Here is a 72,089-nt window from a genome sequence, read left to right as displayed (position 1 = left end):
CGTTGCTCTCAAGCATGACATCACACTCCCTAGGAAGAAGGTAATGCCACTGTGGCAACCGTACTCCTGGGGGCGACACAAGTGCACTGATGCCCAGCCACTGCTCGATGAATCTGCTGGTACATTGACCCAGACCACTACATTCCCCTTGCACGCTACACGACCTGAATCTTACCCTGATGAAACTCAGGTTTCCCTTCCCATATACAGTTCCATCTTACACGGTGACAAAGAGGAAGCTGCAGATAAAAGTGCAGGTTCGGCCCACCCGCCATCAGACACACCACCATACTATCAGGGGCCCTGTGCCAGTGCCGTCGCCAACGAGTGGGCCCCCCCTGCTTGCCCAGGATCACAGCACTTGCAAAGTTGAAATACTGTGCAGTGAGATGGAAGATGGGGACGACGAGGAGTCCAGACAAGTACAGGGATTCCCTAGCGAGGAGACTTATTTGATTGTTTTCAATGTTGGGACAGCAATTTTTGGGGAGCACTATACTCTGGAGAATGATAGATGGGGCCCACCATACACTGGAATATTCCAAAGGTGGACATCAGACACTGGAGCAGCATTTACAGGGCCCATTATACACTAGAGCATTAGAAATGGGGCCCATTATGTTTGGAGCATTATTTGGGCCCATAAGACAGTGGAGCTTCATCCATGGGGACCAACATATGCTGTAGCATTATGTGGAGCTCATCATATACTGTTTCAAACATTATATGGGACCAATGATTCTGTATGGAGAAATAGATGGGCCTCGTCATGAGATGTAAAAAGTGAGGTATTTTTCATTGTACTATACCGCTATTTCTCTGCCATATCGGAGCATGATGAGTTGTGGTATGTGTTAAAGGGGCGCTCTTTCGCCCAGGGCACATGAAAACCTGCAGCCAGCCCTCCCCCCCACAACTTTAGCCAAATAACCCCCATTTTTCAGTGCGTAACTTGTATTATGAAGTTAATTAAGGTTGACAAGCTTAAGTAAGAAGAATTGATGCTTTTGGCATTCAAATGGGCACTGTAGGTGTGTTTCCTGTCCTCCTCTCACTGCCGACTTTTATTCCCCATTGACTTACATTGGGTTTTGTGTTTCGGGACGACCCCGACTTTTCCCTATAATCGGACGTTCTTGCTCGACCCGACTTTTGGAAAAGTCGGGTTTCACGAAACGAAACGCGACCCTAAAAAACCAAAAGTCGCTCAACTCTACTGGTTACCATAGACTTGGCTGGAATGCCAGCAGTAACCAAGTGAACAGCACGAGCCTGAGCAAGATGCTGGGAACGACATCTTTGCTCATCAGCACCCACTGCAGCTGAAGCAGAATGGGAGACCACAGAAGCAGACAAGGCTTGGGATCTACCCCACGCAGTGGGAGAATCCCGGTGATTAACACCTATGCTCTAAATAAATAATTTTAAAAAAAGTCATGGGTTCTCCTGCATTTTTGATAAGCAGACAATTCTGGTGCTTTGCCTGGCTCTTCCCACTTGCCCTGTAGCAGTGGCAAGTGGGGTTGATGTCACCTTTGTATTGCATTGTACGATGACATCAAGCCCATCGCTCATAAGACACCTACCCATATATAGTTTTCATTTTTGTTTCATTACAGGAGACGATGGTTTTAGTGGAATGGGCGATGACGTGAGTGTTAGGGATGGTGGAACGCACTAAATAATAAATAATAGAAAGTGCGTTCGCCACCCGGGGTCCACTGTGCAAAAGGTGTTACACTGCTGCTAGGTAATGGTGGACACTCAATATGGCGGTATATCGCACGCGGGCTGAACGTCACCCGGTGTGCGCTGGGCATACTCTGTTGATTCACAGAGACACCGAAGCAATAAACATAAATACCGAGACTGTTGGACTCACAGGTCTCAGCGGAATGCACGCACGGTATATGGTCACAGGACTAGGGACCAAAACACAGGGTCAGTGTCCGTCTAGACCTACCGTGCATGCGGCATCGCTACCGCGAACGCTGACAAGTGCTGCTGACTGCAGCATGGCGGCTGACACAGCCGCTATACGACAATGCCCAGGAGGGGGCACACTGTCAGACGCTAGTTCTGTGAAGATATGCACTGTGGCCTGTAGCGTGCCACTGACTGGCACTGATTCTATGACAAAGTCCCTATCCACACATGTAATGTCAGAGAGAGGGGGATCTTAATGAGTCAATCGCAGGTTCATGCATCCGTCATCATTCACATAGATAGCAACTAGAGTCTGTACTAGCACATGGCCGAGCAGTCATGCAAACTTTTTATAGCCAGGACCTTCCAGAAACTTCCAGATCCCAGAGATGGACCAATCAGATCTGGAGAAGGACATGGGCATGTGACTCCCGATCTCCAATGGGAGATCGTCTCGTGAGCATGCTCAGTGGAGTGACAGAAGGACTTAGCCTCTGGAGTGTTTTGCTGCTGAACAGCCTGCATTGCTATTGCTGGCCCAAAGGTGGCAGCAACAGCCAGACCCACAGAGCAGGTCTGGGCAGAGGGTCGGGAATGACGGGGCTGCTGAGCAAGCTCCTCTGCAGTCGATGGGGAATGGGAGACCGCAGAATGTGAGGCTCTGGATTCCTGCTGTGCTGCTGCAGGAACCCGACGCCTAACATTACCCCCCCTCCTAGGGCCCCCTCCCCCTGAGCCTTCCAATCAATCAGATAAAGTTTTCTGACACTTACCACCCTGCGTTCCACAATGGCTTTGACCTCAGACTCGTCCGAAGACAAGTCTGATGCCCCGGCAGATGATCCGGAAAACCGGGACATGTGAACAGGTTTGAGAAGGGACACATGGAAGGCGTCAGAGATGGCTAAGTCACCAGGAGCAAAAGTTGGAGTGGGGCGCCGATGTGTGTCAGCGGGCGCCTTCATTCTCTCCTTAGAGGCTAGAATGGCATGCGGGGTGTGACCCAAACTGTCGCGAACCTCCATTGCCCGGGCTGCCACCGGCAGGGGATACCGTAACCCAGCCTACCTGCTCCGAGCACAAGAGGCGCATGCCTGAATGTATTTTTTAGTGTCCCGAGCCCTGTGCGGCCACCAATAAGACCTTGTCAGGAGTTCTGTGGTCCGCTTGTAGCCAAAGTGACCACCCACCCTGCCTGGATGCATGTGCCCACGCGAGAACCTTGAGCCACAGGTGAGGCGGGACAAAGGTCTTGCCCGGTGGCACTGACTCAAGGGCGACCGGAGCCACGGTCCTCAGATTCCCAGTGGGCGGACGCGGAAAGATCAACGGGCACCTTCACAGAGGCTACTTGGATGCTGCCCCCCATGCACCTTCCCACACAGCCCTTGCTCCATCCCAGTATTCTCCCTGAGGACCACTCTATATGAGGGGAATGGCAACGGAGCCAGGGAACCCCAAGGAGCACTTGGTCGATGACCTCTGGCATAATGAGCAGAGACAGCATCTCATGGTGAGATGGTGGAATTGAGAGCCTAAAGGGTGCTGTGTGGTGGGTAATCTGGGATGATAAGGTCGAACTGTTGACCACCCTGATGGGCACGGGGTGAGGAAGTGGCACTAACGGGATAGCGTGCTGTTGGGCGAAGGCCGAGGACATAATGTTCCCTTCTGCCCCGGTGTCCACCGTGACCTCTTCCTCCCAGGAGGAAGCACCACTATCTAACGTCCCTCGGAATGCCGGTTTGGGAGAGAAGGCCTCCATAGCAAACAGACCCCCACCCATTACCACTGGACGCGACCGTTTTTTAGACCGCTGCGGACACCTGTTAGCCAAGAGACCAGACTGTCGACAGTGGTAACTAGAGTTGAGCGAAACGGGTCGAAAAATTTCAAAAGTCGCGTTTCAAAAGTTTGTTTTGCGCTCTTTTTCAGCCAATCAGGATCCACGGACACTGTGGGCAATGTGATGACATAGGCAGGGGTCACCACCATCTTTCAGAAGGGCATGCAAGTGATTGGCTTGCTTTGGTGGGCGTCACAGGGGGTATAAAAGGGCGTGCACGCCGACCGCCATCTTACTTCTGCCGATCTCAGTATAGGGAGAGGTTGCTGCTGATTCTGTAGGGAGAGCGTTAGGCAGGGAAGAAGACAAAAAAACTGCTTCTGCTGCTAGCGATTTGGCCTGCACAACACACCAGTCACTGTGTGTGCAGTGCAAGGGGAGGCTATATAGTGGTGTATCAGTGGTGTTGGTTGTTGGGCTGCCTTCTAAGGCTTCCTGACATTCCTGCATTGCTGTTTACCCACTGCTCCGCAAACTGCTTTTTTAAAAGCAATCCCAATTTTTTTTTTTTGTCCTGCTGAGAAGAAAAAAAAACTGCTTCTGCTGCTAGCAATTTGGCCTGCACAACACACCAGTCACTGTGTGTGCAGTGCAAGGGGAGGCTATATTGTGGTGTATCAGTGGTGTTGGTTGTTGGGCTGCCTTTTAAGGCTTCCTGACAGGCTGGCATTGCTGTTTACCCACTGCTCCGCAAACTGCTTTTTTAAAAGCAATCCAATCTCCCTTATCCTCTAGTCACTTTGGTCACAGCTGTGCCATCGAGCCTGTGACATAGCGCTCAGATATCAGTGGGCCTCACACAATCCAAAAGTGTCCAGTGTCCAAAAGTGTGTGCAGAGATTCAAAATCTCCCTTATCCTCTAGTCACTTTGGTCACAGCAGCTGTGCCATCGAGCCTGTCACATAGCGCTCAGATATTCATTGGGCCTCACACAATCCAAAAGTGTCCAGTGTCCAAAAGTGTGTGCAGAGATTCAAAATCTCCCTTATCCTCTAGTCACTTTGGTCACAGCTGTGCCATCGAGAGTGTCACATAGCGCTCAGATATCAGTGGGCCTCACACAATCCAAAAGTGTCCAGTGTCCAAAAGTGTGTGCAGAGATTCAAAATCTCCCTTATCCTCTAGTCACTTTGGTCACAGCAGCTGTGCCATCGAGCCTGTCACATAGCGCTCAGATATTCATTGGGCCTCACACAATCCAAAAGTGTCCAGTGTCCAAAAGTGTGTGCAGAGATTCAAAATCTCCCTTATCCTCTAGTCACTTTGGTCACAGCAGCTGTGCCATCGAGCCTGTCACATAGCGCTCAGATATTCATTGGGCCTCACACAATCCAAAAGTGTCCAGTGTCCAAAAGTGTGTGCAGAGATTCAAAATCTCCCTTATCCTCTAGTCACTTTGGTCACAGCTGTGCCATCGAGCCTGTCACATAGCGCTCAGATATCAGTGGGCCTCACACAATCCAAAAGTGTCCAGTGTCCAAAAGTGTGTGCAGAGATTCAAAATCTCCCTTATCCTCTAGTCACTTTGGTCACAGCAGCTGTGCCATCGAGCCTGTCACATAGCGCTCAGATATTCATTGGGCCTCACACAATCCAAAAGTGTCCAGTGTCCAAAAGTGTGTGCAGAGATTCAAAATCTCCCTTATCCTCTAGTCACTTTGGTCACAGCTGTGCCATCGAGCCTGTCACATAGCGCTCAGATATCAGTGGGCCTCACACAATCCAAAAGTGTCCAGTGTCCAAAAGTGTGTGCAGAGATTCAAAATCTCCCTTATCCTCTAGTCACTTTGGTCACAGCTGTGCCATCGAGCCTGTCACATAGCGCTCAGATATCAGTGGGCCTCACACAATCCAAAAGTGTCCAGTGTCCAAAAGTGTGTGCAGAGATTCAAAATCTCCCTTATCCTCTAGTCACTTTGTTCACAGCAGCTGTGCCATCGAGCCTGTCACATAGCACTCAGATATTCATTGGGCCTCACACAATCCAAAAGTGTCCAGTGTCCAAAAGTGTGTGCAGAGATTCAAAATCTCCCTTATCCTCTAGTCACTTTGGTCACAGCTGTGCCATCGAGCCTATCACATAGCGCTCAGATATCAGTGGGCCTCACACAATCCAAAAGTGTCCAGTGTCCACAAGTGTCTGCAGAAATTCAAAATCTCCCCTGTCCTATAGACACCTTGTACCTTGTTTTACATTACTATATAGTTTGTTGGATTTTGTCTACATTTCTACCAAAAATGAGGAAGGCTGGTGGAAGAGGCCGTGGAATTGGGCGGGGGTTGGCAGCTGGTAATGATGGTGTTGGTGGTGGATCTGATGGTAGTGGCAAGAGCAAAATAGGACCGAATGCAGGAGGTGTTGAGCCTGCGTCATCGTCTGGCTACATAAGGCCTCGAACGCTTAGTTTTCTAGGAGTTGGCAAACCGCTTTTAAAGCCAGAGCATCAGGAAAAAGTTTTGTCTTACATTGCTGACTCAGCCTCCAGCTCTATCGCCTCCTCTTCTTCAGTTGTAAAAAGTAAAAGCACTGAGTCGTCATTGGAGGCTCATGTTCATGAACCACACCTTTCCTTGTGTCCTTCACCCAAACCAAGATTGAAGGATGACGCAGGCCATACTACTGATTACTCCATGGAGCTGTTTTCACATACCATGCCTGGATTATCAAGTCAAATGGTGAATTACCCAGGCCAAGATGAATCTGACATGGAGTGCACTGATGCACAGCCGCTGATGGATGATTCTGCTGGTACATTCACTCAGAGCACTACATTGTCCTCGCAGTGTACAGAGCCAGATTCTGACCCCGATGAGACTCAGGTGCCCCTTCCCGCACACTATACCACCATACACGGTGACACAGAGGAAGGTGCACATGACATAGAAGAGGAGGTGATGGATGACCCAGTTGTTGACCCAGATTGGCATCCATTGGGGGAAGAGGGTGCTGCTTCCAATAGCTCAGATGAGGAGCATCCACAGCAGACATCGACATCGCAACAGCTGTTATCTGGCAGGCCCGGAGCACTCCAAAGACAGGTTCCAAACATCAAAAGAGTTGCTGGACAGCTTGTCCAGAGGGTCAAAAGATCACAGCGTGCTAGGCCGCAAAATGTCTGCCAAAGTAGGAAGAGTGCAGTGTGGCACTTTTTTGAACAAAATCCTCATGATCAGGTCAAGGTTATCTGTAAGAAGTGCGCAAAGACCTTTAGCCGAGGGAAAAATCTGAAAAATTTGAATACCAGTTGCATGCTTAGACATTTAACCAGCATGCACTTGCAAGCGTGGACACAACACCAAACCTCAAGTGCCACATGTGCAACTGATCACAACGAAGGTAGTCAGCAATGCTACATTGTTTCCCCCACTGGAAGCCCACCGGTTAGCACAGCAGCAAATGTTGAGGTGTCGTTGCAAGGCCACAGCAGTCAGGGAATCCCACTGTTATATCAACGAAAGACTGATTCTAGGCCATCAGAAAGAACACCAACTCCATCACCATCATCAACCCTCTCTCAGTCCGCCCTGTCCACCGCTACTTCCACCATATGCAGCTCTCAAGTCCAGCTCACCCTCCCAGACACTATGAGTAGGTCAAGAAAGTACTCAGTCTCTCATCCGCGTACACTGGGTTTGAACGCCCACATTGCCAAACTAATCTCGTTTGAGATGATGCCCTTTCGGTTGGTGGAAAGCACAGCTTTCCGCGAACTCATGGCCTATGCAGTACCACGCTATGACCTACCCAGTCGCCACTTCTTCTCTCGCAAAGCCATCCCAGCCCTCCACCATCATGTGAAAGACCGCATTGTCCATGCACTCAAGCAGTCAGTGAGCGGAAAGGTGCACCTCACAACTGATGCATGGTCCAGTCGGCATGGCCAGGGCCGTTACGTGTCCATCACTGCGCACTGGGTTAATGTGGTGGATGCAGGGTCCACAGGGGACAGCGGTGGTGGGACAGTGCTGCCTAGCCCATGGTATAGGAAACAGTTGGCTGTAGGCGTTCGACCCTCCTCCTCCTCCTCCAGAAGCGAAAGCTCGTCCACAGAGCGCAGTCGTACGAGCACTCCATCTGTAGCTGCCACTGTTGCACACGATGTGTCCCCCTATCGAGCAGCTAGTGGAAAGCGTCAGCAGGCTGTGTTGCAGATGATGTGTTTGGGCAACAGACACACCGCCGAGGTGCTGGACGAGTACTTGAAGCGACAAACTGAGTCATGGCTGGGCAGTGTACATCTTGAGGCAGGCAAGGTAGTTAGTGATAACGGCCGTAATTTTGTGGCAGCCATAGCCCTTTCAAAACTCAGCCACATACCTTGCTTGGCTCACACCTTGAACCTGGTGGTGCAGTGCTTCCTCAAAAATTATCGGGAGTTAACAGCCCTGCTCCAGAAGGTGCGAAGACTGTGCGCGCACATCCGCCGGTCGCCTGTACACTCCGTTCGTATGCAGAAGCTGCAGCGATTGCTCCACCTTCCCAACCACCGCCTCATTATCGACATTGCAACAAGGTGGAACTCCACCCTGCACATGGTGGAACGGCTGTGCGAGCAGAGGCAGGCCATAATGCATTTGTGGGAGGATACACGGCCAGGCACTTTGAGAGCAGACATGGAGTTGACAGGTGTGCAGTGGTCGAAGCTGAAAGACCTCTGTAAAGTCCTTCAGTGTTTTGAGGAATGCACACGGCTGGTAAGCACAGACGACGCCATCCTAAGCATGAGCATCCCACTTATGCGTCTGCTCATGCAAACTTTGACGCACCTTAAGGAGCAGGCGTCTGCAGCCAATGTTGATGAGGAGGAAGAGGAGGAGGGAATCCTTGATGACATTCAGCCATTGTCTGCTCAGGGACCTCTCCTGGACGAGGTGGAGGAAGAAGAGGAGGAGGAGGAGGATAATGGGGATGATTACTTAGGGGAGGAGGATGCATCTCGTGGGGCAAGTGAAAATGTTGGCGTGGCAAGGTCTGGTACAGGGTTTGTGCGTGACTGGAGGGATGTGGATTTGCCAGAAAGTGCTCCTCCACCCAGCACTCGCAGTGCATCATTGACACCGGGAACATTGGCCCACATGTCAGATTATGCCTTGCAGATCCTAAAAAGGGACCCCCGCATTGCCAAAATGATGAACGATGACGACTACTGGTTGGCCAGCATCCTGGATCCACGCTATAAAGACAAATTAGAAAACATCATGCCACAGGAGAACCTTGACCAAATATTGGCTAATAAACAAGCAACTCTGGTAAATCGGTTGCTTGAGGCATTCCCAGCACACAGCAGCGGTGATGGTTCTCACACGAGCCGTACGGGCCGGGGGCAGCTTGGCAGAGGTGTTCGTGGTGCACACAGCAGAAGTGGCGTTGGAGACAGGGGTTTCATGACAATGTTGTGGACTGATTTTTCAAATACCGCTCACACAACTGGTAATACTGCATCGATGGAAAGTGACAGGAGACAGCAGTTGTCAACTATGGTTACAAACTACTTTTCCTCCCATATCGATGTTCTCCCACACAGGTCATTCCCCTTTGACTATTGGGCCGCTAAACTGGACACCTGGCCTGAATTGGCCCAATATGCCTTACAGGAGCTCGCTTGCCCAGCTGCAAGTGTGCTATCGGAAAGAGTCTTCAGTGCAGCTGGATCAATCCTGACAGAAAAAAGGACCCATCTGTCAACCCAAAATGTGGATGATCTAACCTTCATTAAAATGAACCATGCATGGGTTTCCAAGGATTTTGTCCCACCTTCCCCTGATGACACATAGGGTGACAGAAAAATGGCTTGCTTTGGTCCACCTCTTCCTGGGACTTCACCTATTTCGGCTTTTGCATCAGCTGAATGTCCAACATCAACATGCCACTTTCTAAAACTCCCTAACTGTGCTGCCTCCCCCCCCATGGCCGGGGTCACCACCTAGCGCACGACACCGTGCGAGTGCCGTTGCCCTGGACAGGTGGGTAGGCCGACTCTTGGGCGCGGGCACTGGCACAGGGTCCCTCATAGTGCAATCAAGTGTCTCTGACGGTGGTGGTGCACACCCGCCGTCAGACACACCGCTGTACTATGAGGGGCCCAGTGCCAGTACCGACGCCCACGAGTGGGCCCCCCTTGCTTGGGCAGGGCCCCAGCATTTGCAATCTTTACCTCTCCCTGCTCCTCCGCTGTGTAATCTGGGCCGTCAAATCCATACTGTGCCTGACACCGTCTGAGCCTGCCTCCTGATGTATAGACATATATTTTGAATGTGTACGCTATCCATACATGTTATCCGGGGAAACGGTACCCTTTCTAACATTTGTGCAATCACGTGCAATCCATACTGGGCCAAACACCGTCTGAGCATGCCTCCTGATGTATAGACATATATTTTGAATGTGTACGCTATCCATACATGTTATCCGGGGATACGGTACCCTTTCTAACCTTTTTGCAATCACGTGCAATCCATACTGGGCCTAACACCGTCTGAGCCTGCCTCCTGAGACATATATTTTGAATGTGTACGCTATCCATACATGTTATCCGGGGAAACGGTACCCTTTCTAACCTTTGTGCAATAACGTGCAATCCATACTGGGCCTAACACCGTCTGAGCCTGCCTCCTGATGTATAGACATATATTTTGAATGTGTACACTATCCATACATGTTATCTGGGGAAACGGTACCCTTTCTAACCTTTATGCAATCACGTGCAATCCATACTGGGCCTAACACCATCTGAGCCTGCCTCCTGAGACATATATTTTGAATGTGTACGCTATCCATACATGTTATCCGGGGAAACGGTACCCTTTCTAACCTTTGTGCAATCACGTGCAATCCATACTGGGTCTAACACCGTCTGAGCCTGCCTCCTGATGTATAGACATATATTTTGAATGTGTACGCTATCCATACATGTTATCCGGGGAAACGGTACCCTTTCTAACCTTTGTGCAATCAAGTGCAATCCATACTGGGCATAACACCGTCTGAGCCTGCCTCCTGATGTATAGACATATATTTTGAATGTGTACGCTATCCATACATGTTATCCGGGGAAACTGTACCCTTTCTAACCTTTGTGCAATCACGTGCAATCCATACTGGGCCTAACACCGTCTGAGCCTGCCTCCTGAGACATATATTTTGAATGTGTACGCTATCCATACATGTTATCCAGGGAAACGGTACCCTTTCTAACCTTTGTGCAATCACATGCAATCCATACTGGGCCTAACACCGTCTGAGCCTGCCTCTTGAGACATATATTTTGAATGTGTACGCTATCCATACATGTTATCCGGGGAAACGGTACCATTTCTAACCTTTGTGCAATCACGTGCAATCCATACTGGGCCTAACACCGTCTGAGCCTGCCTCCTGATGTACAGACATATATTTTGAATGTGTACGCTATCCATACATGTTATCCGGGGAAACGGTACCCTTTCTAACTTTTGTGCAATCACGTGCAATCCATACTGGGCCTAACACCGTCTGAGCCTGCCTCCTGATGTATAGACATATATTTTGAATGTGTACGCTATCCATACATGTTATCCGGGGAAACGGTACCCTTTCTAACCTTTGTGCAATCACGTGCAATCCATACTGGGCCTAACACCGTCTGAGCCTGCCTCCTGATGTATAGACATATATTTTGAATGTGTACGCTATCCATACATGTTATCCGGGGAAACGGTACCCTTTCTAACCTTTGTGCAATCACGTGCAATCCATACTGGGCTTAACACTGTCTGAGCCTGCCTCCTGAGACAAAAATTTTGAATGTGTACGCTATCCATACATGTTATCTGGGGAAACGGTACCCTTTCTAACCTTTGTGCAATCACGTGCAATCCATACTGGGCCTAACACCGTCTGAGCCTGCCTCCTGAGACATATATTTTGAATGTGTACGCTATCCTTACATGTTATCTGGGGATACGGTACCCTTTCTAACCTTTGTGCAATCACGTGCATTCCATACTGGGTCTAACACCGTCTGAGCCTGCCTCCAGAGACATATATTTTGAATGTGTACGCTATAAATACATGTTATCTGGGGATACGGTACCCTTTCTAACCTTTGTGCAATCACGTGCAATCCATACTGGGCCTAACACCGTCTGAGCCTGCCTCCTGATGTATAGACATATATTTTGAATGTGTTCGCTATCCATACATGTTATCCGGGGAAACGGTACCCTTTCTAACCTTTGTGCAATCACGTGCAATCCATACTGGGCTTAACACCGTCTGAGCCTGCCTCCTGAGACATATATTTTGAATGTGTACGCTATCCATACATGTTATCCGGGGAAACGGTACCCTTTCTAACCTTTGTGCAATCACGTGCAATCCATACTGGGCCTAACACCGTCTGAGCCTGCCTCCTGATGTAAAGACATATATTTTGAATGTGTACACTATACATACATGTTATCCGGGGAAACGGTACCCTTTCTAACCTTTGTGCAATCACGTGCAATCCATACTGGGCCTAACACCGTCTGAGCCTGCCTCCTGATGTATAGACATATATTTTGAATGTGTACGCTATCCATACATGTTATCCGGGGAAACGGTACCCTTTCTAACCTTTGTGCAATCACGTGCAATCCATACTGGGCCTAACACCGTCTGAGCCTGCCTCCTGATGTATAGACATATATTTTGAATGTGTACGCTATCCATACATGTTATCCGGGGAAACGGTACCCTTTCTAACCTTTGTGCAATCACGTGCAATCCATACTGGGCCTAACACCGTCTGAGCCTGCCTCCTGATGTATAGGCATATATTTTGAATGTGTACGCTATCCATACATGTTATCCGGGGAAACGGTACCCTTTCTAACCTTTGTGCAATCACGTGCAATCCATACTGGGCTTAACACCGTCTGAGCCTGCCTCCTGAGACAAAAATTTTGAATGTGTATGCTATCCATACATGTTATCTGGGGAAACGGTACCCTTTCTAACCTTTGTGCAATCACGTGCAATCCATACTGGGCCTAACACCGTCTGAGCCTGCCTCCTGAGACATATATTTTGAATGTGTACGCTATCCTTACATGTTATCTGGGGATACGGTACCCTTTCTAACCTTTGTGCAATCACGTGCATTCCATACTGGGCCTAACACCGTCTGAGCCTGCCTCCTGAGACATATATTTTAAATGTGTACGCTATAAATACATGTTATCTGGGGATACGGTACCCTTTCTAACCTTTGTGCAATCACGTGCAATCCATACTGGGACTAACACCGTCTGAGCCTGCCTCCTGATGTATAGACATATATTTTGAATGTGTTCGCTATCCATACATGTTATCCGGGGAAACGGTACCCTTTCTAACCTTTGTGCAATCACGTGCAATCCATACTGGGCTTAACACCGTCTGAGCCTGCCTCCTGAGACATATATTTTGAATGTGTACGCTATCCATACATGTTATCCGGGGAAACGGTACCCTTTCTAACCTTTGTGCAATCACGTGCAATCCATACTGGGCCTAACACCGTCTGAGCCTGCCTCCTGATGTAAAGACATATATTTTGAATGTGTACGCTATACATACATGTTATCCGGGGAAACAGTACCCTTTCTAACCTTTGTTCAATCACGTGCAATCCATACTGGGCCTAACACCGTCTGAGCCTGCCTCCTGATGTATAGACATATATTTTGAATGTGTACGCTATCCATACATGTTATCCGGGGAAACGGTACCCTTTCTAACCTTTGTGCAATCACGTGCAATCCATACTGGGCCTAACACCGTCTGAGCCTGCCTCCTGATGTATAGACATATATTTTGAATGTGTACGCTATCCATACATGTTATCCGGGGAAACGGTACCCTTTCTAACCTTTGTGCAATCACGTGCAATCCATACTGGGCCTAACACCGTCTGAGCCTGCGTCCTGAGACATATATTTTGAATGTGTACGCTATCCATACATGTTATCCGGGGAAACGGTACCCTTTCTAACCTTTGTGCAATCACGTGTAATCCATACTGGGCGTGAGAACGGCTGGCGAGCTGTTAAGCAAGCTACAGCACCTGTGGTTTGCACACGTAAGTTTTTCATTTTTTCAGGAATGACGGTTAGGCCTAATTCCGGAACTGCGGTTGACCTGCACTTACTGGGAAATCATTGTTCGCGGGTAATAATTGTAATCAGTGATCCCCATCACTAACGTTGTTCAGCGGGTTATCTGCACCTGTAAGCGACAAACGCTGGCCTTTTCAGTGTAGCGCACATGCAGCCACGGACATGTAAGGGCATGACACACCAGTTATTGGCCAATCTCATGTGCCAGAGCCTCACGTGTCCCTCTAGTAAGCCGGACTCGGACCGCGGGGCATGACGGAGTCTCGTTCGTTAACGGAATTAAGCTTGCAATGTGTGCATCTGTTCTGTAGCTGGCATGGTTGAGGTTTCCCAGGTGGAGTCGAATTTAACCGTAGGCTCCACTCCTGGTGGTGCCCTTCTGGACATTCCTTTAAGGTTCAGCTTTGCAACCATACTGCCCACGTAAAACAAACACTTTGCCTTCATGAAGGCTGTTTGGAGGGTCATGACTCATGGGAATAACGCCGCCCAATCAGTTAACCTGCTAGAGAGATCCTTCGTTGCTCCCAAGCATGACATCACACTCCCTAGGAAGAAGGTAATGCCACTGTGGCGACCGTACTCCTGGGGGCGACACAAGTGCACTGATGCCCAGCCACTGCTCGATGAATCTGCTGGTACATTGACCCAGACCACTACATTCCCCTCGCACGCTACATGACCTGAATCTGACCCTGATGAAACTCAGGTTACCCTTCCCATATACAGTTCCATCTTACACGGTGACAAAGAGGAAGCTGCAGATGAAAGTGCAGGTTCGGCCCACCCGCCATCAGACACACCACCGTACTATCAGGGGCCCTGTGCCAGTGCCGTCGCCAACGAGTGGGCCCCCCCTGCTTGCCCAGGATCACAGCACTTGCAAAGTTGAAATACTGTGCAGTGAGATGGAAGATGGGGACGACGAGGAGTCCAGACAAGTACAGGGATTCCCTAGCGAGGAGACTTATTTGATTGTTTTCAATGTTGGGACAGCAATTTTTGGGGAGCACTATACCCTGGAGAATGATAGATGGGGCCCACCATACACTGGAACATTCCAAAGGTGGACATCAGACACTGGAGCAGCATTTACAGGGCCCATTATACACTAGAGCATTAGAAATGGGGCCCATTATGTTTGGAGCATTATTTGGGCCCATAAGACAGTGGAGCTTCATCCATGGGGACCAACATATACTCTAGCATTTTGTGGAGCTCATCATATACTGTTTCAAACATTATATGGGACCAATGATTCTGTATGGAGAAATAGATGGGCCTCGTCATGAGATGTAAAAAGTGAGGCATTTTTCATTGTACTATACCGCTATTTCTCTGCCGTATCGGAGCATGATGAGTTGTGGTATGTGTTAAAGGGGCGCTCTTTCGCCCAGGGCACATGAAAACCTGCAGCCAGCCCTCCCCCCCACAACTTTAGCCAAATAACCCCCATTTTTCAGTGCGTAACTTGTATTATGAAGTTAATTAAGGTTGACAAGCTTAAGTAAGAAAAATTGATGCTTTTGGCATTCAAATGGGCACTGTAGGTGTGTTTCCTGTCCTCCTCTCACTGCCGACTTTTATTCCCCATTGACTTACATTGGGTTTTGTGTTTCGGGACGACCCCGACTTTTCCCTATAATCGGACGATCTTGCTCGACCCGACTTTTGGAAAAGTCGGGTTTCACGAAACGAAACGCGACCCTAAAAAACCAAAAGTCGCTCAACTCTAGTGGTAACAGCATGTGGAGATTTGTGCTGGACGCGGCTTGGGACTGGCGCGGGACGCCTCCATGAGCTCAGGAGTAGAGTTGAGCGAAACGAGTCGAAAAATTTCAAAAGTCGCCGACTTTTGGCAAAGTCTGGTTTCATGAAACGAAACCCGACCCTAGGATGAGGTCGGCCACGAGGTCGGCAACTTACGTGCAAAAGTCGCGTTTCAAAAGTTTGTTTTGCGCTCTTTTTCAGCCAATCAGGATCCACGGACACTGTGGGCAACGTGATGACATAGGCAGGGGTCACCACCATCTTTCAGAAGGGCATGCAAGTGATTGGCTTGCTTTGGTGGGCGTCACAGGGGTTATAAAAGGGCGTGCACGCCGACCGCCATCTTACTTCTGCCGATCTTAGCATAGGGAGAGGTTGCTGATTCTGTAGGGAGAGCGTTAGGCAGAGAAGAAGAAAAAAAAACTGCTTCTGCTGCTAGCGATTTTGCCTGTACAACACACCAGTCACTGTGTGTGCAGTGCAAGGGGAGGCTATATTGTGGTGGATCAGCGGTGTTGGTTGTTAGGCTGCCTTCTAAGGCTTCCTGACAGCTGCATTGCTGTTTACCCACTGCTCTGCAAACTGCTTTTTTAAAAGTAATCCCAATTTTTTTTTTTGTCCTGCTGAGTTACTGAGCGTGCATTTTTTCACGCCATACAGCGGTGTACGCTCCTCACACAGTACCGTGTAACGGCTGTTATCACAGCCACAGTGAAGCTATATGTGTGTCACTATGGAAGGATAAGTGGAGGACTTGTTCCGTTCTTACAGACCTACACTCTAGGGAGATTCCTGTTCTGCCCAATTCTACATACACCTTGTAGTTTGTGATACACTAGCCAATTTCTGCCTGTGACATAGCGCTCTGATATTCAGTGGACCTCACACAATCCAAAAGTGTCCAGTGTCCACTAGTGTGTGCAGAAATTCAAAATCTCCCTTATCCTGTAGTCACTTTTTTCACACCTGTGCCATCGAGCCTGTGACACAGCGCTCTGATATTCAGTGGGCCTCACACAATCCAAAAGTGTCCAGTGTCCACTAGTGTGTGCAGAAATTCAAAATGTCCCTTATCCTGTAGTCACTTTTTTCACACCTGTGCCATCGAGCCTTGACATAGCGCTCTGATATTCAGTGGGCCTCACACAATCCAAAAGTGTCCAGTGTCCACTAGTGTGTGCAGAAATTCAAAATCTCCCTTATCCTGTAGTCACTTTTTTCACACCTGTGCCATCGAGCCTGTGACATAGCGCTCTGATATTCAGTGGGCCTCACACAATCCAAAAGTGTCCAGTGTCCACTAGTGTGTGCAGAAATTCAAAATCTCCCTTATCCTGTAGTCACTTTTTTCACACCTGTGCCATCGAGCCTGTGACATAGCGCTCTGATATTCAGTGGGCCTCACACAATCCAAAAGTGTCCAGTGTCCACTAGTGTGTGCAGAAATTCAAAATCTCCGTTATCCTGTAGTCACTTTTTTCACACCTGTGACATAGCGCTCTGATATTCAGTGGGCCTCACACAATCCAAAAGTGTCCAGTGTCCACTAGTGTGTGCAGAAATTCAAAATCTCCGTTATCCTCTAGTGACATTTTTCACACCTGCGACATCGAGCCAGTGACATAGCGCTCTGATATTCAGTGGGCCTCACACAATCCAAAAGTGTCCAGTGTCCACTAGTGTGTGCAGAAATTCAAAATCTCCCTTATCCTGTAGTCACTTTTTTCACACCTGTGCCATTGAGCCTGTGACTTAGTGCTCTGATATTCAGTGGGCCTCACACAATTCGAAAGTGTCCAGTGTCCAATAGTGTGTGCAGAAATTCAAAATCTCCCTTATCCTCTAGTGACATTTTTCACACCTGCGACATCGAGCCAGTGACATAGCGCTGTGATATTGAGTGGGCCTCACACAATCCAAAAGTGTCCAGTATCCACTAGTGTGTGCAGAAATTCAAAATCTCCCTTATCCTGTAGTCACTTTTTTCACACCTGTGCCATCGAGCCTGTGACATAGCGCTCTGATATTCAGTGGGCCTCACACAATCCAAAAGTGTCCAGTGTCCACTAGTGTGTGCAGAAATTCAAAATCTCCCTTATCCTGTAGTCACTTTTTTCACACCTGTGCCATCGAGCCTGTGACTTAGCGCTCTGATATTCAGTGGGCCTCACACAATCCAAAAGTGTCCAGTGTCCACTAGTGTGTGCAGAAATTCAAAATCTCCCTTATCCTGTAGTCACTTTTTTCACACCTGTGCCATCGAGCCTGTGACTTAGCGCTCTGATATTCAGTGGGCCTCACACAATCCAAAAGTGTCCAGTGTCCACTAGTGTGTGCAGAAATTCAAAATCTCCGTTATCCTCTAGTGACATTTTTCACACCTGCGACATCGAGCCAGTGACATAGCGCTGTGATATTCAGTGGGCCTCACACAATCCAAAAGTGTCCAGTGTCCACTAGTGTGTGCAGAAATTCAAAATCTCCCTTATCCTGTAGTCACTTTGGTCACAGCTGTGCCATCGAGCCTGTCACATAGCGCTCAGATATCAGTGGGCCTCACACAATCCAAAAGTGTCCAGTGTCCACAAGTGTCTGCAGAAATTCAAAATCTCCCCTGTCCTATAGACACCTTGTACCTTGTTTTACATTACTATATAGTTTGTTGGATTTTGTCTACATTTCTACCAAAAATGAGGAAGGCTGGTGGAAGATGCCATGGAATTGGGCGGGGGTTGGCAGCTGGTAATGATGGTGTTGGTGGTGGATCTGATGGTAGTGGCAAAAGCAAAATAGGACCGAATGCAGGAGGTGTTGAGCCTGCGTCATCGTCTGGCTCCACAAGGCCTCGAAGGCTTAGTTTTCTAGGAGTTGGCAAACCGCTTTTAAAGCCAGAGCTTCAGGAAAAAGTTTTGTCTTACATTGCTGACTCAGCCTCCAGCTCTATCGCCTCCTCTTCTGAAGTTGTAAAACATAAAAGCACTGCGTCGTCATTGGAGGCTCATGTTCATGAACCACACCTTTCCTTGTGTCCTTCAACCCAACCAAGATTGAAGGATGACGCAGGCCATACTACTGATTACTCCATGGAGCTGTTTTCACATACCATGCCTGGATTATCAAGTGAAATGGTGAATTACCCAGGCCAAGATGAATCTGACATGGAGTGCACTGATGCACAGCCGCTGATAGATGATTCTGCTGGTACATTCACTCAGAGCACTACATTGTCCTCCAGTGTACAGAGCCAGATTCTGACCCTGATGAGACTCAGGTGCCCCTTCCCGCACACTATACCACCATACACGGTGACACAGAGGAAGGTGCACATGACATTGAAGAGGAGGTGATGGATGACCCAGTTGTTGACCCAGATTGGCATCCATTGGGGAAGAGGGTGCTGCTTCCAATAGCTCAGATGAGGAGCATCCACAGCAGACATCGACATCGCAACAGCTGTTATCTGGCAGGCCCGGAGCACTCCAAAGACAGGTTCCAAAAATCAAAAGAGTTGCTGGACAGCTTGTCCAGAGGGTCAAAAGATCACAGCATGCTAGGCCGCAAAATGTCTGCCAAAGTAGGAAGAGTGCAGTGTGGCACTTTTTTGAACAAAATCCTCATGATCAGGTCAAGGTTATCTGTAAGAAGTGCGCAAAGACCTTTAGCCGAGGGAAAAATCTGAAAAATTTGAATACCAGTGGCATGCTTAGACATTTAACCAGCATGCACTTTCAAGCGTGGACACAACACCAAACCTCAAGTGCCACATGTGCAACTGATCACAACGAAGGTAGTCAGCAACGCTACATTGTTTCCCCCACTGTAAGCCCACCGGTTAGCACAGCAGCAAATGTTGAGGTGTCATTGGAAGGCCACAGCAGTCAGGGAATCCCACTGTTATATCAATGAAATACTGAATCTAGGCCATCAGAAAGAACACCAACTCCATCACCATCATCAACCCTCTCTCAGTCCGCCCTGTCCACCGCTACTTCCACCATATGCAGCTCTCAAGTCCAGCTCACTCTCCCAGACACTATGAGTAGGTCAAGAAAGTACTCAGTCTCTCATCCATGTACACTGGGTTTGAACGCCCACATTGCCAAACTAATCTCGTTAGAGATGATGCCCTATCAGTTGGTGGAAAGCACAGCTTTCCGCGAACTCATGGCCTATGCAGTACCACGCTATGACCTACCCAGTCGCCACTTCTTCTCTCGCAAAGCCATGCCAGCCCTCCACCATCATGTAAAAGACCGCTTTGTCCATGCACTCAAGCAGTCAGTGAGTGGAAAGGTGCACCTCACAACTGATGCATGGTCCAGTCGGCATGGCCAGGGCCGTTACGTGTCCATCACTGCGCACTGGGTTAATGTGGTGGATGCAGGGTCCACAGGGGACAGCGGTGGTGGGACAGTGCTGCCTAGCCCACGGTATTGGAAACAGTTGGCTGTAGGCGTTCGACCCCCCTCCTCCTCCTCCTCCTCCTCCTCCTCCAGAAGCGAAAGCTCGTCCACAGAGCGCAGTCGTACGAGCACTCCATCTGCAGCTGCCACTGTTGCACACGAGGTGTCCCCCTATCGAGCAGCTAGTGGAAAGCGTCAGCAGACTGTGTTGCAGATGATGTGTTTGGGCGACAGACACACCGCCGAGGTGCTGGCCGAGTACTTGAAGCGACAAACTGAGTCATGGCTGGGCAGTGTACATCTTGAGGCAGGCAAGGTAGTTAGTGATAACGGCCATAATTTTGTGGCAGCCATAGCCCTTTCAAAACTCAGCCACATACCTTGCTTGGCTCACACCTTGAACCTGGTGGTGCAGTGCTTCCTCAAAAATTATCCGGAGTTAACAGCCCTGCTCCAGAAGGTGCGAAGACTGTGCGCGCACATCCGCCGGTCGCCTGTACACTCCGTTCGTATGCAGAAGCTGCAGCGATTGCTCCACCTTCCCAACTACTGCCTCATTATTGACATTGCAACAAGGTGGAACTCCACCCTGCACATGGTGGAGCGGCTGTGCGAGCAGAGGCAGGCCATAATGCATTTGTGGGAGGATACACGGCCAGGCACTTTGAGAGCAGACATGGAGTTGACAGGTGTGCAGTGGTCGAAGCTGAAAGACCTCTGTAAAGTCCTTCAGTGTTTTGAGGAATGCACACGGCTGGTAAGCGCAGATGACGCCATCCTAAGCATGAGCATCCCACTTATGCATCTGCTCATGCAAACTTTGACGCACCTTAAGGAGCAGGCGTCTGCAGCCAATGTTGATGAGGAGGAAGAGGAGGAGGGAATCCTTGATGACATTCAGCCATTGTCTGCTCAGGGACCTCTCCTGGACGAGGTGGAGGAAGAAGAGGAGGAGGAGGATGATGATGGGGATGATTACTTAGGGGAGGAGGATGCATCTCGTGGGGCAAGTGAAAATGTTGGCGTGGCAAGGTCTGGTACAGGGTTTGTGCGTGACTGGAGGGATGTGGATTTGCCAGAAAGTGCTCCTCCAACCAGCACTCGCAGTGCATCATTGACACCGGGAACATTGGCCCACATGTCAGATTATGCCTTGCAGATCCTAAAAAGGGACCCCCGCATTGCCAAAATGATGAACGATGACGACTACTGGTTGGCCAGCATCATGGATCCACGCTATAAAGGCAAATTACAAAACATCATGCCACAGGAGAACCTTGACCTAATATTGGCTAATAAACAAGCAACTCTGGTAAATCGGTTGCTTGAGGCATTCCCAGCACACAGCAGCGGTGATGGTTCTCACACGAGCCGTACGGGCCGGGGGCAGCTTGGCAGAGGTGTTCATGGAGCACACAGCAGAAGTGGCGTTGGAGACAGGGATTTCATGACAATGTTGTGGACTGATTTTTCAAGTACCGCTCACACAACTGGTAATACTGCATCGATGGAAAGTGACAGGAGACAGCAGTTGTCAACTATGGTTACAAACTACTTTTCCTCCCATATCGATGTTCTCCCACACAGGTCATTCCCCTTTGACTATTGGGCCGCTAAACTGGACACCTGGCATGAATTGGCACAATATGCGCTACAGGAGCTCGCTTGCCCAGCTGCAAGTGTGCTATCGGAAAGAGTCTTCAGTGCAGCTGGATCAATCCTGACAGAAAAAAGGACCCGTCTGTCAACCCAAAATGTGGATGATCTAACCTTCATTAAAATGAACCATGCATGGGTTTCCAAGGATTTTGTCCCACCTTCCCCTGATGACACATACGGTGACAGAAAAATGGCTTGCTTTGGTCCACCTCTTCCTGGGACTTGACCTATTTCGCCTTTTGCATCAGCTGAATGTCCAACATCAACATATGCCACTTTCTAAAACTCCCTAACTGTGCTGCCTCCCCCCCCCATGGCCGGGGTCACCACCTAGCGCACGACACCGTGCGAGTGCCGTTGCCCTGGACAGGTGGGTAGGCCGACTCTTGGGCGCGGGCACTGGCACAGGGTCCCTCATTGTGCAATCAAGTGTCTCTGACGGTGGTGGTGCACACCCGCCGTCAGACACACCGCCGTACTATGAGGGGCCCAGTGCCAGTACCGACGCCCACGAGTGGGCCTCCCTTGCTTGGGCAGGGCCCCAGCATTTGCAATCTTTACCTCTCCCTGCTCCTCCGCTGTGTAGTCTGGGCCGTCAAATCCATACTGTGCCTGACACCATCTGAGCCTGCCTCCTGATGTATAGACATATATTTTGAATGTGTACGCTATCCATACATGTTATCCGGGGATACGGTACCCTTTCTCACCTTTGTGCAATCATGTGCAAGCCATACTGGGCCTAACACCGTCTGAGCCTGCCTCCTGATGTATAGACATATATTTTGAATGTGTACTCTATCCATACATGTTATCCGGGGATACGGTACCCTTTCTCACCTTTGTGCAATCACTTGTAATCCATACTGGGCGTGAGAACGGCTGGCGAGCTGTTAAGCAAGCTACAGCACCTGTGGTTTGCACACGTAAGTTTTTCATTTTTTCAGGAATGACGGTTAGGCCTAATTTCCGGAACTGCGGTTGACCTGCACTTACTAGGAAATCATCGTTCGCGGGTAATAATTGTAATCAGTGATCCCCATCACTAACGTTGTTCGGCGGGTTATCTGCACCTGTAAGCGACAAACACTGGCCTTTTCAGTGTAGCGCACATGCAGCCACGGACATGTAAGGGCATGACACACCAGTTATTGGCCAATCTCATGTGCCAGAGCCTCACGTGTCCCTCTAGTAAGCCGGACTCGAACCGCGGGGCATGACGGAGTCTCGTTCGTTAACGGAATTAAGCTTGCAATGTGTGCATTTGTTCTGTAGCTGGCATGGTTGAGGTTTCCAAGGTGGAGTCGAATTTAACCGTAGGCTCCACTCCTGGTGGTGCCCTTCTGGACATTCCTTTAAGGTTCAGCATTGCAACCATACTGCCCACGTAAAACAAACACTTTGCCTTCATGAACGCTGTTTGGAGGGTCATGACTCGTGGGAATAACGCCGCCCAATCAGTTAACCTGCTAGAGAGATCCTTCGTTGCTCCCAAGCATGACATCACACTCCCTAGGAGGAAGGTAATGCCACTGTGGCGACCATACTCCTGGGGGCGACACAAGTGCACTGATGCCCAGCCACTGCTCGATGAATCTGCTGGTACATTGACCCAGACCACTACATTCCCCTCGCACGCTACATGGCCTGAATCTGACCCTGATGAAACTCAGGTTACCCTTCCCATATACAGTTCCATCTTACACGGTGACAAAGAGGAAGCTGCAGCTGAAAGTGCAGGTTCGGTCCACCCACCATCAGACACACCACCGTACTATCAGGGGCCCTGTGCCAGTGCCGTCGCCAACGAGTGGGCCCCCCCTGCTTACTCAGGATCACAGCACTTGCAAGGATGAAATACTGTGCAGTTAGATGGAAGATGGGGACATCAGACACTGGAGCAGCATTTACAGGGCCCATTATACACTAGAGCATTAGAAATGGGGCCCATTATGTTTGGAGCATTATTTGGGCCCATAAGACAGTGGAGCTTCATCCATGGGGACCAACATATACTCTAGCATTATGTGGAGCTCATCATATACTGTTTCAAACATTATATGGGACCAATGATTCTGTATGGAGAAATAGATGGGCCTCGTCATGAGATGTAAAAAGTGAAGTATTTTTCATTGTACTATACCGCTATTTCTCTGCCGTATCGGAGCATGATGAGTTGTGGTATGTGTTAAAGGGGCGCTCTTTCGCCCAGGGCACATGAAAACCTGGAGCCAGCCCTACCCCCCCACAACTTTAGCCAAATAACCCCCATTTTTCAGTGCGTAACTTGTATTATGAAGTTAATTAAGGTTGACAAGCTTAAGTAAGAAGAATTGATGCTTTTGGCATTCAAATGAGCACTGTAGGTGTGTTTCCTGTCCTCCTCTCACTGCCGACTTTTATTCCCCATTGACTTACATTGGGTTTCGTGTTTTGGGACGACCCCGACTTTTCCCTATAATCGGCCGATCTTGCTCGACCCGACTTTTGGAAAAGTCGGGTTTCACGAAGCGAAACTCGACCCTAAAAAAACAAAAGTCGCTCAACTCTACTCAGGAGGTAAACTTTCCAGCTCGGGAGGTTCAAGAGGCTCAGGGAGGTTGGGAGCCAAGCTAACCTTCCGTCTGGATTCAGCACGCTCCAGCCCGCGCTCTGAAAAACGGAGATCAATGCGGATGGAAATGGCAATCAGCTCTTCCAGACTTACGGGAACCTCCTTGGTGGATAGAGCATTCTTAACATGCTCCGCCAAACCTCTCCTGAACACAGGGATGAGGGTTTTATTAGTGTCCGGAAACGGACGGCATACTGGCAGACCAACAGGGATTAGCAAGTAACTGGAGAGAAGTATCGTGAGTGACCCGGGGCCCCAAAAAGACCTGCTTTAGAGACTTGAGAAACTGAGCTGCGGTCAGAACAACGGGGTCACCACCCTCCCACAGTGGCCCATTCTAATGGCCTGCCCGAGAGGAGGGAGACTATAAACCCCACCTTAGCCCTCTCTGTAGGGAACTGCACGGCCAGTAACTCGAGCTGGATAGAGTACTGGCTCACGAAACCCCTACAGGTGGCGCTGTCACAAGAAAATTTATCGGGCAACGGGAGGCAGGATATTGTCAGTGCAGGCGTGGATGTGGGCCCACGCAAGACAGCCTCTGCGACTGCCTAGGCAACAGCTGCAGTAGCATTAGAAGCTGAGGTGGAACTCTCAAGGGCCACCAAACTGCCCTCCAGCTGCTTAATGTACTGCCGAAGCTGCTGCTGCTGGTCCGCCATTACTAGCCAGACCCTGGCGATAGTATAATGTTAGGAATGGCAGAACGCACTAAATAATAAATAATAGAAAGTGCGTTCACCACCCAGGGTCCACCGTGCAGAAGATGTTACACTGCTGCTAGTTTATGGCGGACACTCAATATGGCGGTATATCGCACGTGGGTTGAACATCACCCGGTGTGCGCTGGGCTTACTCTGTTGATTCACAGAGGCGCCAAAGCAATAAACATAAATACCGAGCCTATTGAACTCACAGGTCTCAGCGGAATGCACGCATGGTATATGGTCACAGGACTAGGGCACAAGACACAGGGTCAGTGTCCGTCTAGACCTACCGTGCATGCGGTGTCGCTACCGCAAACGCCGACAAGTGCTGCTGACTGCATGCAAACCTTTTATAGCCAGGACCTTCCGGAAGCTTCCATATCCCTGAGATGGACCAATCAGATCTGGAGAAGGACCTGGGCATGTGACTCCCGATCTCCAATGGGAGATCGTCTCATGAGCATGCCCAGTGGAGCGACAGAAGGACCTAGCCTCTGGAGTGGTTTGCTGCTGAACAGCCTGCATTGCTATTGCTAACCCAAAGGTAACAGCAACAGTCAGACCCACAGAGCAGGTCTGGGCAGAGCGTTGGGAACAATGGGGCTGCTGAGCAAGCTCCTCTGCGGTCGATAGGGAATGCGAGACTGCAGAATGTGAGGTTCTGGCTTCCTGCTGAGCCGCTGCAGGAACCTGACGCCTAACAGTGAGTATGGTTTAATTTAAAATCACTAAAGGAGTCTGTGTCATTCTTTCAATTAAAGGACTTTATTCTGGCTGTGTGCTTATTTACAATATAACTACTTACAGACACCTCTCCATTACTAAGCCATGGGCTTGATGTCACCGGACAATACATAGGTGACACCAACCCCATATTTTAGGAAGTCAAACTCGAACAGTAACACAGAGTTCCTGGTGAAGTCCATGTTCGGTGTCCATGACAGAACATCTCTACTCATCACCCTGCACATTTTTTAATTTTTTTTATCTTTTTCTTTTTTATATAGGTTTTCTTATTTCATATAATCTGATTACACATTCACATGATTAGTATTCATTTATATATTTGTTTATTTTTAACATCTTTTATTGTTTTCTGTACATTATTATTAGCTCTTTGGCTAAAAAATAGATATGTTCTGATCTTCCTTGCACCCTCACTTTATCTATTGTTCTAGTCCGTAGATGATATCTGATCATTCCTGTTGCGCTGTCACTTTAAAATGTTGGAAATTTTTGATGAGACGTATTGCACTGTCACTTTAACTAGGATTGCATGTTTTTTTCACATTGTCACTTTAATTATCATATACTTATTTTATGTATTCTTGGATACTATGTGTATCATTGCATAACTAAATTATATTATTAGCTGGTGTCTATGACTTTTTAAACTGTTCTGTGATATACATTTATATTGGAAATATCTTGATCCTTATTACTTTGACTCCCTCTCATCAGTGGTGCACATTAATGCCTTCCTCCCCTTGCATCTTTTTATGGCAATGCTGTGCTGGCCTGACCTGGCACCCACTTCCTTGACTATATGGGCATGGCTCTGGGTCATATGATTACAGCATACCTTTGACACGTCTGATGCTGTGCGAGTGCAGGCAGTCACATGCACCATCAACACAAGCGATTTAGCCACACATGCTAGACAAGAAAGATACTCCATACATTATTGGCTACTGAAACATATTTAGGGTTGCTGGGTGTTAGGTGTCGGGCTCCTGTCGCTGCACAGCAGGAATCCTGAGCCTTGCCTTCAGCAGTCTCCCATTCCTCTCAGGCCCCAGAGGATGCTGCTCAGCAGACTCGGCAATCCCGTTGCTGTGCTCAGACTAGCACTGTGGGTTTAGTTGCTGCTGCCACCTCTGGTCCAGCTATAGCAACGCAAGCTGGTCAGCAGCGAGCTATTCCAGGGACTAAGTCCTCTTTTCGGTCCACTGAGCATGCCCGTGGGACGATCTCTCATTGGAGATCGGAGGTTACATGCTCAGGTCCTTCTCCAGCTTGGATTGGACCATCAGGAAGGTCCCGGAAGGACGCTGCTATAAAAGGTTTGCATGGCCGCTCGGCCATGCACTAGTATAGACTCTAATTTTATTTTGTTTGAGTGATGATGGATGCATGAAACTGGTGACTGACTCATTAAGACTCCCTTCCCTTGGATATGCATGTTATAGGGCTATAGAGTTAGAGTCCGCACCTACTTGTGGCTTGGTCTGCGCCACGGTGCTTCCACATCTCAGCACCTCACTGAATTCCAAATGGTGCCATCCAGCTCTGGGCACCTTCAGTATTGCATTTAGTGGCTGCATCCGCCAGTGCGAGGCCGTGCGCAAGTCTAGCGCTTTCCTTCCTTGTCCGGGTGGTTAGTGGCGTCCGCCAGAGCGGTGCAGTTCACACATAGTGCGCTTTATTTATTAAGTTAGGTTCTTCCTGGCACCACAGTTGTGGTGCCAAGCACTAGTGTAACTAGAGGGACTCTAACCCAGTGTCTCAGGGGTAGAGTTCTGTGTCTATACACTAGTGCTCACATTGCCGAGCTCTGTGAGCATAAACACGCAGCGGAATTTGTGTTTGGCGGTCGGGCGGCTCTGTGAGGTAACAGAGTCCGCCTCTATACACACTAGGCGGAGTTAATCCCGTGTGTTCCTCTATTGTCCCGCCAAATAACATCCGCTATTACCGAGCAGCAGTTACCATCTCTGCACGGTGGACCCCGGGCTGCGGATGCATCTTATATCTTCTTTATTATTTGGTGGGTTCAGCCAGCCCGTAACAACTGGGTAGACCTTTAGACCACTCCCCCAGAATAAGACTTTGGGGCCGAAAAGTATGTAGGGGAACTTGGTACTATGCTCCAGCTTTGGAAATGTAATCAGGTTACCTATCATTTTACACCTTTTGATTCTGTTTGTTTTTAGTATTAAAGTAATCAATATGCACACATATCCACTCCATGGAGCGCATATTCATTACGTTAATGAGCGGTACCACGTGAACGCTGAACACAGGAAGAAGCTGCCTCACCGGGACAACAGACAGATGCAGGAAGTACTTGCAGCCACCGCGCCATGAGTGGGTGAGTATGATGGGGGAGCCGAACTGAGCCATGCATATAACAGGGAGAGGATGGAGGAGCTATTCATATGACAGGGGGAGAGCGGAGGAGCCATGCATACAACAGTGGGAGGATGGAGGAGCCATGCATACAACAGTGGGAGGACGGAAGAGCCATGCATACAACAGGGGGAGGACGGAGGAGCCATGCATACAACAGGGAGAGGACAGAGGAGCCATGCATACAACAGGGGGAGGATGGAGGAGCCATGCATGCAACAGGGGGAGCCACACATACCAGGACAGGGATGAGGGGACAATGTATACCCGTCTTATACTCGAGTCAATAAGCTTACCCAGTTTTACATGGCAAAATTAGATGCCTCGGCTTATACTCGGGTGGGCATATACTCAAGTATATATGGTATATTAATTATGATATTGATTATTGACATTTACAATAGGTCTACTTTAGTTTGCCATGACTATAGTCCTATTTTTTTAGTAGGACATTAGACAGCTTATATATTTATACAAATGTTATCAATGTTCCAAAAATTTAAAGGGAACCTGTCACGCAGTGATCAGCCCTCTGTGCCGTGACCTGCAGGACGGCACTAAAACCAGGACAAACAAGGGGAACACCGGGGAAACCGTTACAACGGAGGGTCCCTGCAATAGGGAACGGGAACGTGGAGACCTCCTGCACTCCGCTGTGGCAGTGTCCCTGCAAACTCCTAATGTTCCCTATACAGGCTCTTCACCTGTCGCCGAGCAGGATGCCTCAATCCCTAACTCGCCCTGCAGCTATCCCTTACTAGTGAACTGGATGGTGCAGACACTATTCCCACCACTGTACTAATACACACAAGGAAAATACAACAAAACAGGGAAAACACACAACTTAGCTTTGCTCTGCTGCAATTGCTCCAAGCAAAAGAATACATCACCCAGATCCAACTTCCACCTGAATAGCTGCTAATTCCAAGCTCTGGCTGAGCTGCAAGGAAGTCATCACAATAGCTCCTTTCTTCACCAAGGTTGGTTGGGAATGAACAATATCACCAACAGTGATTGAGAACACCTGATACTCCTTTATAGGTAGGAGCCAGGGTAATCACACCTGCTTGGTAATTTACCTGTAATAACTCCAGCGGCCACCGGGGGCAAAACCAGAACTAAAGCAACTACAGTGTAATAACCCCAGTGGCCACCGGGGGGCAAAACTAACCTTAAGCCAAAGGCTTAAAGGAAAAAAAAAGGTTATCTGTGCTAAATCTGTCACAATCCAATATGGATCGTCGCAGTACCCTCCCTCAATGAGAGGACTCTAGAGCCTCAAGACCGCTCCTCACCAGAAAACCACCTACAGTGGGGACGCCCAGGTCCAGCGTTCACCCCAGCAACTACCTGATTCTCAGGTTTATGACAAACATGCGCAGCTGTTAGTGGTAATGTATGCTATTGTGAGTTCATTTTCCCCTTCACCGTTGATGTCTGATGAACTCCCTCTGCTGGTGAAGAGAGGTAGTGAAATTGATTGGGTTGAGAAGAACCTGTCATCTGAACAGGTGGAGCCTGATTGGACACCTGGAATCACTGAGTGGATATAAGGCAGCCGACGCCCTACAGAGGTGCTGGTGATCCTTTCTGCTCTGAGCTCTTGCAACCAGTTAGTCCTGTCTACTGAAAGCTAAGTTTTTGCTCTTTTATTTTTCCATGAGATTTTGTCTGTTTGCTTCGTGTTTTGTGTTCAGCCTGCCTTTGTTGGGATGGGCTGAGCTCCATTTTTGTCTCTGATCAGTTTATCTCTTTGCTCTGTTTTCAGAATTTACCTGAGTGCTGATATAGTGATTTTGAAGTCTAGCGACTTCAGGGCCTTTTTCCCTATCAGACGGTTGGGACATTTTTGGTAGGGTTTTTTTGCAGATTGCAGCCAGCATCTTTTCTGTCCTTTCCTATTTAGTTAGTTGGGCCCCATCGATTGCTCAACCTGTCTTTCTGTCTGTGTTTGTGTTTTCATCTGCTTTTCACCGACAATACATGTTGGGGGCTGTCTATTGCTTTGGGGTCTGCTCTGGGGCAGTTTAGACTTCCCCTTTCTTTCTTTAGGCTTATTTAGTTCCCCGGCTGTGAACGAGGGGTCTAGGGCACCTTAGGAACCCCCCACGGCTACTGTTAGTTGTCGTGAATAGGATCAGGGGTCTGCAATCCGATAGCTACCAACCTCTCCGGTTTTCTGGACTTAGCTTGTATTTTTGTTTTTTCCTTCTTCGGTGACTCATCATAACAGAATCACCAGCCATACCGCAGATTCTAGGGTACTCAATAGCAGGAAAGAATTGTAAAAAAAAAAAAAGGGAAAGAAAAAAAAGTGTGAGAATTTTTTTTTTTTTTTGTGTGTATATTTTTTCCTCTATGTCTTTGAGGCTGTAGGGGGAATTTTTTTTCTTCTCAATGGAGATGAAGCAATTGTCTGATCGTGTGGAGCTGCTCGCTGCTGAAGTGAGGGGAATTTCCACCTATCTTGCTCATTCACATGTGGCTGAGCCAAAAATCCCTACTCCTGATATGTTTTTTGGGGATCGGTCTAAATTTTTGAACTTTAAGAATAATTGAAAATTTTTTTTTGCCTTGAAGCCTAACTCATCAGGGAGCTCCGCACAGCAGGTTAAAATTGTCATCTCCTTGCTGCGCGGCGATCCTCAGGATTGGGCGTTTTCCTTGAAACCTGATGATCCTATTCTAACTAATGTGAACGCATTTTTTCAAGCCTTGGGGCTGTTGTACGATGAACCTAATGCTATTGATCAGGCTGAAAAGGCCCTGTTGGCATTGAGCCAGGGTCAGGTTTCTGCAGAGTTGTACTGTCAAAAATTCCGAAAGTGGGCGGTCCTTACTACCTGGAATGATGGTGCCTTAGCAGCTCTCTTTCGGAAGGGTTTGTCAGAAACCATAAAAGATACTATGGTGGGATTTCCTGTTCTCTCTGGTCTTGACGATTCCATGTCATTAGCCATTCAGGTTGATCGGCGTTTGCGTGAACGCAAAACTGCACGAGAGGTGTTGCCACCTGTTGAACAAATGTCTGAACCTATGCAATGTGATAGAGTTTTGTCTAGGGCGCAACTTCAGGAGTTCAGAAGGCGTAATAAGCTGTGTTTTTTCTGTGGCGATGCCTCGCATATTATTTCTGTCTGCCCTAAACGAGAGAAACGTTTTGCACACACATTTGCTGTGGGTGGTGTTCAACCTAAGTTTCTTCTGGCAATTACTCTGATCTGCTCCCTGTCCACATTTTCCGCTAAGGCTTTTGTGGATTCGGGAGCAGCTCTGAACCTGATGGACTTGGATTTTGCGAAACGTTGTGGATTTCCTATGACACCTCTGCGGACGCCTATCCCTTTGAGGGGTATTGATGCTACTCCTTTGGTGAAGAATAAACCTCAGTTTTGGACCCAGGTGGTAATGCTGGTTGCCCCAGACCATCAAGAAAATTGCAGATTTTTGGTGTTGCATAATCTGCATGATACCATTGTTCTGGGGTTTCCCTGGTTGCAAATCCATAATCCAGTTTTGGATTGGAAATCTGTGTCTGTGGTGAGTTGGGGTTGTCGGTGTGCCCTTAGTGACGCTCCTGTTTTCTCCACCTCTCCCCAGTCGCATGATGTTCCTGACTATTTGGCTGATTTTTATGATGTATTTAGTGAGAATGAGTCTACGTCTTTGCCTCCTCATAGGAGTTATGACTGTGCAATTGAGCTGAGCCCTGGGTGTAAATTTCCCAAGGGTCGACTTTTCAATTTATCTGCACCCGAGCACGAGGCTATGCGATCCTATATTAAGGAGTCGTTGAAGAAGGGTCATATTAGACCATCCTCTTCACCCTTAGGTGCTGGGGTTTTTTTTGTGGCCAAGAAGGATGGTTCATTAAGGCCTTGTATTGACTATCGTTCCCTCAACAAAATTACTGTTAAATATCACTATCTGTTACCCCTGATTTCTGATCTATTCTCTAGAGTTAAAGGTGTTTGCTGGTTTACCAAGCTTGACCTCAGGGGGGCGTATAATCTTATTCGCATTAAGCATGGGGATGAATGGAAGACGACGTTTAATACTCCAGAGGGACATTTTGAGTACCTGGTGATGCCTTTTGGGCTCACTAATGCCCCTTCTGTCTTCCAGTGCTTCATGAATGATATTTTCCGAGACTTTGTGGATAAATTTTTGATCATCTATCTGGATGATATTTTGATCTTTTCCAAGGAGTGGGACTCTCATGTGGGACATGTTCGGACTGTGTTCCGGATTTTGAGGGAGAATTCCCTGTATGTCAAGGGATCGAAATGGCTTTTTGGGGTACAGAGGATTTCATTTTTGGGATTTATTTTGTCTCCGTCAACTATTGAAATGGACCCAGCCAAGGTACAGGCCATTTATGATTGGGTTCAGCCCACTTCTTTGAAGGCCCTCCAGAAGTTTTTGGGTTTTGCTAATTTTTATCGTAAATTTATAGCTAATTTTTCTGGTATTGCCAAACCATTGACTGATTTGACTAAGAAAGGTGCTGATGTGCTGAATTGGTCTCCGGAGGCTGTTTTTTCCTTTCAGGGGCTGAAGCGAAGGTTCACTTCTGCTCCGGTTTTGCGGCAACCTGATGTCTCACTCCCGTTTCAGGTAGAGGTGGACGCTTCTGAGATTGGTGCAGGAGCTGTTTTGTCCAAAAAAGATCCTGTAACATCTAAAATGAATCCCTGTGCTTTCTTTTCCCAAAAGTTCGTCCCATCTGAACGTAACTATGATGTGGGGAATCGGGAACTGTTAGCCATGAAATGGGCATTTGAGGAGTGGAGACATTGGTTGGAGGGAGCTAAACATCAAGTCGTGGTCCTTACTGACCACAAAAATTTGACTTACCTGGAGTCGGCCAAACGCTTGAATCCTAGACAGGCTAGGTGGGCCTTGTTTTTCACATGTTTTGATTTTGCGGTCTCTTTTCTTCCAGGCACTAAGAATGTCAAGGCAGACGCCCTCTCTAGGAGTTTCTTTGCTGATTCTCCTGTTGTCACCAAGCCTGCTGCCATCTTAGGTGAGGGGGCAGTTCTTTCTGCCATCTCGCCGGATTTGAGACGTGCTCTGGAAGAGTTTCAGGAGGACAAACCTGAGCGTTGTCCCATTGGAAAATTGTATGTTCCTGACCAGTGGAGGAAGAGAGTGATGTCTGAAGTTCATTGCTCTGCATTGGCTGGTCATCCAGGTGTTTTTGGTACTAGAGATTTGGTGAGTCGGTCTTTTTGGTGGCCCGCCTTGTCTCGTGATGTAAGGAGTTTTGTGCAGTCCTGTGGGACTTGCTCCCGGTCTAAACCTTGTTCTCGCTCTAGTGGGCTGCTGATGCCTTTGCCGGTGCCCAGGAGGCCATGGACCCATATTTCAATGGATTTCATCTCTGATATGCCTGTCTCTCAGAGAACGACTGTTATTTGGGTGATTTGTGATAGGTTCTCTAAGATGGTTCATCTTGTACCACTCCCTAAGTTGCCATCTTCCTCTGAGTTGGTGCCCCTGTTTTTGCAACAGGTGGTTCGCTTGCACGGGATTCCTGAGAACATTGTATCTGACAGAGGAGTTCAGTTTGTGTCTAGATTTTGGAGGACTTTCTGTTTCAAGCTGGGAATTCAGTTGTCCTTCTCCTCTGCTTTTCACCCTCAGACCAATGGGCAGACGGAGAGAACAAACTAGACTTTGGAGTCGTATTTGAGATGTTTTATTTCTGCTGATCAGGATGATTGGGTTTCATTTTTGCCCTTGGCCGAATTTGCTTTAAAAAATAGAGCTAGTTCTGCCACTTTGATGTCACCTTTTTTTGTAAATTTGGGTTTCATCCTCGATTCTCTTCAGGGCAGGTGGAGTCTTCTGCCTGCCCAGGTGTTGACACTGTGGTGGAGAGAATGCACCAGATCTGGGACCAAGTGGTGGATAGGTTGTCTCTCTCCCAGGAAAAGGCCCAGCGGTTTTCCAACCCTTATAGGACCATTGGTCCCCAGTTTAAGGTTGGTGATATGGTTTGGTTGTCATCAAAGAATATCGCTATGAAGGTGGCTTCTCCAAAGTTTAAACCTAGATTTATTGGACCTTACAAGATTTTGGAGATTCTTAATCCTGTCTCTTTTCGATTGGCTCTTCCTGTTACATTTAAGATCCATAACGTGTTTCATAAGTCTCTGTTAAAGAGGTTTGTTGAGCCAGTAGTTCCTGTGGTGGCACCTCCTGACCCTGTATTGGTGGAACGTAATGTGGAATATGAGGTTGAGAAGATACTGGATTCTCGCCTGGCTAGACGGGGACTCCAGTATTTGGTTAAATGGAAGGGTTATGGCCAGGAGGATAATTCTTGGGTCCCTGCATCCGATATTCATGCCGAAAGATTGGTTTGTGCTTTTCATCGGGCCCCTCCTGATCGTCCTGGTGGCGTGGATGAGGGTTCGGTGACCCCTCCTCAAGGGGGAGGTACTGTTGTGAGTTCATTTTCCCCTTCACCGTTGATGTCTGATGAACTCCCTCTGCTGGTGAAGAGAGGTAGTGAAATTGATTGGGTTGAGAAGAACCTGTCATCTGAACAGGTGGAGCCTGATTGGACACCCGGAATCACTGAGTGGATATAAGGCAGCCGACGCCCTACAGGGGTGCTGGTGATCCTTTCTGCTCTGAGCTCTTGCAACCAGTTAGTCCTGTCTACTGAAAGCTAAGTTTTTGCTCTTTTATTTTTCCATGAGATTTTGTCTGTTTGCTTCGTGTTTTGTGTTCAGCCTGCCTTTGTTGGGACGGGCTGAGCTCCATTTTTGTCTCTGATCAGTTTATCTCTTTGCTCTGTTTTCAGAATTTACCTGAGTGCTGATATAGTGATTTTGAAGTCTAGCGACTTCAGGGCCTTTTTCCCTATCAGATGGTTGGGACATTTTTGGTAGGGTTTTTTGCGGATTGCAGCCAGCATCTTTTCTGTCCTTTCCTATTTAGTTAGTTGGCCCCCATCGTTTGCTCAACCTGTCTTTCTGTCTGTGTTTGTGTTTTCATCTGCTTTTCACCGACAATACATGTTGGGGGCTGTCTATTGCTTTGGGGTCTGCTCTGGGCCAGTTTAGACATCCCCTTTCTTTCTTTAGGCTTATTTAGTTCTCTGGCTGTGAACGAGGGGTCTAGGGCACCGTAGAAACCCCCCACGGCTACTGGTAGTTGTGGTGAATAGGATCAGGGGTCTGCAATCCGATAGCTACCAACCTCTCCGGTTTTCTGGACTTAGCTTGTATTTTTATTTTTTCCTCCTTCGGTGACTCATTCATAACAGTATGCTCCGGAGACACCACAAATCTCCAAAGCGCCGACCTGGGGAACGAGCTGTGTATGGGCATATTAGGGGGTACCTCCAGCTGGTAAGTCTCCGGGCCGAGGATCGCCGATACCCTATACGTCCCGATCACCTGAGAACTGCAGACCCCCGCAACACATTTCCATTGGATGTTTTTGTTGGCTACCCATACATACTCATTCACACACAGGTCCGGACCTGAACGTTTATTACCACACATTCGTTTGCCACAAGACGGTGAACTCTTTATGGAACTGACAACAGAGGAGTCCCCCTGTGCCACCACACTCACACCCCCACAATTCACAGAGGGAAACACCACCTTCCAACCCCTCCTACTGCGAGGCCTGCACCGCTCAGGGTTGGCTAATGGTGAGGGTTGAGACTTTCCCCTACTTCCCGGCATCACCTTTACTGCCCCCACTGGAGAGGAAATGGATGGTTGTAGAGAGACGGCAGAGCCAATAGCCCCCAGGTGGCAGCCCTCACATGACTGCCCCCAGCTGACTACTTCCCTAGTCCGCCAATCTAAGACCAGGTTGTGTTTTTTCAACCAAGGGAGGCCTAAAACGATAGGTACTGGCATTCCCTCCAAGACGTAGCATGACAGGGACTCCTCATGACGTCCTATATGCAACTGAATGTCTTCTACGACTTGGGTCAACCTCCCCTGGCTCAGTGGGACAGAGTTAATGGCCTGGACGCTTAGAGGTTTGCTCAGCGTCTTACACCTCTGGCCATGAGTCTGGACAAAACGAGCATCCACCAGACTGACTTCTGCTCCACTGTCCACAAGCACCGGTATGCCCTCAGGTCCCCCGCCAACCACCTCTTCTGCTGACATAGTACCTTGAGAGGGCAAAATGGAGGAAATATACACGACCAGGGGGACGCGGCTTCTTAGCTGCAACAGATAATTTGACGCATGTTGGGCAAGCCTTTAGGACATGATCAGTCTGCCCACAGTGAAAACATGCCCCCACCACTCCACGAACCGTAGGCAACACTGTATGAAAACTAGTTGCTCCTACTTGCATGGGTTCGTCTGGAGGTTTGGCATGCACTGGGCAGGCTCTTATGAAATGGCCAGGCTTCCCATAGGAAAAACATACCCCCACACCACAGTGACCCGCAGGCAACCCCTTTTTAGCACCAACAACTCCGAGCTGCCTGGGTTCCTCAGTCCGCACTGGTGTGTCCTCCTCTCCAGAGAGGACTATAGGGGGCACATTAGGTGTATGTTTCTCCCTGAGGCGTCTATCCACCCGAATGGCAAGGGACATGGCAGCCCCCAGCGACCTGGGGGCGGCGTACTGCACCAGAGTATCCTGCAACTTTGGAGACAGACCCTGCACAAAATGACTCCTAAGTGCAGGGGCATTCCACTGCGTGTCAATGACCCACCTCCTGAACTCTGAGCAGTACTCAGCAAGCCAGGCTCCCTGTTTAATCCTACGGAGTCGGGTTTCCACCAGGGAAGCACCATCAGGATCCCCATACACTAGCGCCAATGCCGCAAATAACTCGTCCATAGATCGTAAGGATGGTGAATCGACTGGCAGGGAGAAGACCCAGGATTGGGGATCCCCTTAAGAAAGGGACATACTGATTCCCACCCATTGCTCCTCCCTCCCTGATGAACGAGGGCGAAGCCTGAATTATAACTTGCAGGCTTGCTGAAAAATCAAGAATTTATTTCTCCCTCCAGAAAACCTGTCAGGGATATTTTGGGTTCTGGCTGAGCCTGCACCTGAACCAAGGCCCCAAACCCCACCAACTGCTGCAGCTGATGCACCACCACCCCACGCATCACCCTAATATCAGCGAGGGGCTGAAGCAGCTGGGCAGAGACCTGTATGTGGGTCATGGCTCACCAGAAAAATTTGGTAAGGGTTGGTGATAATGTCCTCTGTGCCACGACCCGCAGGATGGCACTAAAACCAGGACAAACAAGGAGAACACCGGGGATACAGTTACAATGGTGGGTCCCTGCAATAGGGAATGGGGACGTGGAGACCTCTTGCACTCCCCTGTGGCAGTGTGCCTGCACACTCCTAACATTCCCTATACAGGCTCTTCACCTGTCGCCGAGAAGGATACCTCAATCCCTAACTCACCCTGCACCTATCCCTTACTATTTAAGTATTTCTTATTTTCTAAAATATAAACTTCTTTGCACCATGTTCCTTCAGCCAAAAGTGATACTTTCAATCTAAAGGTTGCCAGCCTATGCCCTTTCCAGTATGTAGGAAAGGCCTTCTAGACATACTGTACATATTCTGTTTGTAACCATTAGTTCATGAATTAATGCCTGCACATGAGCAGGCTATCTTCACCTCTGGATAATGGACATGATAATAAAGGTATCTTTGCACTAGATGTAAAGTGTTGTACTACACCATCTGCCCCATTCAGCTGGACCTGATATGCCAAGATGGTCTCTCGTTCATAATTGCCCAGTAGGAAGCAGACATGTCTCTCATATGTATAATAAAAAAAGCTTCTTGATGATGTCATATTGCATGTTTATTGCCCTAAAATGATACAAAAATACATTTACTGTCTTATTATAAATTTTTATAGGCATTGGATAGTAGGAATGCAAGAAATATAGTGTGAGCTATGCTTCAAGTTGTTAATATATTTCAAGACTACCTAGGCTTCGTTATTTAAGTTAAACAATTATTCCGTTTTTTACTTCTCCATGAAGATCCATCAGTCGTGAATTATGTAACCTAGAAGTTATAATCTAACAACCTCTAAGCTTCTGAGCATTAAACTTGTCAGAAAGAATTGATGACACTTTGGTAGTGAATAAGATTCGGCACTGAATATTCAAAGATGAAACGTTTAAAATGGAAAATGTGCCAATTCAGATACTGACCACTTGTAATAAAATATTGCTAGCTTTGTTACATTATAGCATAGAGTATAAAGATTTTGCTATACTTGGCAAAATATAACAGCAACAATAATTATTGTAAAAGCTATCTAAAAATATACAGTATTAATATAAACATAAACAAAAATTTACTCAAAATTCCCTGTGTGTACTCTGCAACCCTTCCTGTGAGGGTTCTGGACCCCATTGTCTGGGTATGAAATTTGTTATCAGCTTCTGTGGGGGAAATGTGAAAACATGTTTTATGGGTGAAATTTTTAACTGGACTGCCAGTAGCACTCCTTGTGACGGACCGCCAGCTCGATCCAAGAACATTCTACCAGCTTTTCATTTGCAGCATTTGTAACGTATGCTACTGGAGCTGACATTTCAGAGCTGTGGAGATACTGTGCCCCATTCTCTGTGGGCAAAATTTTTAACTGGTCTGGCAGTAACATGCCTCAGTCATAGGGCACTGTTAAAAATTTTATGTTATTCAATTACTTCTTATTTTATCATGATTGCTATGGTGACAGAACCCCTTTAAGTCATTTCTCTCTCTACATTTGTTTGCAGGGCAATTGTCCTGCTCTTACCTCCATTTTTCTTCCTTTTGAAGCCCCTTAGCCCATACTCCAGCCATTTTAAGGCACTGAAGTTTTGGTTCCCATTGATTTATATAGGGTTTGGTGTTCGAACCGAGCAATTCCTAATACTTGCATGCTTGTTTTGAGCAACCACTATAATGGGAGTCAATGGGAAAGCCAACCTTTTTTACAGCGGAATCTACAACGAAGTCTGGGGGCAGTGAAAATGTTCAAATGGATGAAAAAAGTGCTGAATAGACAGAAAACAGCATTGGAAAGACTCCTGGAAGCATCTGATTCCCAGATCGCTGCTGAGAACAATAGTGTCACATTTTTACTCCACTTTAACCCCTTCCCGACCAATGACGCCACATAGGCGTCATGAAAAGCTGTGCCAGTCCGGCCAGTGACGCCTATGTGGCGTCATGAATTAATTTTCCTCCTGTGGGTCGGGTGACCAGCGTCACTGAAAGGTCACGTGACCCGCGTGTACAGGGGGCTTTGAACTTCACCACGGGTGGAGGTGGCTTTGCCCCCCCCCATGGCTACGATCACTCTGATTGGCTGTTGAAAGTGAAACAGCCAATCAGTAATATTGCACCAATGATATTTGGTGAAATATTACAATCCAGCCATGGCCGATGCTGGAATAGCATGGGGCATGACTGGAGACCGTGATCCGACCCCCCCACACTGAATGACGGTGACGATGTGCCGCCGCCACTGACTGATGGCAGCGATCAGCCGCCGTCAGTATTTGCTCCCCCTCCGCTTCCCCCTGCCTTCCGATCCCTCCCTATAGCCCCCCGGTACCTCCTGAGTCCCAGTACCTCCCGGTGTCCCGCCGTCTTCTTTCCATGGGCGCTGCCATCTTAGAAAATGGTGGGCGCATGTGCAGTGTGCCCGTGAATCTGCCTGCTGGCGGATTCATTCATTCATTTTACAGGTACATTTTGATCACTGTGATAAACTCCTTAGGGGGTCTAGTTTTCAAAATGGTGTCACTTGTGGGGGGTTTCCACTGTTTAGCCACATCAGGGGCTCTGCAAATACAATATGGTGTCCAATCTTAATTCAAGCCAATTCTGCATTGAAAAAGTCAAACGGCGCTCTTTCCTTTCCGAGCTCTACCGTGCACCCAAACAGTGGTTTACTATCACATATGGGGTATCAGCCTACTCAGGACAAATTGCACAACAACTTTTGGGGTCCAATTCCTCTTGCTAGCCTTGGTAAAATAAAAAATTGGGGGCAAAAAGATCACTTTTGTGAAAAAAAATATGATTTTTTACTTTTACAGCTCTACGTTATAAACTTCTGTGAAGAACTAGGGGGTCAAAGTACTCATCACACATCTAAATAAGCTCCTTGTGGGGTCTAGTTTCCAAAATGGGGTCACTTGTGGGGCGTTTCTACTGTTTAGGCACATCAGGGGCTCTGCAAGCGTAACATGACGCCCGCAGACCATTCCATCAAGTCGGCATTTCAAAACGTCACTACTTCCCTTCCGAGCCCCGACGTGTGCCCAGTGGTTCTCCCCACATATGGGGTACCAACGTGATCAGGACAAACTGGACAACAACTTTTGGGGTCTAATTTCTCCTGTTAGATTTGTAAAAATAAAAAATTGCGGGCTAAAAAAAAATCATTTTTTGAGGAAAAAAATGATTTTTTATTTTCACGGCTTTGTGTTATAAACTTCTGTGAAGCACTTTGGGGTTCAAAGTGCTCACCACACATCTAGATAAGTTCCTTAGGGGGTCTAGTTTCCAAAATGGTGTCACTTGTGGGGGTTTCCACTGTTTAGGCACATCAGGGGTTCTGCAAACGTAACAATGTATCCGATTTCAATTCCAGCCAATTCTGCGTTGAAAAAGTCAAACGGCGCTCTTTCCCTTCCAAGCTCTACCGTGCACCCAAACAGAGGTTTACCCCCACATATGGGGTATCAGCATACTCAGGACAAATTGCACAACAACTTTTGGGGTCCAACTCCTCTTGCTACCCTTGGTAAAATAAAGAAATGGGGGCAAAAAGATCATTTTTGCGGAAAAAAATATGATTTTTTATTTTTACGGCTCTACGTTATAAACTTCTGTGAAGCACTTGGGGATTCAAAGTGCTCACCACACATCTAGATAAGTTCAAAAAAGAAGAAACAGGAGTGCTATACATAAAATTGTTTTTTAAAAAAGTTTCTTTTAATTATTGCAAATAAAATTATATAAATTTTACAAAAGTACAATAAAAACAATTAATTTTCCACATGTGACCCTAGATGTTATGATATATATCCATGAAAATTCCACAGGCAAATATTATCTTAATGGCACATAGAAATAATAGCGATAATATTATATAAATCTTCAATATTATAACCACCAATAGTGACCATAAATAAAAAGTAGTTACAATGACATTGTATATATTTAGGGACCAGCCCTCAGTATACCGTCAAACTGACAGCCAAAAAGATCAAATTAAGTTAATGCTTTTAGTGCTTACCAATATAATATGGTGCCTGGTTGCACTGGAGCCACGTGTCACCCCTGACGCGCGTTTCGCTTTTGCTTTATCAAAAAATAAAAAATTGCGAGCTAAAAAATGATTTTTTGAGGAAAAAAAATTATTTTTTATTTTCACGGCTCTGCGTTATAAACTTCTATGAAGCCCTTGGGGGTTCAAAGTGCTCACCACAAATCTAGATAAGTTCCTTGGGGGGGTCTAGTTTCCAAAATGGGGTCACTTATGGGGGAGCTCCAATTTTTAGGCACATCAGGGGCTTTCCATACGCGCCATGGTGTCCGCTAACGATTGGAGCTAATTTTTTATTCAAAAAGTCAAATGGCGCTCCTTCCCTTCCGAGCCCTACAGTGCCCCCAAACAGTGGTTTATGACCACATATTAGGTATTGGTGTACTCAGGAGAAATTGCCCAACAAAGTTTAGGATCCATTTTATCCTGTTACCTATGTGAAAAAGAAAAAATTGAGGCTAAAAGAAAAATTTTGTGAAAAAAAAGTACATTTTAATTTTTATGAATCAATTTGTGAAGCACCTGGGGTTTCAATGTGCTCACTATGCATCTAGATAAGTTCTTTATGGAGTCTAGTTTCCAAAATGGGGTCATTTGTAGGGGAGCTGTAAAGTTTAGGCACACAGGGGCTCTCCAAACATGACATGGTGTCCGATAACGATTGGAGCCTATTTTCCATTCAAAAAGTCAAGCGGCGCTCCTTCCCTTCTGAGCCCGTTTGACTTATAGGGATTCAGCATATAGGGATTCAGCATACTCAGGACAAATTGGACAACAACTTTTGGGGTCCATTTTCTCCTTTTACCATTGTGAACATAAAAAAATTGTTGCTAAAAAACATTTTTGTGACTAAAAATTTAAAAGTTAATTTTTTCCTTCCATGTTGCTTCTGCTGCTGTGAAACACCTGAAGGGTTAATAAACTTCTTGAATGTGGTTTTGATCAGCCAGAGGGGTTCAGTTTTTAGAATGGTGTCACTTTTGAGTATTTTTGACCATATAGACCCCTCAAACTGACTTCAAATGTGAGGTGGTCCCTAAAATAAATGGTTTTGTAAATTTTGTTGTAAAAATGAGAAATTGCTGGTCAACTTTTAACCCTTATAACTTCCTAACAAAAAAAAAATTTATTTCGAAAATTATGCTGATGTAAAGTAGACATGTGGGAAATGTTATGTATTAACTATTTTGTGTCACATAACTCTGGTTTAACAGAATAAAAATTCAAAATTTGAAAATTGCAAAATTTTTGCCAAATTTCTGATTTTTTTCACAAATAAACGCAAAAATTATCATCGTAAATTTACCACTATCATGAAGCCCAATATGTCACAAAATAACATTCTCAGAATCGCTAGGATCCGTTGAAGCGTTCTATAGTTATTACCTCATAAAGGGACACTGGTCAGAATTGCAAAAAATGGCCTGGTCATTAATGTCAAAATAGGCTTGGTCATGAAGAGGTTAAGAAGTGACAATAAAACATTCAAAATCAACGAGAAATTGCATTTTACTTGAAAATAATTTTTTGTAAAATATTGCTTCTTATATAATGACTTGTATTTAAAGCAAAATTTAAAAAGTATTGAAAAATAATATAATGTAAGTAAACTAAAATTGATTTTTTACTAAAATATTGGAAATCTCAGTGTAATTTATGAAGGAAACTAGAACTGCCAAAATTCAGGGACTCAGATACACACTGTATTAGGCATAAAGGTACTCTAAAGGGCCCGTCACACTAAGCGATATCGCTAGCAATATCGCTATAGCGTCACTGGTTTTGTGACGTTGCAGCGATATTGCTAGCGATATCGCTATGTGTGATACTTACCTCCGACTGGCTCCCCCGCTGGTTATCGCTGATTGCGCAAGAACGGCCTGGGCCGTTTCTCGTCATCAGCTTCCTGCTGGGCATCCTGCTGTGGCGACGAGCGACTCATGGATGCGGGCGGGAGGACGTCTTCATCGCCTCGTCTGACAGGTAAGTAGCGACTGCCGACCGCTGCTATGTCGCTGGTGAGATCTGCCTGTGTGTGGCAGCTCGCTAGCGACCACTTAGCGATGCACCAGCGATCCTGACCGCGTCATATCATTGTCGGGATCGCTGGTGCATCGCTAAGTGTGACAGTACCTTTAGGCTGGTGTCACACTAGCGTATGGCAGCCAGTGTGAGAGCATCGGATTTAATATGCTAATGACCCTCGGTTCCTGCTCTGCTGCGAGCGGGAGCCAAGTGTCATGCTATTGTTCTCTGAGCTTATCACACAGAGAGAGTCGCAGCACAGCTGTGGAAGAAGTAGGGAAATTAATTTCTCCATCGCCTCCGTTGCTGGTATTGGCTTACATCGCACTGCACTCAGATATCTGAGTGCTGTGAGTTGTGTCACACGCACCCATTGACTTATATAGGTGCGAGTGAGCCGAGTCTCGGTGACAATCGCAGTATGCTGCGATTTTACACGCACATCGAATAAGCCAGAGAAAACTTACGCTGCTCAAGATTGCCCAATAGAGTAACACTGGGCTGAGTGCGATGCGATGTTTTATCGCATAGCACTTGGCCGTATTATACAGTAGTGTGACTCCAGCCTTTGACTTATAAGGGCTATGCACTTTTGAGGGTTAGATACTAAGTGTCATGATCCAGGACGGGGTTTCGCTTTGGCCCGTCCTGGTCTGATTGGGGGTTAAGTATTCCGCCTCTCCCTGGCAGAGGGCGGCTATTTAATGCTCACTGGACCTAGGTCCGGTGTCAGTTATACTCCTGCCCTCAGCTGAGTTAGTTGACCTTGTGCGTACGTGTGCCTTGTGCCTGATATCTTGCTTGCTTGTTTGGTTTTGATTTGGTTCTGTCCCTGTTACGAGTTCTGCCTGTCCCTCTTGTACTGCGCTACCTCTCGTGTATGACTCTCTGCTTGTGACCAGACTTCTCTCTGCTCGTCCCCTTGGTACCGCATCGCCCTCTTGTGTATGACCTTTGGCTTTGTCTGACCTCCCGTCTGTTTACCCCTTCTGTACCTCGCTGTCCGTACTGTGAATGACCTCCGTTTTGACTGACTCTGAGTTTGCTGTCTTCTGTGAAAGCAGGCACTAAGCCCCGCCCCTTTGCAGTCACATGACCATAGGTCCCATGCCGGCTTGCTAAATTTCATCACTAAGGTCCTGTGCACCTGTACTTTCTGGCTATTCTGGTCCCCAGGGGTCCCTACTGTGCGGGTGAGTCCCTGCTCAGCGGAGGTTGTACGCCGGCGCTGTCAGGATCCTGATATTATAACTGACCGATACCATTTTTTTTTTCTCTGCTTCCATTCACCTGTGTGTGTGATGGATCCTATGCACGCTCTTTCTGAGCAGGTTAAACACCTAACCCAGATGTCTCAGAAACTCCTTGGAGAACAACGACTCCTGGCTCAGTCTCAGCAGCTGATCGCTGACACTGTGCAGGGGGATTTTTCATCGGGGGCTCGGGATATTACATTAGTTTCCCCTGAGTCTCCAGTGAAGTTACCAGATACCTTTTCTGGAAATAAAAAAGAGTTCAGAGTTTTCAAGGAGGGCTGTAAGCTTTTTTTTCCTTAAGACCACACTCTTCTGGGGATGAAAGTCAGAGAGTGGGGGTCATTATGTCTCTGTTAAGGGGAGCCCCCCAAGCTTGGGCTTTCTCCCTTCCGACCATGGCCCTTGAGCGTATGATGGTAGATGCATTTTTTAAGGCCCTGGGGCATATTTATGATGAGCCTGATCGCATGCATATGGCTGAGGACATGGTGATGAGTGTGTGCCAGGGGAAGCACTCAGCCGAGTGGTTTGTATAGAATTCAGACGCTGGGCAGCGGAGGTCTGTTGGAATGATGCCGCCCTTCGGGGTTTGTTCCGTAGAGGCCTGTCTGAATATCTGAAAGATGCCTTGGCTCTCCATCCTCCGCCTGATTCCCCGGAGGAGGCTATGACACAGTCCGTCCGAATGGATTGCCAGCTATGGGCAAGGGGAGTGATGCAAAGTGAAAGACCGTTATTCTCCCAAGGAAGGGGACCCAGTCCTATTTTGGAGATCGCGGAGATGGGAACCATCGACCTCAAGGAAAATGAAAGGAAACCACGGCGCGTGGGAAAAGACTGTTTTCACTGTGGCGATTCTGGACATTGGAGAAAGGTGTGCCCCTCCCGTCCACTAACCAAGTGACTGAGCCCGGGTGATTGTCGTGGAGGTCACCCAGGCTCTCAGGTACCTTTTTCTGCCTTCTCTAAAATGTTGTTGCAAGTGGAACTTTGTTGTGGGAGTGTCTCCACATCCACTTCTGCCTTCATGGATTGCGGATCAACATTTAACTTTATTGACTCTGATTTGGTATCCAGGTGTAAGTTAGGGACAGTTAGGTTGGAGACTCCTATTCACCTTGTGGCCATTGACAAAACACCACTGGTAAAAAATGACATTATGTTTCGTACTGAAGAGTTTCTCCTTAAAGTGAGTTCCTGGCACCAGGAACGTATTTCATGTTTTGTGATGGACATCCTGCCAGCGGGACTGGTGTTGGGGTTCCCCTGGTTACAATTGCATAATCCTGTAATTAATTGGGAATGTCGGGACATTGTTAAATGGGGTCCTTATTGTTCTGAGAAATGTCTTGATACTGTGTCTGTGTCGTCCGTGGGTCTGGAAGGTATTCCGGAGTGCCTGATAGACTATACGGATGTTTTCTCCAAAAAAGAGGCTGAGGTTTTACCACCACACCGCCCATTTGATTGTGCCATTGACCTGGTTCCAGGTGCTAAATTGCCCAAGGCCCACTTGTATAACCTTTCGGGTCCAGAACGGGCTGCGATGAAGGAGTATATTTCCGAGAGCCTCTGTAAGGGACACATTCGTCCTTCTGTTTCTCCTGTGGCGGCGGGGTTCTTTTTTGTAAAGAAAAAAGACGGTGGGTTACGCCCATGCCTCGATTTTCGTGAGTTAAATAAGATAACTGTGAGGAATACGTATCCCCTTCCACTTATTCCTGATTTATACAACCAATTGTCCGGAGCTAAGTGGTTTTCAAAATTAGATCTACGGGAAGCGTATAACCTTATCCATGTCCGAGACAGAGATGAATGGAAAACCGCTTTTCTCACTACTGAAGGGTTGTATGCTCAAGCGGTCTTCCAAAACTTCATAAATCACGAGTTCTCTTATTTTATTGGACGTTTTTTGGTGGTATATTTGGATGAAATATTGATCTATTCTCCTGATAAACAGACTCACATTGGTCATGTTCGGGCAGTTCTCCAAAGGCTCCGGGAGAACTGTCTCTTTGCTAAACTGTAAAAATGTTTGTTTTTTGTTCAGGAACTGTCGTTTCTGGGGTTCATCGTGTCTGCTGAAAGGTATCGCATGGATCTTAATAAGGTGCAGGCCATTGTCGAGTGGGTTCAACCTTGTGATTTGAAGGCTCTGCAGCGTTTCCTGGGATTTGCCAATTACTATCTCAAATTCATAAAGGGGTTCTCACAGGTGGTTAAACCCCTCACAGACATGACTCAAAAGGGGGCCGATATCAAGAATTGGTCAACCGCAGCGGTAGCGGCATTTCAGTTTTTGAAAACATGTTTCATGTCGGCCCTGGTTCTTGTTCAACCGGACCCGTCTGAACCATTTATTGTTGAGGTAGATACCTCAGAGGTGGGGGCGGTATTGTCCCAAGGACCCGCCACTTTGACCAATTTAAGACCTTGCACTTTTTCTCAAAGAAATTCTCTCCTGCGGAGAGAAACTATGATGTTGGAAATCGAGAACTTCTGGCCGTAAAGTTGGCCTTTGAAGAATGGAGGCATTTTTTGGAGGGGACTGTCCATCCTATAACCGTATTTACGGACCACAAAAACCTAGCTTATATTGAGTCAGCTATGAGGTTGACTCCTAGACAGGCTAGATGGTCACTTTTTTTTCCCGATTCAACTTCTCGATCACTTTTCGGCCAGGATCTAAAAATGTCAGAGCAGATGCCTTGTCACGCAGTCTAGATCCGGTGTCCCCCCGGAACCTCCATCCTCCATTCTTCAGCCTGGGGTGGTGGTGGCAGGTATTTCGAATATGTTGGAACGAGAGATTCGGGAAGCCCAGTCTCTTGCACCGCCGGCTAAGCCGTTGGACAAACTTTTTGTGCCAGCTCAGCTTCGCATTAAGGTCCTCCGGGAGTTCCATGACTCAGTTCTGGGTGGACATGCAGGGATCTTGGCTACCCGGAAGGCCATTGCTAGAGTATTCTGGAGGTCTGCTTTAGCCTCTGATGTTGGGGAATATGTGTCTGCTTGTGATGTTTGTGCCCGTGCAAAAACCCCCCATAACTGGCCGGCCGGGGAATTGGTACCACTGCCAATTCCTGAGAGACCATGGATGCATTTGTCCATGGATTTCATCACCAACCTTCCCCCCTCCAAAGGTAATACCGTCGTCTGGGTTGTGGTGGACAGGTTTAGTAAGCAGGCACATTTTGTACCTTTGGCAGTTCTACCTAATGCGGAAACATTATCCAGATTGTTTGTTGAGCATGTGGTGTGGTTGCATGGGGTACCCTTGAATGTGGTGTCTGATAGAGGAGTGCAATTTGTTTCCAGATTTTGGAGGGCTTTTTGCAAGAGGTTGGGTATTGGTCTGTCCTTTTCATCCGCTTATCATCCAGAAACTAAAGGGCAGACCAAGCGGACCAATCAGTCTCTAGAGCAAATTCTGTGTTGCTTGACTCCAGACTGACAAGATGATTGGTGTTCTGTGATACCGGTGGCTGAGTTTGCATTTAACAACCGTGTTAACCAGTCTACATCTCCTTTTTTTTGCAATTATGGGTTTCATCCTCATTTTGGAGAATTTTCCCATTTGAATTCTGGGTGTCCTGGGGCGGATGAAATGATCCAGCGGTTGGGGGAGGTATGGCGAGAGGTCCAGAGTAATATTACGAAGGCCCAGGACAAGTTTAAATTTTTTGCAGACAAAAAACAATCCGCGGGACCGGTATTGCAGATTGGGGGTAAGGTATGGTTGTCCACCAAGAATATAAGACTCAAGGTCCCCTCTGCGAAGCTTGGACCCAAGTTTATCGGTCCTTATGAAATTACCGAGGCAGTTAACCCGGTGGCTTTTTGGTTGCGTCTCCCGCCATCTCTGCGGATCCCAAATGTTTTTCATAAGTCCCTTTTGAAACCTGTGAGGTCCGCTGGGGAGGGATCATCAGCTTCCCCAACACCGGTTTTGGTAGACGGGCAGTCGGAGTACGAGGTGGAATGAATTGTCGACTCCAGGTTGGTCCGTCGTGCCCTTCAATATCTGGTACATTGGAAAGGCTACGGTCCTGAAGAACGCTCGTGGGTTCCTGCTCGATCGGTTCATGCAGATCGGTTGGTCCGGGCCTTTCACGCCAAGTACCCTGAGAGACCTGGGGGTCCGGTGGCCCCCCATTGAGAGGAGGGTACTGTCATGATCCAGGACGGGGTTTCGCTTTGGCCCATCCTGGTCTGATTGGGGGTTAATTATTCCGCCTCTCCCTGGCAGAGGGCGGCTATTTAATGCTCACTGGACCTAGGTCCGGTGTCAGTTATACTCCTGTCCTCGGCTGAGTTAGTTGACCTTGTGCGTACGTGTGCCTTGTGCCTGATATCTTGCTTGCTTGTTTGGTTTTGATTTGGTTCTGTCCCTGTTACGGGTTCTGCCTGTCTCTCTTGTACTGCGCTACCTCTCGTGTATGACTCTCTGCTTGTGACCCGACTTCTCTCTGCTCGTCCCCTTGGTACCGTGTCGCCCTCTTGTGTATGACCTTTGGCTTTGTCTGACCTCCCATCTGTTTATCCCTTCTTTACCTCGCTGTCCGTACTGTGAATGACCTCCGTTTTGCCTGACTCTGAGTTTGCTGTCTTTTGTGAAAGCAGGACGCTAAGCTCCGCCCCCTTGCAGTCACATGACTGTAGGTCCCGTGCCGGCTTGCTGAACTTCATCTCTAAGGTCCTGTGCACCTATACTTTCTGGCCCTTCTGGTCCCCAGGGGTCCCTACTGTGCGGGTGAGTCCCTGCTCAGCGGAGGCTGTACGCCGGCGCTGTCAGGAACCTGATACTAAGGAAATGCACTCCAGACCACAGAATAGTCTATGGGAGAGCAATATAATACCGATAAGGGTATGTGCAAACGTTGAGTAACATTTCTGCACAATTTCTGCATTTCTTGGAAGGAAAAACACAACTGCAAAAATGTGCATTTTTGCCTGCGTTTTTGATTGATTTGAGTGAAGTCAGTGGTGAAAAACAGGGCAAAAACACAGAGAATTGATATACTGTTATTTTCTGCACCAAATCTGCAAGTCAAAAATACTCAATGTGTGCATGACACTTGAGCTTTCTCATTCACTTTGCTGGCAACAGGTTTTGCTTAATGTTTTGTCAGAAATCTGCACAGAAAAAACTAGATAAAAACAAACCAAATCTGAAATGTGTGCACACAGCCTACATTTTTTAGCAAGTTTTTCAAGGGTTATATACCATCAAAATATGTCCAATAAGATGTAATAACCTAGGGATGAGCAATATAAGACTGATCCATTTTGAACAAGTTTTTTGAGGATTATATACCAGTCCATGGAATAGTCTATGGGTGAGCAATATCATGCTGATAAATTTATGGACAATTTTTGAGGCTTATATAGCAACAAAATGTTACCGAGAAGATGTGATACCCTATGGATGAGCAATTTAAGACCAGTACATTTTTAAACAATTTTTTTGTGGGTTAAATACCAACTAAATGTACTACAGTCAACTGAATAGTCTATGGATGAGAAATAAAATGCCAATTAATTTTGAACAAGTTTTTTGAGGCTTATATAGCAACGAACAGTACCCAAGAAGATATAATAAAGTATGGATGAGCAATATAATACCAATTCAATTTTGAACAAGTTTTTTGAGGATTATATACCAAGGAAATGTATTCCAGACCAAGGAATAGTCTGTGGGTGATCAATATGATGATAATAACATTTTGAACAAGTTTGTTTTTTGAAGGTTATATACCAACGAAATGTACCCCAGAACATGGAATAGTGTACGGGTAAGAAATGTAAATAAACAAGCAAAATTTTAAAACTCTTTTATGTACTGTTATATACCACCAAAATGTGACAGAAAGCACATAATACTGTATGGATGAGTAATTTAATCCTGAAATGTTTTTTCTATGGTTTTGTAACTTTTACATACCACCATAATGTAACAATACCCAGGCTAAACTGTATGGATTAAAAATAGACAAAAAGAAGGACCAGCACATCTAAGTTAGTGTGAATAGGCGCCAACCAAAGAAAGCATTTAAGTCAAAAAGATTAAGGTTTGCACCATAACTTAGGCTAGGTTCACATTTGCATTCAGGAGGCCTGCAAATGGCGGCCTACTTCCTCCCTTCTTCCTCCCTGAAGCTTCACCTATGCTCCACCTACTTCTGTATGCATCCTGCGTTTCCATGCGCACCTATGTTTAACACTGGGTACGCAGAAGCATGGGTCCGCATGCAGTGATTTGACGTGTTCGGCGACCGCAGCCCTCCTGAATGCAAATGTGAACCTAGCCTTACCAAGAGTGATTACTCTAGAACAGTGTTCCCCAATGCCAGTCCTCAAGAGCCACCAACAGGTCATCTTTTCAGGATTTCCTTAGTATTGCTTAGGTGTTTGAATTCTTGTCTGTCCAGGTGATGCAATTATCACCTGTGCAATACTAAGGAAATCCTGAAAACATGACCTGTTGGTGGCTCTTGAGGATCGGAGTTGGGGAACACTGCTCTAGAACATAGGAACTGCATTGCTGCCATAGAAAATGGGAGAAAAAATTGAAAAAAGCGCTATATAGTGTATATATGAAATATGCGTCTGCAAAAATTGCTATGAAAAAAGGAAGGTTCTTGACACATAGATTGGCCAATATGTGTGTGCCCAATTGCCAGTCAAGGCATCCTTCGTGAATTGGTCCCTGTCCTCTAATGTCACCTCTCTTGTGCAAAAAAGCTTCCATTTTTGGGGGCATGAATGGACCAGCTAATCTGCTTAAAATCACCTGTGGCTAAAGGGAGTGGTAGTGCACATGTCCAAAAAGCTTTGATGCAAATAGACAAAAAGAAGGACAAGCACATCTAAGTTAGTGAGAAGAGGTGTCAACCAAAGAAAGCATATAAGTCAAAAAGATTAAGGTTTGCACCATAATTTACCAATAATGATTACTCTAGAACATAGGAATTGCATGGGCACATATATTGGCCAATCCATGTGCTAAGAACCTTCCTTTTTTATAGAAATTTTTGCAGATGCATATTTCGTATATACACTATATATCACTTTTTTCAATTTTTTTCTCCCATTTTCTATGGCAGCAATGCAGTTCCTATGTTCTAGAGTAATCTGTTATGAATGGGTCACCGATGAGGAAAAAACAACACAAGCCAAGTCTCAGAAAACCAGAGGGGTTGGGAACTATGCAGATTGCAGATCCCTTATCTTACCACAAAACTAGCAGCAGTCGTCGGGCGTACCTACGATGATCCTAGATGCCTCGTCACAACCGGAGAGCTACATAAGCCTAAAGCAGGAAAAGAGGAAAACTAACTGCCCCAGAGCAGATCCCAAAGGAAAGACAGCCTCCCACATGAATTGATGGTGAAACAAGATGAAAACACAAACAAAGGCAGAAAAATAGGCTGAGAAAACGATGGGGCACGACTAACTAGAAAGGACAGGAAAGGAAAGACACTGTCTGCAATCTGCCAAAAACCCTACCAAAATAATGTCCAACACTTCTGATAGCAAAATTAACCCTGAAGTCACTAGACTTCTCCCACTATATCAGCACTCTGAAATATTCTGGGACAGAGCAAAAAGAGGCCAATCTAATAAGGGACCAAAAGGCAAATACAGATAAATAGGAGTGGAAATTCAGCACAACCCCAGCAGGGGCTGGCTGACCACAAAAAACTGAATTGACTAACAAGAGCAAGTGTGAACAATAGCAAAAACAAACTTAACTTGAGAAGACTGGAACAGAACTGAAGTCCAAGACCTGAGAAGCAGACTGAATCACCAGCACCAGGATAGGGCGTCGGCTGTCTTATATCCAGTCTGATACTCCAGAGATCCAATCGTTATCCTCCTCATCAGGTGGCAGATCACTACCAATTAAACCAACCTCACTACCTTCTGTCACCACCAGAGGGAGAACGGAAGGAGGAGCAGAAAATGATTTCACAACAGTAATCATTCTTGGTAAATTATAGTGCAAACCTTAATCTTTTAAACTGTATGGATTAGTCTTTGAATCCATATCAAAAATTTGAACAAAAATATTTTGAACAGGTAGTTCATGTACTTATACAATCATAGAGGCTTTGCAGAAAGCGCAAAGCCAGACAGAAATTATGAGAATGGTCATTCATAGACCCCTGAAAGGCAACAACTGAAAGGCTTCATTCAAATATTGAATATTGCAAACACTTTATGTGCTGCTGTCATCTAGTAGTGTGGAAAATTGTGCAGTAATCCAGCTTTGTTCATTTTTATGAGAGTGAGCCTGTGTGCATTCTCTGTTGATAGGTGAAATAGCCTGTCTCTTTTGCCCCCCCAGTGGAACTAAAAACCCACTCAGGCAAGATTCTAGTGGCAGGGCAACACATAACCTCCAAGGCCTATAGGGACAGCTCATGCCAGGTGTCAACTTTGAGACCCAATAGTTGAAAGTCGCAGTGGAATTAAGGAGCATGCTGGTTTGATCTGACAGGTATTGCTTTAAAAACTTTTCCGCCCTTGACAAAAATAGCCAATCATCAGGCCCTGGGTGCTGGGCTGTTGTCATGAAATTAGTCCACACCTTTTACAGTGTACCACTGCCTCTGCTGTGTGTTTCCCTGGCCTCTTCTCCTTGGTTGGGCAAGGAAGCTTACTCCCTGCTGCCAGCATTGTCTGATTGGAATTTTTTCAACATACTTTCCACAATGGCCTTTTTTGTATAGCACCATTTTAGAAGACCTCTGAAAGAAGACATGTAAAGTTCACCTTGTAGCGTCGGACTAGCAGGGTGAACAGGTAGTACTATTTGCCAAGATGAATGTAACACTAGGGTCAAGGGAAAGAAGACAGCGGTACATAAAGTCAGCCACATGTACCAAGCTCCATACAGCCAACACTTCCATGTAACCACCATGATGACAACTCTTCATCTCCTCCTCCCTCTCTTCCTCCTCATTCTTATCCTCAGCTCATCCACGAAGGAGAGACGGGACTAAAGTTGTGTGGCTACTAGCCTCTGTTGCGCTAGCCACCAGCTCTTGTTCCTCCTCCTCAGCATCCACATCCTCATTGTTATGATTGCTAGCAAAGAAAAATGTGGTTTTTAAAACTTAACTTTTACTTGTTAGTTCCTAAAAAGGAGGTCAATGACCCCTATTAAAATATAAATGAATAACAATCATGTAAATTGTACACACAAATAAATATAGATTCCAACTCCCTGTTTAGGAATATATAGTTAATATCTTAGCTCCATAAAAAGAGCAGTATACATCCAATTAGAACCTTTTCACATTTTCAATAATTATGCGACAATATTAAAGCTCAAAAACCCTATCATGGGCATTCCAAAAGAGCTAATTTTATATATTGATCACATATATTTCACAAAGACAAACTATCAAAGGTTATGGAGAGTAGAAAAAGGAACAATCTCACCAATCTTCTTCTAGATTTCTCCTTTAACCATTAATCATGGCACCTGGGTTCCAGTGTAAAGTCCCTGTCAGACCCTGTTATGTACTGACCCTGGTACCCCAGAGCTCCCGTCCTTACAAGGGCAGTCCACAACTAACCCTTTTGCTAGGCAGCCCTGGACTGACCCTATGTGCCTTCTCATTGTTACCCAATCCACGCAGATCAGAAGAGTTAAGGCTGGGATGGGTACATTCTCTCTATGTTATGTCTTCCGCCAACCCCACCTGGTCTGCATGCAAAGCTTCATGTTTAATTGTGATCATTGACTGTTTAAGAAGGCACAGAAGTGGGATACTTGCTGTTGCGCCCACAGGGCGTGAAGGTGTATAGTGGACTCACTGGACCACTGATGGTGCAGTGGTAGCTGTATACCCGATACACAAGAGACAGGAGAATGAGCTTGCAAAAACCAAGGATGTTTATTAAATGAAGCAAACAAATGGAAAAGGTGCCTGAGGGAAGAACCCTCTGTACCATGACACAGAACCACATAGTGGAGCACCGGGCAAGGTGTACCCCTATACAGGGGCTCCCACATCGCAGCACCAGGTGACCTTAATGCCGCAATACCTGGACCAGAGAGACGACCCATACAGACTGAATAGAGGAGGTGGCAGGAATCCTGGAAGGTCTGTGTGAACTTCTAGCCGGCAATGGTAACTGACTGATTCCAAGATGAGAGTCTTGCTCAGTCTGGGGTAGAAACCGAAGTGTCCAGAAGGATCCAGGAGAGGGTACTGCCAGCAGAGGATTCTGAGGAGACAGAGAGATTAGGATATTGCAACAGCCTTCAGTGTGCAGAGCAAAGCAGAGTGTGGCCTGAGTGGAAGGCAGAGATCCCACAGAATGAACACGTTGTTTAGGCACCTCCCTTAAAGGGAGGATGCCTTTTATGCACAGAGCATCATAGCCCTAATAGAGAACAGGTGCCCTGCTGTTTTAAGTATGTGCAGGAAGTGGGGCACGTCTCCTGAAAGCATTACCAGGAGACCTGCCAAGAGCATGAAGGTTCTTAGCAGAGAAAGGGGCCACTGATTGTCTGGAGCCACGGACAGGGTGAGTAGTACCAGTGGAGCTGTGAGATAGGCGCCAGTCTCCCTGAGCAGCAGAGACCGGGCGTGCAGCTGAGGGCATGACAGTACTCTCCCCCTTACGTCCCACCTTCTTCAAACCTGCCAGGAACTTTCTAAGAAGAACCGGGGCATTAATGTTCTCCTCAGGCTCCCAGGATCTCTCCTCAGGACCGTATCCCTTCCAGTCAACCAGAAAGAGCGACCTGCCCCCTCTTCTCTTCATGGCCAGGATGTCCTTCACTCCATAGACATCCTCGGAACTGACAGGAGAAGGAAATTTACCTGGATCCTGGGTGAAGCGACTGAGAACAACTAGCTTCAGCAGGGAGACATGGAAGGAGTTATGGATCCGTAAGGAGGCTGGCAACTTCAAACGATAGCATACATCGTTGATCCTGTGGAGGACTTCAAAGGGACCGATGAAATGAGGAGCCAGTTTATAAGAAGGGACCTTAAGATGGATGTGCCTGGAAGACAGCCATACCTTTTCTCCGGGTTGGTAAGGTGGCGGATCCAGACGTCTCTTATGCGCATGCTCCTTGGTTCGAACCGATGCCTGCTCCAGTGAGGTCCTGGTCTCTGTCCAGACCTTTGCCAGGGACTCAGCTGCAGGATTGCCGGAAGCAAGAGGCAGTGGAGTTGGGATCCTAGGATGCTGTCCATAAACAATGAAAAACGGGGAGTTAGAGGAGGACTCACCGACATGATTGTTGTATTAAAACTCCGCCCACGGCAGCAGGTTGGCCCAGTCACTGTGGTGACCATTCACAAAGTGTCGCAGAGAGTTTGTGAGGACTTGATTCACTCTCTCCACTTGGCCGTTAGATTGTGGGTGATAGGCCGAGGAGAAGTCCAGGGTGACATCCAACAACTTACAGAGGGACCGCCAGAAGCGGGAAATGAACTTAACTCCCCTGTCAGAGACAATGTGGAGTGGGAGTCCGTGAAGCCGAAGGACATGCTGAATGAAGAGCTCTGCAAGTTTAGGAGCGGAAGGAAGGCCGGAGAGCGGAGTGAAGTATCCCATCTTGGAGAACCGGTCAACAACAACCCAGATTACTCTACAACCGGATGATGCTGGCAGATCCGTGATGAAGTCCATGGCAATGTGTTGCCAGGGAGCAGAAGGAATCGGGAGCAGAAGGAGGCGACCGGCTGGCAGTTTCTTGGGTGTTTTATTACGAGCACAGGCAGGACAGCCTGCAACAAAGTCCAGAACATCTTGGCACAAGGTGGACCACCATTAGTGTTGAGATATTAGTAGTAATGTCTTCTTTTGACCGGCGTGTCTGGCCAGCTTAGAAGAATGACCCCAGTATAGAACTCTCCTCTTGTCTCTTTCAGTTACGAGAGTCTTCCCGGGCGGGATCTGCGACAGACTGACTGGAGCCACCGTGATCATCTTGGATGGTTCAATGATATGCTGAGGCTCCTCTTCAAGGTCGTCTGATAGGAATCACCTGGTAAGCGCATCGGCTTTGATATTCTTCTCTGCAGGATGGAAATGGAGAGAGAAATTGAAATGAGCAAAAAATAAAGACCAACGAGCCTGGTGAGGGTTGAGTCTTTGAGCTGACTGGAGGTAGGACAGGTTTTTATGTTCTGTGTAAATGATGACTGGATGAACTGCGCCTTCAAGCAGATATCGCCACTCTTCTAAGGCAAACTTAATTGCCAGTAATTCTCTATCCCCAATTGAGTAGTTATGTTCGCAGGGCGAGAATGCCTTGGAAAAGAATCCACAGGTCACCATCTTACCGGTAGACAGTTTCTGTGTGAGGACCGCTCCGGCTTCAGATGACAAAGCATCCACTTCCAAGAAAAACTGCATGTTGATCATTGGTCTGTGAAGAGCCGGGGCAGTAGAGAAAGCTTGTTTAAAGGAAGTAAAAGCCGACTCGGCCTCAGGAGTCCAATCCCTTGGTTTGGCACCTTTACAAGTCAAAGCGGTGAGTTGTCTTACCAGGGAGGAGAAGTGAGGGATAAATTGCCGATAGTAATTGGCGAATCCCAGGAACCGCTGTATGGCCTTGATTCCCTCAGGTCGGGGCCACTTAAGCATGGTGGAGACCTTCTCTGGATCCATCTCGAGACCTGTATCAGAAATTATAAAGCAAAGAAAGGGTAAAGATCTCTGTTCAAACAGACATTTCTCAAACTTCGCGTAGAGGCGATTCTCTCTCAATCGTTGGAGAACGAGACGAACATTCCTCCTGTGAGATGGTAAGTCGGGAGAAAATACCAGGATGTCGTCCAGATACACTACCACACAAACATAGAGCAGGTCATGGAATACGTCATTGACAAACTCCTGGAAGACAGCAGGCGCATTGCTTAATCCAAAGGGCATCACCCGGTATTCATAGTGACCATCTCGCGTGTTGAAGGCGGTTTTCCACTCGTCCCCAGATCATATCCTGATGAGGTTATAACCCTCACGCAGATTCAACTTGGTAAAAATTCTGGAACTTCGAAGACGATCAAAAAGCTCTGGAATTAAGGGAAGAGGGTATCTGTTCTTTACAGTTATTAGATTGAAACCACGGTAGTCTATACACGGACGAAGAGATCCATCTTTCTTTTTGACGAAGAAGAATCCAGCTCCAGCCGGAGAGGAGGACTTCTGGATAAACCCTCGAGCCAAATTCTCCTTGATGTAATCATACATGGCTTGAGTTTCAGTGGGAGAAAAAGGGTAGATCCTACCTCGAGGCAGAGTGGATCCAGGGATTAGGTCGATGGGACAATCGTAAGGCCTGTGAGGGGAAAGAGTTTCGGCCTCCTTCTTGTCAAATACGTCTGCGAAGGACCTGTAGGCAGCGGGTAATCCGAGTAAGGATGCAGGAGGAGGTGGGGTTGAACCAGGCCAAACGGGTATGAAGCAGTGATCATGACAGGACTGACCCCATCGAAGGACATCTCTCGACTGCCAATCCAGGACGGGTTCATGATGGTGCAGCCACGGAAGACCTAGTAGAAACGGTGAAGAAAGATTTTGTAACACAAAGAAGGCAGTTCTCTCCTTGTGGAGTGCTCCGGTTTGAAGCTCCACCTCTTCGGTGATACCAAGAATGGGATCTTTCAGGGGTCTTCCGTCTACGGAGATGATGTGCCGGGACTGCTGCAGAGGAGTGATAGGAATCCCGAACCACCTGGCCGCTGCTTGCTGGATGAAGTTTCCACCAGACCCGGGGTCCAGATAGGCCGTCTCCGAGAGCCGCACCTTTCCGAAGATCACCTGTATGGATATAGTTAGTGGAGGGGCAGAATCATTCTCACCTAGGGAGGCCTCTCTTACATGTCCCAGGCAGAAGAGTTTCTCCGGCCTCTCCGTGCCACTGCATAGACTGGGAGCAGGGCGGACACCATAATGATGCGGATTCCTAGCGGACCTTTTCTCCTGCCTATTCCTCTCCACCTTAACGTGATCAAGCCCCATGAGTTCTTTCTTAGAGACCGAAGCGGGACAAATCGGAAACCGAGGTTTCGGTGAAGAAGATGCAGGACGAGGAAATCGCTTCTCGAGAATCCTCTCTTTGGAGCGTTCCTGGAGACGCAGGTCAATTCGAATGACGAGGGATATGAGATCCTCCAGGGTCTCAGGTAGGTCCCTGACTGCCAATTCATCTTTGATTCTTCCGGATAATTCTTGCCAGAAGGCTCCAACCAAAGGCTCATTGGTCCACTGGAGCTCCGAAGCCAGGGTACGGAAACGGATGGCATACTGACTGACAGAGAGAGAGCCCTGTTGCAAATTGAAGAGAGACTCCCTGGCAGATGTAGCACGACCAGGCTCATCGAATATCTTGGTGTCCAGGAATACCTGCAGATCTGACACGATGGGATCATTCCGCTCCATTAGGTGGTTGAACCAGGCTAAAGCCTCTCCCTCCAGGTGAGAGGCAAGGAAAGCCACCTTGGCCATGTCAGTCGGATAATGCTGAGACAAGAAACAAAAATGTAACAAGCATTGGTTGAGAAATCCTCTGCACAACTTGGGGTCACCATTGTAACGAGGAGGCTTGCAGAGATGAGTACTGGGTCCTGTAGTGGGCACAACAATTGGATGCGGTACCTTAGTTAACTGGTCCTCCACAGAGGTCATATAGTCCAACAAGTGAGTCTGCATCTCCAGTTGGTGAGTGAATTCCAGATGGAGCTCTGCTAGCTGGGTCATGTTGGTGGGCTCAGCAGCCTGTAGAGTAGTCAGGTGGGTATCCAAGGTTTGCATAAAGGCCACTAGCTGATCCTGACTCTGTCGAAGCGCAGCCAGCTCTCTCTGGGCTGTGTATCGGGTATCAGCGGTGTCCATGGCCTTAACAAACTGTTACGCCCACAGGGCGTGAAGTGTATAGTGGACTCACTGGACCACTGATGGTGCAGTGGTAGCTGTATACCCAATACACAAGAGACAGGAGAATGAGCTTCCAAAAACCAAGGATGTTTATTAAATGAAGCAAACAAACGGAAAAGGTGCCTGAGGGAAGAACCCTCTGGACCACGACACAGAACCACATAGTGGAGGGACGACCCATACAGACCGAATAGAGGAGGTGGCAGGAATCCTGGAAGGTCTGTGTGAACTTCTAGCTGGCAATGGTAACTGGCTGATTCCAAGATGAGAGCCTTGGTCAGTCTGGGGTAGAAACCGAAGTGTCCAGAAGGATCCAGGAGAGGGAACTGCCAGCAGAGGATTCTGAGGAGACAGAGAGATTAGGATATTGCAAAAGCCTTCAGTATGCAGAGCAAAGCAGAGTGTGGCCTGAGTGGAAGGCAGAGATCCCACAGAATGAACACGTTGTTCAGGCACCTCCCTCAAAGGGAGGATGCCTTTTATGCACAGAGCATCATAGTCCTAATAGAGAACAGGTGCCCTGCTGTTTTAAGTATGTGCAGGAAGCGGGGCGCGTCTCCTAAGAGCATTACCAGGAGACCTGCCAAGAGCAAGCAGGTTCTTAGCAGAGAAAGGGGCCACTGATTGTCTGGAGCCACAGACAGGGTGAGTAGTACCAGTGGAGCTGTGAGATAGGTGCCGGTCTCCCTGAGCAGCAGAGACCGGGCCTGCAGCTGAGGGCATGACACTTGCGCTGACAATGACGTCATCATTGCTCACCATCTTTGTGGAGTCTTCAAAGTCTTCTGAAACCAAACAAATTTCAGATATCCATGCCCACTCTTCTGTTGTTATGTGCTGCAGAAACTCATCAGAATACTGATGGGCGTGTTTAATGTCACAAAAGAGCCCAATACTTTATATAGCATTAGTGTCGGTAACCTATAACAGTAATGGTCTGCCACACTAATAAATTGTTCCACTCCATAAGCATATATGTGAACACAGAGTGACTGAATCCAAGAAGAATTTTCGTAAAATGTAACAAACTTTATTATAATAAATGTGTTCAATAAATATCCATAGCAAAATTGCACATAACTAGCTGACACCAAAATCCAAGGGGGAAAGCGAATGGGGAGGATGACAAATAGCCCATTGCACCAACAAAATGAACCATATTCTATGGAGAGCCCAAAAGATATGTAAATAAAGCGCCGCTGCCTGTAATCATTAAAGTCACCATCATAACAGGTCTGGAAAGGCAGCAAGCCCGCAAGGCTAACTCAACATAATAAGAAAAAATGGTGGTAAGACAGTCCCAAAAACAACACAATCACGCCATAATGGCAAGAAATAGAGCAAAGGGAGAGCTTACCAGAGGTGCCAAGGTGCCCCAAAAGGTGGAGAAATCTCCGACGCGCGTTTCGCGCTACCAGGGAGTGCTTTCTCAAGGAGATGCAGCATAATCGGACGAAGGACCTTTTGTACCCATAGTAGCGGTCACATGTCTAAACATGTGACGTAAGTGAGCCAATCAGAATGGCCATATCGGCGCATGCGCCGCACCACTGCAAGGTCCTCCAGCATGCAGACTGAGGCGCACACGCGGAGGCAAAAGCCACAGCTCCACACCGCAGGCTATAGGGGTGCCGACCCCATGGGGAGGACGAGGAGGGCACACACCGCATGCGCACGGCCAATAACTGAAAGCACAAATATGAACAAAAGTTGTGGTACATGTAAAGATACAATTACATATATAAGAGTTTAAAAGACAAACACCAATCAAGAACAATTACCGCCCTATTGTCCAATACAGGACAGCTGAATAGACCAGAAGATAATTACATATATACAAAACAATGTGAAATACAAAATCTCCTACTCTCTCCATATTAATAGAGGGACATGAATCATAAAACACCTCTTATAGGTGGAGGCAAAAGGGAAGGAGGCAAGGGAATTATTTCAAATCACAGAAATGAATCCATCTCAAGGAAAGATCTTCATAGAAATCCATTTCCATTACAGCTACATGGCTGGAACAAAGGGAGGGACAGTAGCATTTCCATTCATCCGAAACAGCCAAAAATAAGAAAAACTGAAAAATGAAAAAGAAACATACAAGGTTAAAAACATATAATAAAACCCACACACATGGGGAAGCTTAAGCAGTGGTGGTAATGGCAAAGAAAAATAATAATAAATAAATGAATAACTGCAGGAAGGAGGTGAAACTCAGAGACTCGTTGAGACCTTTCGGGACAACTGTGTCTAGTGTGACAATCCACTTTGTCTCTCTTTGGGCCAAAATTTTCTTGTAATTTCCAGCTCTGATTCCTAAATGGACACAATCTATTCCTCTCACCATGAACCTTTGTGAGTCACAATTGTGCACCAACCTAAAATGGCGAGGAATCGTCTTCAAGGTCGAAAGATCAGCCACCGTCTTGGCCGCCATAATGTCACGCACGTGCTCACGGACTCGTACCCGAAGTTCCCTTGAGGTCAAACCAACGTATATCATGGGACACCCGCATACAGCATAGTAAACGACATTGGTGCTTCCACATGATATACGCTGGGTAATCCGGAATTCTCTTGATCTATCAGAATTACGGAACATAGAGCATCGCGAGACATTCCGGCAGGCAAGACAGTGGCCGCATGGGACAGAGCCGGCTGCAGGGCCCCTAGTGCCAAGCAGATTAGTTGGTACAGGGAAATAGTGGCTCCTAACAAGGATATTTTTAAGATTTTTAGACCTCCTTGAGGTCATCCAAGGATAATCTCCAATGGCCTGATTTAATGATGGCTTGGAGCTCAACACGGCCCAATGTTTGGTGAGGATCTCTCTCATATGGTCCCACTCATGGCTGTAGGTCGAAATAAATCGAATAGGACCAAGATTGCCAGAGGCTCCCCCAGTCACGCCAGACTCTCTGCCAGGATCCACATGAGGATATAGTAAATCCCTGTGTGCCGTTCTTCTTGCCCTGTCATAGCTCCTCCCTATACACCTGTTACTATACCCGCGATCCTGAAAACGTATCCTCAGGTCGCGGGCCTGATTTTCAAATTTATCATCCGTGGAGCAGATCCACCTCATCCTTAGGAACTGCCCGACCGGGATGGCCCTGATGGTGGAATGATTGTGCGCAGATTTGGCGTGTAGTAAAGAATTCACCGATGTCGGCTTTCTATATACATCAGTTTGAATACGATGATCATGGTCCACCTCCAAGGAAACATCCAAGAAGTCGATGGACCTGACGTCGTATTTAAAGGTAAGCCTGATGTTAAAGTTGTTCATGTTAAGCCACGCCATGAAATCCCTGAGCTGCACTGTCCCATCCCAAAAGAATAGTACATCATCTATATAGCGGTGCCAGCACAGCGCATGGGAGGCGGCCGGTGCACCTCCGTCGCCAAAAATGAATCTCTTCCACGACCCCAGGAAGAGATTAGCGTATGAAGGCGCACCGCTGAAGATAGAACTGATCCTTGAATACAAAGAAGTTATGGGTGAGGACAAAGTGCAGCAGCTCGAGGACAAGCTGGTACTCAACCACTGGCCTCTTCTGTTCACAAAACCTTGCCGGCATGTGCAGTGTGACGTTCCAACACGTGGTGACATCGCACACCAGTCAATGAACAGGCACTTGAATGCACTGCCGAAGTCACATGTTACTCTTCATATAAAAAGTGGATATGATTTTGCGCCACTCTGTCAGTGTAACAGACAACAGAGGTTGCTCCTGCTGCTGCGGCAAGTAGTCAGATAGTTGGCTAGGCAGTTTATTGTCAGCTTGCTCAGCTAGATAGGATACTGTGTCAAATCGACTTTCCAGCTTCTAAATCAATATTGCTAATACTGTAGTGCATCCAGCAGAGTCCACATTTCAGAATCTAAATCGTCTATGCTAATAGTGTAGTGCAGCCGGGAGTCCACATTTCAGAATCTAAATAGTTTCTGCTAATAGTGTGGTCCAGTCAAGAGTCCACATGTCACGAGTCATTTTGGATTCATGGCAGCTCTGGCTTCTCTATAATTTAAATATAGCTTTCTTCCTTTCAGGCCAGCTAGGGTTTAATGTCAGTTTCCTTGCTGGCAGTTGCTTTGATTGCTAGTCAGCTGATGTGGGTGGTGACCACTTCCACCATCCTTTAACCTTTTTCTGACATCAGGCGTAATTTTACACCGCCATCAGACTCCCTCCCTTTAATGTGGGCTCCGGCGGTGAGCCTACATCTTTCCCAGGACATGTCAGTTGTTTTGAACAGCTGACATGTGCCTGGAATAGCCATGGGTGGAATTGCGATCCATCCACGGCTATTAACTCATTAAATGCCGCTGTCAAACGCTGACAGTGGCATCTAACTCGCGCTTTCGGCCATCAGGCCAGAAATTCGCCGGTTCGTTGGCTTGACAACCAGAGGTCTCGTCTCTACATAGGTGATGAACTGATCATCGCCTCTATGTAGCAGAGCCGATCGGGTTGTGGCAGCTTCTATTAAAGCATTCCAAAAGTAAAAAAAAAGTTTTTAAAAATATTTAAAAAATAAAAAAAATATAAAAGTTCAACTCACCCCCTTTTGCCCCATTCAAAATAAAACAATAAAAAATTCAATCATACACAAATTTGGTACTGCCATGTTCAGAATCGCCCAATCTATCAATGAAAAAAGGATTAACCTGATCGCTAAACAGCATAGCGAGAAAAAAGTCAAAACGCCAGAATTGCATATTTTTTTGTCACCGCAACATTGCATTAAAATGCAATAACGAGTGATCAAAAGATCGTAACTGCACCAAAATGGTATATCTAAAAACATCACCTCAGCATGCAAAAAATAAGCCCTCACTCAACCCAAGATCACGAAAAATGGAGAAGCTACGAGTATCAGAAAATGGTGCAATTTTTTTAAACAAAGTTGGAAATTTTTTTCACCACTTAGATAAAAAAGAATCTAGACTTATTTGATGTCTATGAACTTGTAATGACCTGGAAAATCATAATGGCAGGTCAGTTTTAGCATTTAGTGAACCTAGTAAAAAAGCCAAGCAAAAAACAAGTGTGGGACTGCACTTTTTTTTTGCAATTTCACCACACTTGGAGTTTTCTTTCCCGTTTTCTAATACACTACATGGTAAAACCTAGGGTGTCATTAAAAAGTACAAAAAGGTTATGGCTCTGAGAAGAAGGGGAGCAAAAAATGAAAACCCAAAGTCGAAAATACCTCCGGTCATGAAGGGGTTAAAAATTCACATGAAGCATCAGCTGACTGCCGGTGATAGAGCAATCTATGTTGACCAAGCCTGGAGTAAGGAGCTCTCTGGTTGCAGTGGTGAATCTGCTGGTTTTGGGAAGTCTGTGGTGCCTTTCCTCTGCTGTGCAGTACTAGTTGTTAAGTTAAGTTCTCCTTTTACTGTCTGTCTTGTTGTCCCTTTCCCTGTGTTGTTCACCATCTGAAGGAAATAGCAGGGGAATGTACCTGCTTTGGAGTTAGAGGTGTTTAGGGACAGGCACAGGTTGGAGTTCAGGAGGTGCCCCATCCTTTGTTCCCTATGGTGAGGGCCTAACTCTCCCCATTCCATCCCGTTGTTTGGTGTACTTTGTGTCGTCCACTGGACTTAACCGTATTGGTTCATGACACCACATTTCAGAATCTAAATAGTATGGTGCAGCCAGGTTTCCACGTTTCAGAATCTAAATAGTTTGCACTAGTAGTGTGGTCCAGCCAAAAGTCCACATTTCAGAATATAAATAGTTTGTGCTAATTGTATGGTCCAGCAAGGAGTCCACATTTCAGAATCTAAATAGTCTGTGCTAATAGTCTGGTTCAGCCAGGAGTCCACATTTTAGAATCTAAATAGTTTCTGCTAATAGTGTGGTCCACTCGGAAGTACACATTTCAAAATATACTGCTCAAAAAATAAAGGGAACACAATCAGCCTGTTGTAAATGGAATAGTGTTCCCTTTATTTTTTTGAGCAGTATATAAGTCTTTTGTGCTAATAGTGTGGTCCAGCCAAGAGTCAACATTTCAAATCTAAATAGTTTGTGCTAATAGTGTGGTCCAGAAAGTAGTCCACATTTCTGAATCTAAATAGTTTGTGTTAATAATTTGGTCCACCCAGGAGTCCACATTTTAGAATTTAAATTATTTGCTGAAATTGTGTGGTACAGCCTGCAGTATACATTTCAGCATCTAAATCCTTTTTGCTAATTGTGAGGTCTATCTAGGAGTCAACATTTTAGCATCTAGATCCTTTGTGCTAACTGTGTGGTCCAGACATCAGTCCACATTTCAGTATGTAAATCTTTTGTGCTAATTCTGTGGTCCAGTCACATTATCACAGCAAATAAATACAGATTTTTAATTTACTGACTGGTGACTCACAGGAGTGCCTAGGGTCGTGAAACAGCTGGTTAGAAGTAGGGAATGGTACATCCAAGATGAGTGGGAAACAATGTGGTCTTTATTAAAGGGGGAATAGGCATTTGAGGTATACATGGAATAGGTGGTAATATTACTGAAAGCTCTACTGAACAAGCACAGACTTATCCTATCCAAAGACAACTAACAACTTCTGTGAATACTCAACTCCATTTCTTTGGCAGCCACACAGTGGTGCGTCTTGTAAATAAGGGTCAGAAAGAGCATATGCTCCAGTAGATGGCAAGCACTGCATAAAGTGGCTTCTCCTCCTTTTCCTCCGCTTTAACATCACACACATTACAGTCCTCAGAGGTGGAACCCAAATTACCCTTATTTTCCCCTGCAAAACTGAAAATTTAATCCATCCAATGTCCATCCAGTCCAACCAAAGTTCAGAAAACAAAAATTATTTTCTCCAAACCTGGTTACCTTTGTGTAAGAGGAGCACCAAAGAAAATTTTAACAATCTATGTTGTGGCTGAGTGGAAGTGGGACAGGCAAGCAATTCATACAACAAGACCCCATTCTGTTGGTTTGACTTGATTTCTATCACTAGATATTAATGCACTACCGGCATTATTAAGTTGGAAAAGTTATTAATGCTGATTAATTGCAGTACACTCTACTACCAGTCACTAAGACCATGTCGGGAAGGGGGAACAGGTTCTGAAGTTAAGCAGCATTGTTGTGTCCCATGAATGGGAACAGCTTGTTATGTTTTTTCTATGTTATGCATTGCATTCTGTTGTTGCTAGGCCGAAGCCATGCCCTTTGAAGTTTATCCTTTCTTGTCTCCTGTAGTTGATGATGTTAGCTTTTGCTCCTCCCTTCTTTCTCATTATCAGCTTGCTGTAGCCATCTTTGGATGTATATGTGTACTTCTCTGTTTGGGACTACTCTTTCCACCTGCTGCATTGTGCTTAAATACAAGATTTCAGAGAAAATCAACTCCGTTTCTCCTGGACTCTCATTAGAAGTCAGTGTGGCCGAGTTGGAACTATCTGAGGATGCATTGCATGTGGGAACGACAATCATACAGTTATCGATGGGATTGATGGCTAAGAATTTAGAGACTCATACTGCCTTGAAGAGTCAGAATAGTTGAAAGAGTGGCCTGCCACCAATAACAGTATACAGCTTACACTCCAGAGAAAGGAACATCTGTCAGGCTAATTGTGATGACACAGCAGCTTCATAGAGTCTGCAGACACTGCCTGTGCTGCTTATAAACAGTAACATTGTATGTGAATTCCTCTGCAGCTAGAAACTGAACAGCCCAAACCGTTGCTTTCCTGTGTACACTGGCAAATACAGGAAGTGTGGCGCCCCTGAGGCTCAGTCGCCACAGAGGTACTGCACCTCCTCCTGAGGTGTGGTACCCCACCATCCAGTTAAGTTGGAGGTTCCTGACCACGCTCCAACACCTGCATCCCACACAACAAGGTAGTTCAGCAAAGCCACATTGCGGCTCCCTGCTTGGAGTGTAGCAGAGCACCTTTGGTGGCGCCCTGCTTGGAACACGAAACGTGCAGGGAGGCGGGTGGAGTTAGAATACATAAGAGCGGGAGGGTTTAGGATTAGAGGTCAGTCAGTCAGAGAGAGTCACTCAGAGAGGAGTGAGGAAAGGAGATCCCTGGAAGAGGGATGGAGGAAGGAGGTGCTGCAGCAGATCTCAGTGACCTGGGTCTGCTGGCACGGGAAAGGAAAGAAGGAGAAAGACATTGAACCGAAACCTGATCTTCCATAAGAAAGAAAGACTAGTACGGAACGTAGGAGTAAAAGGAAACAGAGGACGTGGGTTAGAGGAAGAACCCTGCTTAGAAGTTGTAAGCGCAAGGTCGGGGCCTGGCCCCCGAGGTTGTGTGGACACTAATGGTTCTACAGCAGACACCGGTGGAGTAGTGGGCTGTAAATGCACTACTCCCATCTAAGACTTGGGGGCACAACAGCAACATTGATAGTGAGCCGGGATTCAGGAGTGAGGAGTCCCCGAAGCCGGCTACAGCTGTCTGCCTTACAAGTAGAGTTCTTGGGAACATCTGTCAGGAGGCACTCCAGTGTAACTCAGTACTGGGAGTACTTCACACTTAAAGGCGCTATAGAGGAGACGTTCAGAAAGGCAAATGTTGGCGGAGCATTGGAAGGGAGCATTCCATCTTGCCTGGAGGTTGACTGAGTCGTTACCCAGAGGACATGGCACGGAGGCAGGCACCTGTGTATACTACAGACTGTGAGTAAAGCTTTGGAACTGCAAGCCCTGGTGTCCTCCATTCATTCTTGCGCCAATGCATCCAGCACCGCTACATCTGGGTACCAGCTTCTACACCGCTTGTGCCTCTCCTCTTCCCCTACATCTACACTGCCCTGGAGCTACAGCTCCACCTGTGGGGAGCTTCACCATCTTGGCTGCAACACACCACCAGCCCCAGAGGATCTGCATGCAGCGTCGGCCTAACATCTCACTTGCCAAACACCACAGGTGACATCACAAACTATTCATTCAAACCGTTACATTTCCCCCATTACTTGGGTGCCCAGGGCCACGGACCAGGTCCCCGCTGCTGTGACACATCCCGCTGATACCGGCCCGGTACCGAGTACCCCACAGCACTGGGAGGGCGACCCAGAAGGATCTCTAATTATCTGCCTGATTTACAACAGCAAGAAAAAGACACAGGATCTCACTCATTTTTTTTAAACATTATAGTCCTTGACCTCACAGGTCACATTCCGCACATACATCAAAACAACCATACCCTAACGGATACCAGGAATGTTTGAAGCTAATTTTAAAAAATTAATTTATTAATCAGCATTCAAAGGTTATATAATATAGGTGCTCAGATCAATCAGAACATGGGTGGGAGTAAACACAAACAGCCAGGTCACAAAATCAATTATATGTAAAATGCTAGGTGGAACATAAAACTCATGTATCCATGAATGCTCCTATTCCAAATAGAGGTGCACAAATTTAGAAATATTTGAGAAAGCAGCTAGATCAGTAAATCTATACATGTGATGCTTTATAAAAAATACATCATGGCGCCTGACCGCTGCTTGTAATGAAGTGTCTATGTACAAACAAAAGATGGACTTTTATCTCAATAAGAGCAGAAGCTAAATAATACAGGGTTTCTCCTTATCAGCTTGTGTGAAATCAATACAGAAAACCCCCTTAAGCTCACAAGAGACCATGTACTAAGCCAAAACAGCCAACGACCAACCACCACTAGTGTTCCTGTCAGTTCTGACACTTCTCCAAGGCACCAAGACAGTAAGGATTCCGGATTTCCCTTTTGAGCCTGTTTGCCCTTATCCAAGATGGAGCCTGGAATCTTGCCCTGTCATGGAACTTCCTGTCTGTCCTGTTATTTAAGTCCGGGTCGTGTTTTCCTCCTTGCCTGAGTATTTTGTGCTGTTGGCTCCTGAGCTACGTTTCAGGGTCGTATTGCACCTCCTTCTCAGCCTGTATTAGTGGACAGACATGAACAATTTGTTGTGGAGATGATTCTGGACCCGAGGATCCGCAGGAATCAGCTGCAGTACCTCATCAAGTGGCATGGATATCTGTCTGAGGAGAACTCTTGGGAGCCGGTGAGTAATATTTGTGCTCCGCAAAAGATTACTCTGTTCTACCAAAAATATCCTGAAAAACCTGGTCCTGGATCATCCTGAGGCTGCTTCTAAGTTGGGAGTAATGTAAGGATTCCGGATTTCCCTTTGGAGCCTGTTTGCCCTTATCCAAGATGAAGTCTTGCATCTTGCCCTGTCTTGGAACTTCCTTTCTGTCCTGTTATTTAAGTCCGGGTCGTATATTCTTCCTTGCCTGAATATTTTGTGCTGTTGGCTCCTGAGCTCCTGCCGGTCATGCTGGTGAACTCCCTGCTACTGCTGTTCATTACTCGGTGGGCTGCCTTGCCTCGTTCCGCTGGCTTCCATTTTCTGTGTGCTTCTGGATGCTGACCAGGGTTGCCTATTGACCGAAATACCTTGGTTCTGTCTCTCGCCTCAGAAGCTGCTGCCTTCAGTAAACAGTGTAACTTCTTTATATCTTCTGGACTACGTCTGTTGGGCTGTGGTGCGGGACTTGAGCGGGACTTGCCAGCCCTTAAAGGTACTTTTAGAGATCTTCCCCTGTGTATGCTTCTTCTACGTATTATTGGACTCCCGCAAACAAGTGCCATACGTACGTGTTATCAAGTTATTGCTGAACTCCATTTTTAAGTACTGTGTGCATTTCCACTACCCCCTTGCTGGATAACCACGTTTAAGTACTGTATCTGATATCTTTAATGGACTTCTTCATTTAAGTGTCTCGCGCACTCCTGCGTCATATCCTTGCTGGGCTGATTCGTATTAGCAGTCGCGTTCCACTATTCAGTCTGCTGTGATTTACTATAGTATGCTGAGCACCTTGTTACAATTGCAGAAATATCTGTGTTAGTTCTGTTTTGCATTTCTGTTTTGTTTAAATACATCTTTTTGCTGCAGCTTTGTTCTCAGCCTGGTTTTATCCCATGCTATCAGATTCCTTAGCATCTACATAATTGTTACAAAGACACTGATCCGCTTGCAGCTCCCAACTTTCAAGGTCAGTCAAATGCACAACCAATGTCCAAACCTTAATCTCATTCACGCTCCAACACGGAGCCAAACACTGCACCTCAGCAAAATCCATATGCCAACGTCTACACGAAACCTAACATGATGGCATGTCACTATACCTTTGACAACCGCATGGCTACAGCCTCGCATATAACAGAGACTGTATATACCAAACCGGTTGCTGGCTTAAACGCTTATGCCACTCCATACCTTCCCACGTTTCTGAACCAAGAAACTGCAACCAAAGTAAACAGCACTACTTAGCCAGCAAGTGTGCTCCCAAAGTCAGAAAGAACAGACATGTTCTACTTTGCGAGGTACATGATTCACCGAGAACTCACCAACAACAGTCTCACAAGGTTTGACGACCAACCCGAAAATTACAGAGAGTGGAAGTGTGCCTTTAAAACTACAACTAGTGACCTCGGCATTACTGCTGCTGAAGAGCTGGACCTGCTGATCAAATGGCTGAGACCACCATCCACAGAGCGAATCAGGAGACTAAGATCCATTTACATCAGCGATCCAGCGGCTGGTCCCATGACCGCATGGGACAGACTAGAGAATGGTTTTGGCAGTCCTGAAGCTATAGAAGATGCGCTGCTCAAACAATTATAGGATTCTCCTAAAATATCTGGCAAGGATGCTTCAAAATTCCAAGAACTCGGCGACCTGCTGTTTGAACTCCAGCTGGCCAAGACAGACACACATCTACCTGGCATGAGTTACCTGGACACCGCACATGGGGTGAATCCCATAGTTCCCAAACTGCCATATAACATGCAAAAAAGGTGGACTACCCTAGGGACAAGTTACAAAAAGGAACACCATTTGTCGCTTTCTCCTTTCTCCTACTTCTGCGAGTTCAACAAAGACAATGCAGAGCATAAGGTCGACTCAAGCTTCACCTGTAGAGAACCCACCAGCACAGCTTCACCCACTCCCAAATATGAGAGCCCTCATCAAATTGACAGAAAACGTAGAGGCCTAATATCGACGAAAAAGACGGTCAGATAGTTTCTGACGAGGGCAACAAGGGTGAAGTAGTCGAGAATCCAAATAAATGTATCGGCTTCGGAAAGAAACCATTCCAAGAACGTAAGGAGCTTCTAAAGAAGTTTGGAGTATGCTTCAGATGTTGTGCATCTGTTATGGAAATATATATGTATATGTATTTCATCTAGATCTCACTTGCCTGCTATAGGCTATATACTCCATATACTGCTATATACTTATATACTCTTATATGCACACAGATACATATTTACAGTTTGAACTCTATAACTAGTTGGTGGAAGTGACCTCCTGCCCCCCCATGAGAGAGTCTGGGGAGCTGATGTGATCTCATGATAGCATTGTCTTGTGACATTTGTCCCAG

This window comes from Dendrobates tinctorius, unplaced genomic scaffold (assembly GCF_039654945.1).
Source record: "Dendrobates tinctorius isolate UK_male_01 unplaced genomic scaffold, ASM3965494v1 ptg000250l, whole genome shotgun sequence".
NCBI classification, from domain to species: Eukaryota; Metazoa; Chordata; class Amphibia; order Anura; family Dendrobatidae; genus Dendrobates; species Dendrobates tinctorius.
The sequence above is the reverse complement of the archived record's forward strand: the minus strand, read 5'-3'. Positions refer to the sequence as shown.